Raw genomic sequence first — 70,519 nt, 5'->3', positions numbered from 1 at the left:
ACAGAGCTCTACAAACAATGTCACAGAGGAGGGGGGGCACACAAACACACACAAACACATCTCTTCCTTAATCCAGTGGGATTCGCTTCACATGTTGTTATGGTTTAATAGATCTTCACAGATGCCATGCTTTTCCACGTGTAATATCTCTAACCTGCTACCTGTCTGTGTTTATCGAGCTGGTGACTCTTCATCTAAAATTCATGGTTTGGTAAAGTGAAAAGGAACATTTCTTTTTTTTTCCGGAGGTCGTGACATTAATGTAGACTGACATCCCTTCCTTTCTTTCTTCTCGCTTGACAGTTGTTAAAGCCCCTGCTGGTAAATAGAGGACAAAGGCATCAGGGGCTTAAGGGACACAAAAAAGACACACACAGAAAATGAAACAGATGTTGACAACCTGCCATTATTTTATTTCCCGAAATCTCCATGGTCATATTGTAGGTCAAACCATCTGTTGTCTTCTGCTGTTGTTTGTGCTCCTCGCATGTACATGTATTCACCCCCGTGTACATGTTGGCATGTACAGAAGCCTCAGACGGCTGAGTAATTTGCCTCCCAGAATAGATGAGTGTCTGCTGTGCTGACATTCACTTCTATAAATAAGACTCGTCTTAACCCGGTGATGTGGTTACTACTGACGGGAAATGGCTTTAATAACTTCAAGGATCTGACATATTGTCAGATAAGTTTAGTTACTGCCATCATAAGGTTATTTGTATGCTGGAAAAGGCCTCTGAGACATACTTTGTATCACAGGTAGCTTTACTCTGTCCTTTGAGATTCTTTGCTTCCTCAGTAGCAAAGAATTGGGAGAAGGTTTTTCAATTATATTCTAACATATATATAGGTATTTGGTTCTTTCGTCATTGGTCAACTCACCAATCACAAAAGGTAAATGACAGTCTTGAGAGTTTAGCTAGAACTTTTGATAACTGAAACTTGAAATTTACAACTAGGTGACGCTACAATTGCTTCTGTGAGTCATAGTATCATTTGCTTTGTCATATCACCCTGATAGTAAACTCTGAGGGAATGTCCTGCTTGTAAACATCATTTAATTTGATTAGCTCAAAGTCTACACCTTTTTCTTCTGCCTTGAAAAAAACATTTACCAGCCGAGTAATACTCAGATAGGCAATTACCTGATATTCCACATAATTTAAATACTTTACAACCAGCTGAACACGGTTGTATCAATTCATCTTGAGTTTCATTTCAACCCTTAAGTGCCACGCTTCAGTTTTACTACTTGGCAAACACACTGGTGTCACTTTTCTGAGAAGTTGCTCCTTTATTACAGAATGAGGCGACGTATGATGACAATAAAGCAACAAGACAAAAGAGACCACGGCACATTATTTATATCAAGTACATTTCCACATTTTACATCCGATAATCCAAGCTCAATTTTCCTGTCCAGTTGTCACGACAGACTGAATGTAAGGTGTAACACATTTTAATAAGGAAATGGCTTGGTGCTGGATTGGAGCTTGTATAACCTCTTATCCTCTTTTCAAGCGAGAGTAACAGAATCTGCAGTTCCAGTGGCAGAAACTTGTGGGATTGCGCAACAACAGTTAAAACCTAGTGTCTCATGGATGGGCTCAAAGCTTTTGAACCGTCTGTTATCTGGAAAAAACTGTTATTACCAAGTCATTGGTAACTTTGATTTAAATTTTTAATTGTAGGTGGGGTTGAATAATTTGATGACCGTGCAGACAGGGGCGTTGACAGTACTTCCATACTCAATGTGATTGTTGTCCCTTCATTTTGTCGCTGCGAGTGGATAGTTTGTTTGGTAATGAAGTGAAAGTAGACGAGCTCTTCTACTTTTGTGTCAGAGTTGTATATATTTTTTGAATTATCATCCAAAGGAAGTCTTAACATAATGTTGTATCTATTAACCATGCACTGATTTACTCTTACCTCCTGTAAAGAGAACCTAGGTTATTTAACAGAACAATCACACCTATCTGAAATCAGTTAAGCTCCAGCTGTTGAGTGCTGACGTTGGCCTGTCAGGCTTGTGGAGGTGACTGCTTCAGGCACTGTTGTTGTCTTGACTGATAGAAGCTGCACACTTGGGCTCACAGCCCCCGTGTTTTTGAAGAAGGGGCGTCCCCATGAGTGTATGGGCTCTGGTCTGTGACAGTCTGCTTATCAAGCAGAGGTGCTAGCTGTGAACTTCAGATGCAAATGTAAACGCCTTTTGAAGCACATGCTGCATCCCTGCAACCTGCTTTAGTTTGTCTGGCCATGACCTTGTTGACATGTTCTGATCATAAGAACTTGTCAGTTTTTATTTGATGTTTCGCGTCTCCTGAGAGATGCAGGGTGCAGCTGAATTACATCTATTTTTATCACATAAGCTTTCCATTCAACAGCTGTCACAATTATACAAACTGGGGTCAACTTATTGCTGTTAATCTTATGACATCCACAAAAGGACAGGATAGGTCGCGATTTGGTTCTGCAAATCTAAAAATACATAGAGTGAAAGTTTCCAGCTTTAGTTTGTTCTCTCCTGATGTGTCGCAGCGGTCATACACAGTGAATGTTTTGAGTTTCTACCTCAGTTTTCCCTCTTTGGGGCCGCCTGTGTGCGAGAGTGTATATTTACAGATGCACATGGGTAAACTGTACAATTCCTGTTGTGGCGATTCTCCCTCGACAGTTATTGTTTCCCACTTCTTGATTGCACCCCCTCCTCCCCTCCCTAACCCCCTGACTGTCCTGTGCCTCCCCTCTCTAACCCCCTGACTGTCCTGTGCCTGTGTCGCTTTTGACGGGGTGGACTCCAGACGCAGCTCATTAGGACCCGCCTCATTGGGAGCAACAGTCATGTGAGCGGTTTCTTGATTGAGAGGAGGGAAGACGGAAGGACGGCTGTGTCCTGTGTCACAATGGCTCTTTGTCTAGTCACCCCTGGCTGAATTAACAGGATTTATTTAATTGATGACGCTATGACAACAACAGTGCGGGCTGACCAGCTTGTGTGCAAATAAATGATCAGGATCTTCTTGGCTGTGTGGGGCTGGACAGAGAAAGGATCTAGGAACCAGCGCCATATCCAACAATATCAACAGTAGAGCAGTTCTGGTTTGGCATCTGGCCAAAGCAAAATGTAAACATCAAAGTATCACATCAGACGCTATTTTAATTCAGAGCCCAATTTTATACTGGAAACAGCCCAATCCATGAATAGGCACACAGCTCTGTTAAACTAGAGCTTTGTTGTTTTTAAAATTCATAGTCATTAGATCGCCATGTTGAATTACTGCCCAAAAAGCTTGCTGGAAAATTTTACTAAAATTGAAGTGAAAACTTAATTTGAGCAGAAGGTACAACAGAGGCCGGGTCCTTGTATGGCATAGAAAGGTCGTGTTGATTCTTTAAAAAAACAACTTGTTTGCAGTTGCCCAATGTTTATTACAACTAATGTTCGGTATCTACTGTGGCCTGACTCCTGTATGACGAAAGTTAATGTTGGTTAACAGAAATCTATTTCTCTCTCTCTATATGCGTATTGGAACTCTTCCTGTCATTCAGTTTAAAATTAAATGAAAAGTTTTTGTAGAAAAGCTATTGCAAAAAAGGTGCTGACATAGAGGAATAGTGGCAATGAAGCTTGGGGTTTATGTGATGAAGTAATTAAATATACAATAATATTACACATACCTAAAACAGTTTAAGATTAATATTCAGCTTTTTATTGACAGTTTTGTAGTAGCCGGAAAATGTCAATATTTATAGAAGCTGCTGTAGAATAGAAGTGAATGAGGCTGTAATGCAACATGCAGATTGTAGAGCTCAAGGCTTGTTGTCTGTCTCCATGTTACATTATTGCTACTTACAGCATGTGTGCACTTGTATTGATCTAGCCACTCGAGGAGCTTCAGTAAATATCGTCAGTTTTTGAAAGCAAGCTGCCTCCACCTGCTGTTTTAGCAGGAGCCATTTTCCTCCCATTGTATTGAATGTTGAACTCTATGAATGACACTGTCAGAGTTTGCTGTAATTCAGGAATTACGTTTTTTTGTTTCTTAATTTCCCCGCAGGGCCTCCCGGGTGCTTTCTGTGTTTCTTGTACACAACATCTAATTCGCAAATACTTGTAGTATTTACATGCAAGGTAATCTCGTACAGAGCACATTCCTGTTGGGGGGCTTATTTTGAAACTTCAACTAAGCTCCAGAAATGTAAAAACCTAGAAATAAAATCTCCCTTCATTATTTTATAACAAATAGTGTGAACATTCATGCACAGGTAGAAAGAGAACGGTCTGCCAAATAGTGTTGCTTTTGTGGTTTGAAAGTATTTACGGTCGCTCCTCGTGTTGATTGGTGGTGAGTGTTTGCACACAGAACTTCCAGCCACATGACCAAAGAGATAAGGTTTCAGTGTTGGCTAGGGGCTGACGTGTACTTTGGATGGCCTCGTCTCTGTTGACAGTCAAAGTGCAGCACTGTGGGTTTGAGCTTGGGAACATGCGTGAAATCAATGTCTCAGATGAACATCACTATCATTGTTTTGTTTTCCTTTGTGTTTTTTTTGGGACTTTTAAGTGATTGTATCAGCGCTGGGGTCTATAAGCTACATCATGGTGGAATTCATAGATTACCAAATTTGACCCCACGCCTTCAATAAAGGCTGCCTGTCTGCTCGAGTCCACTGTTCTGCTACAGAACAACCCTAACTGTCTGTGTGAAGTCTCAATTTGTTTTCTGAAAATGAACTTCCTCAACAGGCAGGAGGTGTTTCCTTCCCTCCCGGTCCTCTGTTTTTTAGCTGTGAGTCGAATACTGAGCACGTCTGAAACATGACTAGAGCAAAAACAACTGCTCCTTTGTATGAGGCGAGTGTGGGGGCCAATTGTAACGCTTTGTGTGAGCTTTCTCTGAGTGGATCGTTTTAATCTATTTAGAAGTTTTTATCAGAAAATGAATTATTTGGACTTTACGCTGGCCTGCTGATTAGCCCTTACTTTTAATTGATGTTGTTATGAAATAAGTTGACCCTCCCATAAAATAAGACTTGCCACTTAGCTATCTTACTCAGGGACAGCCTCTCTCTCTCTCTCTCTCTCTCTCTCTCTCTCTCTCTCTCTCTCTCTCTCTCTCTCACTCTCTCACTCACTCTCTCCCACTCTAACTCAGCCATTCCTTTGTCTCATTCACAGTTTCAGAGGTCCAGCCAAACCGGGTAGTCACCTAAATATCAGTTAGGGTTTCAAATAACAGCCCTAGCCATGAGGCTGTACGACACACCTTTTGTGTATCTAGTAAAGAGGTGTAACTGATTTGTTTCGAGTGGTTTATTTCTTGCTAAAAGGGTGTGGTGTGAGTAAACTAAGGCAGATACATCCATTATCTCTAAAAATCTTGTTTTTCTTTCTTACATCGACATGATGATTTGTGTATCATGGGTTACTTGGCATAATAAAGTATTTCGGTGCATGGAGCGAGCATTTTAAAAGTTTGCCTTAAAGCCACACAGTGTGTAGTGCAGAGACATCCAGGTTGGCTGTTGTCTTTCCCCCACCGCTCTTTGTCAGACAGGTTTGTGGAGAACAGCAGCAGACTGCTGGCCTCAGCATTTTCCACCTATATTGATCTCCCCACATTAGCTCTCTCTTCATGCACAGACATGAGCACAATTGCTTCCCTTACAACATCGGCTGCCGTGGCAACTGAGTCCTGATCTTGAGATTGGCTCACAGGAAACATCTCCAACCAGAGCCATTTCGATGCCGCCATCATCTCCTTTACATTCCCCTGTACATATTTGACACATCAACGGCTTGATTTGCCACTTAAAAGCTATCTCCATATGTCTTTGTGTATTTTTCAATAGGCTAAGTGCTTAACTGGATAAAAGAGCAGTTTGAAAGGGGGGGAAATGTGCCTTGGCACCTGCTGTTAGTGCCTGCCTGTTTGCACATGAATATGATGAGGCTGGCGGTGCGCTGGGCTATTTTAACTTGCAGATGAGCCATCAGGTCAGCACCATTGCAGCTTTGGTGTATTTTCAAGGATGAGCTGCAGTCAACAGGCCAGTCCGGCTTATTAGCTCCCTCTCCCCTCTCCACTCTTTCACACTTTAGCTTCCCATCATTCATCGCATTGCCAGCCGCCTCTCTGTGATGCCTTTTCATAAAAGCAATGATAACTGCGATGATTGCAACAGCAGTGGTAATTGACCAGCTGCAGTCATGGTAAAAAATGTTCTGTGTTTGGCCGGATAGGAGAGTCAGTTTTCTTCGTTCGATCACTCTGCCTCTGTTGATATTCAGATGGCAGTCTTCAGGAGGAACTCCTCAAAAGAGAATAAGTTCTCTCTCTGGCACCAAGGGCCCAGCTGAGAGGTCAGGGCCACTTGGATGAACTGAAGTGAAGCTCCCTTGTGCTTTTAAGGTTAATCGGTGGTCTAACACTTAAACCCAGGCCAAGACTTCTTTCTGTTTCCCAGTCCCTAAGCTTGCATTCGCAGGCAGACATTATGATAATAGTTATCTTTGGAAGATGCAATGGAAGATGCTATGGCGTCAAGGCCTTTGCTTGTGATCTAGTGTGATCTAAATATTTGCCTTTGGCATGTGTTGTGCAAGTCGGGGGATGTAGACTCAACTTAAACTCAAAGAAAGTAGGGCGTCATGGTTGATCAGTCGGCTGCATTATCGTCCATTTAACTATATTTTGAACCCAGCCCGAGATCTTTGTGAGATTCCACCCTGATCATTCTTTATATAACCGCTATTTTAAAAGACCTGATTCTAACTCAAACATTTAACTCTCAAAAGCACACTTAGCTGAATATAGTCTGAAATTCTTCCTGGATGGCTAAATAATAATTTAGTCTAAAACTGTCTTTGTGAATTCATTCATAGTAGGAGCATGTCATGTCAAGGAATATCTTTTTTCTGTTGTGGTCTCTTGAGCAGAGATATTTCTTTAAACACAAATGGGCAGTTCTCTCGCTGCCTGACATAACTCATTGCTCTACATTGCTGTGAGCCATGATTCATCCTAGACAGAGGATATCTTACGTAGCCTACCTCGCTACCAGCTGATTCTCAGCTGGCAATCTTTCTTTCTCTTTGCCTTCCTCAGTCTCGTGGTCTCTCTTTCACTGTTTCTGTCTTGCTCTCCTTTGCGTAAAAATAATTTCCCTATTGTTATGTCTCTTCCTATCTTCGCTCTGCATGTCCCTTTTGCCCATTTGCCTGGAAGGAGCTTCATTTACTTTCATTTTGATCAAGTTCATGTAGTACACAAGGACATTTCAGTGGTGCTTATTATAGCTTTCAGGCAAGGGACAAAATGTGTCTGAAGCCCATTTAAACTGGTCACAAAACCACACCCACTAACATCTGGCTTTTGTCTGCAATGGGAATGGATCCGATCTACGTTCACTGGGGCTCTGATTTGCAGTGATGGTAACGTGACAGTCAGGTGAATGCGCTAACAAGAAAATATATCAAGTCTGCCTTTAAAGCTGAAGAAGCCATGACCCTAGATTTCTAAGCCACGCCCGTTTGTGTGCTGTATGTTTCTGCCCTCATTTAGACTTGAGTGGTCATTTTGTAAATGCACTAATGCCTGCTCTTTTTCCCCTCCTCCTTTCCTCGCTGGCTGGCTTTGACAAACTGATTTATGTGTGTAAGTGTGTCTACACTCCCTCTCTTGTCTTAACCACCATGCAAACACTCTTGCGTTTGACCCAGTTCTTATCTTATCACAGAAATGAAAAGACATGCCTATCCACCAAGCTCTGTGCGCCTTTACCTCTCCAGCCTTCCAAACCTTACTCCCTCCTCAGACTGGGTCCAAGAGCATCCAGGACCACCCCAGACCCAGAGACATCTGGTGTCCACACAAGGGGTACAGTAGGAGGACTTTGTTACAGGGTGGATGGCCAGCGGTCGTCTGTGGCAGCGCCATCCAGCATGGATTACTTATTTTTCCAGTTGACTCTTGTTTGTGGGATTTCTGCTCTTAATTGAAGGGACTGCATTGTTGTCATGGTGACACCCAGGACATAAAGCTTGTTGTGAGCTGAATCGGCGAGTGATCTCTTTGTGCTTCTGGCCTCACCAACCACTGTGAAGACCATAGCAAAAAAACATAAATAATACAGGTGTTAATATTGTATGGTAGCTATGGACTATGACACCTGGTCATATCTCTTTCTGTACATTTGCTTCTACTAAAACTTCGACACGATAAGATGATATGGTTCTTCTGAACTAATTCAAGAATCATCTTATTAATAAGGATACTTAATGACACGGGCTCCTGGCAATATTGAATGTCCTAGTGCTGTCAAACGACTGTCTGGGGCTGTAGCCTCTTCACACTACTTAATCTGGCATGTGACAAATTGAGACTTGATCCTGTCTGATTGCAGGAGATCAGTGTGTAAGAGCCATCCACTCTGTAAGATGGAGGCCTTCCACTTGTTCCCGCAGTTGCCGGATGGTTTCATGCTCATTTAAACATAACGAGCAGCTGGGTCCTGTCAGAGAATGAGGTGGGCGTCGAGAAGTGCAGCCTTCAGTCGGTTCAGTTGCTTGAGTGTACCTCCTCAAAGCTCCTTGGCTGGTGTTGAGGAGGGGCGGCGAGGAGCAGCTGAGAGCCTCTCTGTCCTCACTAGGAGTAAAGGAGAGGGTCAGGAAGTGCAATAGAGACAAGCACAGGTACAGGCACTCTCTCACCTTGCTATCTAGTTAAATCAGTGCATTCACCAAAATACCATGTCTACTTGCAGTCACTTGAATGCTGAGTTATCCATTTTGCATTGCAGGCAAAAGCCAGATGTTGTTGAAGGATTTTTTGACCATTGGAAATGGGGCTTAATGGAACAAGGCCAATGCATGGACGAGCACATTATTTCAATGTCCCACATCCTGTCATGTAATCTTTATTATGAAATCAAGTTGATCATTAACAATTTGTTTCTCTCTTTCTCTCCAGACCTCTTTGATTTAATGGGTCCAATCATTGGGATGTCACCAGATAAGAAAACGGAAATTCCGGGTATGCAAGAGGAGCGGACGGGGCTGAGAGGCGTCTGTGGCGTCGGAACGCTGCCCGAGGCGGAGTGCGCCTCCAGCCCGCTGGCGACCAACGTGGATCGCACTGGAGGCGCAGAGGATGAGGAGCTCACCAACCTCAACTGGCTCCACGAGAACCTGCTTCAGAACTTCACCCTGGGGGGCCCCGAAGCTCAGCCCAGTGCTAGCCCTCTTTTTGACATAGAGGGAGATTACGGCTCCAGCCAGGGCCAATCATCTTCTTCATCTTTGTCACAAGGCCGAGGCAGGGAGCGGGACTCGTTGAAGTCTAAGCCGCCTTTCTCGTTTTCTCTGCTCATCTACATGGCCATTGAGCAGTCGCCCAGCAAGTCTTTGCCTGTTAAAGAAATCTACGGCTGGATTCTTGAGCACTTTCCCTATTTCTCCAATGCTCCCACCGGCTGGAAGAACTCAGTTCGTCACAACTTGTCTCTGAACAAATGCTTCCGCAAGGTTGAGAGGAGTTTGGGAAAGGTAGGTCAGCAAACTGTGTCCTCACATACACTTCACACATTTTCAACCTAAGAAATGCTCTATTTATAGTTCGCCTCTGGAAACTGTAAAATGTGTGTCTGTATTATATATATATCTATATATATATATATATCAGAATCTCCACAGGCTTTGTTTAGCAAAATACAGTTTGAACAGTGTGATGCAGTTTGAAGCTGCAGTGTAGCTTAGTATCCAGGGCCGTAACACAGCTGCAGAAACCTCTGACTCTGCTGCATGAGGGTGGAATCCAGTCAAGGTCGCACATACTCCTTCAGAGAAAACGCAAACACAGCACACCAAGATAGGACTTTATCTCCCGAAGCACCACTACAATGTAGTGCAACTGTTTTTAACCAGGGAGAGAAGCATCCCATTGTTTGAAACCGGGGGAAGTAACGTGACCAGAACGGCAGATATGAGTTTGTCGGAAAAATCTTGGTCAGCCAGATTCTGGCAGAATTTGTTTTTGTTCATATGTAGAAAGGAAGAAAATAGAGAAGTTGGCCTTCTCATATGCACATGTTTGTGACAAATGGTTAAACACGTCCTGCATATCCTGCTCAAGCATTCCTGTTAAATGAAAAGCATGTGAGTATAGTGTTTGTTGTGAAATTGTTAATTTGCTTCGTAAAAGCACCCAAAAAACGTGTTTTCAGTTTTTATGTATCACTGTTCAATGTTTATATTCATGATTCAAGAAGCTGAAAGTTAAACCTCTAAAAAAAATACCTTTTTATTTTTAAATTAAATCATTTAATTCTCAGTTAATCTTAAATTTGATTGAAAACTAAAATCCCAAAGAGCACTACCTGTGTCAGGACTATTTACGCACCCTAATTTGCATGTTACTATAACTCATCCAGGGAATGACATGATGGTAGCCATATTGAGCTTCGGTATGAGTTCAGACTTGTGACGGGTAGATCCTGTGGTGCCGGGGCTGTGCCTGGCTAGGACCTGATATTTTCCCACCGTGGGTGGGGATTGCGGTTAGCTGTAAGCGAGTGGCAACATGGTGCAGTGCAGGACGTTCGGCGTGCAGGTGCACAGTGTGAGCCCTCCGTCTGCTGAGAGACCAGCACCAGTTTCACATGACACACTGGCTGGTGGTTTCCGTTGCCATGGAGACATTTCCTTCTTCCTGCATCAGGGCTGGTTGGTAATCTGAGTCAAGGTTATTCCCCTCCCTCGCTCCCTCCCTCCCAGACCGGGCAAGAATACGCCACCATCAGATAAAGTGACAGTTACCACAGACACACACACGCACACACATCACCAACAGACAAGTTCATTCCTCACACTGAGCTGTGGAGCAATTATTTCCTCCTTCTGCCGAAGCTGTTGAGGAATTATTTTACCATGCGTCAGATATTCTTTTAACCATTTGTGTTTCACATAAATGAAATGTAACCTAACCCTATGTTGATTTAGTATCAGCTGATACATGGCAGCAGAGAATCTTCTCAATATTTAAAGTCTTGATGGATTAAAAATAGAAAACTGCCACAAAGAGTGAGATTTTTTTACATATCTTTAAAAATATATATATAATTGTATAATTCAAGCATATCCTGTATATGTTATTGTTGAAAAAGACTATTATAAGAGTAGTGAAAAAGTTGTCAAGCCAGTAGATGTGAATATAAGCAGCTCAAAATTCTGCTTTTGCAATGCGATATGCTTCTATAAACTCTGTCTTTAAACATAGATTGTGTATGTTTAAAATACAAATCCACAGGGATTTTTCTATAAATATCGTCAGAGTATCTGTGAGAACAATTTCTCTCACATTAACACATTGCACATTTGTGTAATGATCAGGAATCAAGGTTTTTCTTTTCCAATAGAAGAACTGCTGGAAATTACAAGTTCTCTCAGTTACTTGCCCTCTTCTTCTTACTTGGGATGTAGAGGTTTGACCGTCTTTGCTCTTTCTCACAGGCCAATGGTAAAGGTTCTCTCTGGTGCGTTGACCCCGAGTACCGCCCCAACCTGATCCAAGCCCTTAAGAAGCAGCACTTCCCCGCCGCACATGCCTTCTGCACACCACCCGCCTCCCCACCCAGGTAAACCCTCATTCGTCACCCTGTGGATGAATGATATACTTATATTGGCAAATCAGCTCCGTCTGTGTTAAAGTTCAAAGAATATCTTCTTTGCATTTAAACATTTCTTAACTTTTTAAAATTTTATCCTGGAGGTCTACATCTCTCTCTTTTTGACATTAGATCATTTTAGATATCAGACAATGTTCTGTACATCTCCTTTTAAATCTCAAAATCTGAGTCTACTTGTTTCGTGTTTACCTTTCACAGTGCCTCCTCACCCCCTCGCCATCCCTATCTACAAGGCTGCTCATTCAAAGGTGAGACAGAAGCAAAGTTATCATGTTTTTTAAGTTTCTGTATGTACAACAAAAAGCTGCCTGCCCTGCAAGAATCTGCAGAGATTCCAATCCAGTGCAGTTTTTTTTTACCTTGTTTTTTGTGAAGTATTTTGAGTGTGTTGCCTTTGTTTGCACATTTCAGTCCCAGAACATTCAGCATCACTGTGCTTTTACCCTCAACTCTTGGTTTGATTTGTTGCTTTTCAGTCATTGATGCCTCATGTTAGACCATAATGTCGAGAGCTACCAGTCGATGACTCTGCCTCCTCGTTTCCCCCCTCTGCCTCTTGGATTTGTAACCTTGACGACAGGCAGAGGTTCTGCTGATGCTGAGTGTCGAGCCACTCAGTCTCACTGTAATCATTAATAATTTAGAGCCCCAGAAGCGAGCTATGAGGCTTTTAGACACTTTGTCAGGTCTGGAGAGATCAGATGACTCTCAGTACCAGTGGCTTGAAATGATCCTATGGTTTGTTTCCATGAATCTCCTGCATATCCATTCAGTAAACATCAGATTGGGTCACTATATCTCTAGCTTCAATTGATTGAGAGTCAAGTCCTCCCGGTCCTAGTAAAGATACCATGCCACCATGCTCTCACACCTTAGGACTGACCATCATGCATGTTCTCTCCTCTTCCAGAGTCTGACATTGATGCTGCCACTGCCATGATGCTCTTAAACTCTGCCCCCGGGCACCACGTTGACCCATGTAAGAGAATCCACAAGCAGCCATACTTTCACCTACTCCACCAACTCTTTGTCTCTTTGTACCACGGACATACCACCCTGCCATTGCTTAAATATTGTTTATTTGTGTGTTTTAATTTGTTTTGTGTACATCACCAGTTCTTTATATTCAAAATGTCGGGTCTTGCACAGGAAATGTTTGAAGAACATAACTCTTACCTATTATTTTATCCTGTAGACAGAGGTATTAAAGGAACAGTTTAAAATTTGGGGAATACTAAATTTAGCAGCAGCAGCTTAGCTTAGCTTAGCACAAAGTATAGAGACAATGAAGAAAACACTCGCCGTTGCTCATTGTTTCCAAAATGTACACAATCACTCATGGCTATTTACATGCTCACAACCCAAAATTAAATCTGTATCATAACATTGGAGAGAAAAAGCGAGGCATCAGCATCTCAATAAAGGAGGAAGAAGAAACCTGCACATTCACCTGGGTGTCATGTTTCCATCACTGGCGATCAGAGTCAGAACCGATATACCGATATATAGAACCTTGACCCAGGAGTGAATGACCAATGTACGATGTGCTTAAGTAACATATCATATGGGTTGTCATTAGTTGCCCAATAGGAAGTTACTGCTCCAAATATCCTAAATAGTCTCTGCAGAAAGTCCCTGCAACCTGTCCCTTTTATTATTTGATTCAAAATGTTTTAGAAACTTTAATGAGAGCTGCTTAAGGAAGTTTTAAAAATGTTGTGAAAGTACTGGGTAAATCATTAGTTTCTCTTGGTAATTAAACCTAAGCCATTGCTGTTTTTACTTAAGCCTGAGATTGATATTTATTTACCCTGTGCTTAATTCCTTTACTACAAAAGCCCAATAGGATCATTTCATGAGAGTGGGTAATGCTAATATTTGTAATTTCCGCATTTCGGTTTCTGCATTTCCAAGCAACATATATTTAAATTGAGATTTTCCCTTCTGGGCCGAGACTCATCTTAGTTCTGCTTTATACATGTAAACAAAGCAAGCTATAACTGTGGTGCGTAGTTCACGGTGTCTGATTTCTGTGTCTTTTCTTCTTCAGAGAGAAGCTCAATAATTATTTATCTTTTTGCATTTGAATGTGTATTTAAGTGTTTGTCCGTGTTCTGCTCTCCTCAGGCAATTCTGACGGTCCACTGGACCTCTCCAGACCAGACTCTGTTCTGGTGAGCAGTGATCCAAAGCAGGACCATAACTATAGTAGCGTTGCCTTGCAGCGCTGCTCTTCCCGCTCCTCCTCTTCGTCCCTTTCCTCGCTTGACGAAGGAGGCTGCGACCGCAGGCAGTCCCGCCGCGCCGGCAGCGAGGGCTTCCACAGCGACGAGGACTCCGATCTCTGGGACGAGAGGGGCGTCCACCAGACTTCTCGCCGTCCACCTGCCATCAAGTGGCCCATCAGCAAGAGGGTGCGGCGCGAGGTCAAGCCAGAGCTGGACGAGGAGCTAAAGGAAGCAGCCGGCTCCTTGCTGCACCTCGCTGGTATACGCAGCTGCATGGAGGGATCCAAACGTACTGTCAAGAGCACAAAACTTAACAGGAAATGAAGATTTTTTTTGCCCCCATCAGACTCCGGACCCTGTGACCCCAAACCACTGACCCCTGATCATGTGTCCCAGTGTGCCTCCTTCTCCTTATCTGATCGTTCATTGGCCATTTTGAGCCTTTTTTTTGTTTGGAAATATCCCTGTCCAAATAAACAAATGGCAATAGCATCGCTCACACAGGAGAACAAAGCCATATAGAGACTTTTGTAACTCGGGGTGACTGCTGGGGGTGGGTGTTTGGCCTGTGGAGAACCATCCTGATACCTATCCAAAAGGACCCGCCTGCTTCTGAAGGACTGGGATACTGCGATTCAAGAATAATGTTTTCCTCGGAAAGACAAATGGGACAAGCTGAAGGTTTTTAACTCAAAGCGTTGCATGCTTCCTCCTCAAACCTGTATCCTCTTCCAAGTGAATCTATTTATGACGCGAATGAGTGCATGTTTGTAACAAGACAAAAATCTAACCTCCTGTTGTTATCACCTTCTCCTTTTTTGTGCTAAAGGAAAAAAAAAAGATGCCACTGGGTTTGAAAGGAATCCTCGCTCTATGAATCCTCTTGTAAGAGAATTGCAATAATTGATCCACAACCTTAACCTTTTGACTTTATTTCATGGTGGCATTGTTCCGAGTCAAGTGTGCTAGTTAAACTTTACCAATATGAGAATGAATGGAGTAGTATTATGATCTTGTTATACACAAGCTCCAGCTTTTTTCAGAATGAGCAAGACGTGGAAATAGTATTACTCTGCCACTGCCAAATTTAGTTGCAAAGTTGGCTATACTACTTTGCTCAGTTTTGTGCGGCCATTACACTGCTATACACATTCACTGCCCATCCTTTCAATCATGAGTTTGTGTGTTTTTCACAGTTCTTGCGCGGATGCTGAACATATATTCACATGTTTGGGGACGGCCTATGCAAAGTGAACACCTGCTTTTCCCAGATGTTCACTGTCTGTTCATAGGTTATGCTCCATAGATTTTATTATTTTTTTTAATTTTATTTCATTTTTGTGTACAGGGGCATGTTTGCGTGCGTGTGTATCATAGTGCATGTTGATTTCAGCCGAAACCTGAGATGACTGTCAGGACATGAACGATTTTCAATTTTTATTTTTCTGACATAATGGTCGCTTCATTCCGATGAATCCGTAATGACAGATCCTCTCACTATAGCAGAAGTGTCAGGCTGTGTGGTTCTCCGGTCGCGTCTGGTCCTGTTGAATGCGGAGCTGGTTGATGGTTTGCAGCTGGTGCGGGCAGTACATGATCACAGCTTCTTGCTCCATTATTTGGGTTTGCAGTTTGGTTATACCTCTGTGTTTTCTCTTTGATTTAATTTTCATTGTTTTACTTTTTATCAAAGTTTCTGCTGGTGATCCTGTGGCTAAGTTACTAATAACTTGAGGGAACGTGTGTGTTTTGGTTCAGATCATGGAAACATCAAGAAGCTTTGCAAAGAATGAGAGGGGGGGACAACACCTTCATGGCCAGAGAGAAGTAAACTTTACATCTACTGTGGCTAGCAGGACAGATGTTGTGCCCTCGGTTTTGGCTCGGCCATTGGTGTTTCGTTCTTCCTTCTAGAACAAAAAAAGGAAGTGCACGCTCTCCTCTCAAGCTGTGAAATGGAGTGTTTATTGTCAGTTGATTGCACGCGGTTCACTGAGGGGAAGTTGCGAGGCCACTTGTGTCAAAAGGCCAATATGCTTTTTTAAAAGGCTGCACACCCGCAGCACAAAATACAAGGTAAAATGGAACTGCATAAGGCTGGCAAACTGGAAATTATATTAATTCTTCCCACGGTGATCGATCACGTTGTGTCACGGTGGCTGTTAGTATAGCATGCAAGGTGGGTGCCAAACATTTTCTTGTGCCACTGATGTAAACCTGCGATGGATCATGGTCGCTATAATCCCCCTACTGCAGCGCTGCAATGTAAATGTGCTGTAGAGCGACAATGCCCTCGTTTTCTGAGTCATCCTAACAGGAAATGGGAGAGGACTCTGGTCAGTGCTGTGACTTTAGCCAATCTCTTGGTTTATTTGTGTCACTTCATTGCTTGAACTGCTCTTGCCAGATTGAGCTTCAGTTCTCAAAAGTAATACTTGCATACACTGGTCTTTTTTAGCTGTGAAAAAGAAGAACAAATTATTGTTCATTAATCATTACCTTATTTATGACATTAATTTATGGGATTATTGAATGCATACTATTTCATGCGCTGGTCATTTGAAAGGAATGACTGGGCACGTTTATTTTTCTCCCTCTGTGAACTCCTTAATAAGTATTTTGTTTTCCTTGTTTATTTTACAGCAATACACTTTTTTTCTTTCACTATGTTATAGTGATTGAGTATGCCAATGTTTATTGTCTTTAGAGCGGGTGTTTAATTTTATTTTTATTTTTTCAATTTAACCACGACTGCCAGGTTTTCTTGATGTTTTGTTATGCTCTTTGTTAAGCTGAGATATAAGACAGTTAATTTACACTGATCCTGAAGCATTTGTTGCCAAAATTGATGTACAGCTGGGGTTTAAGATTGAAGGTTGAAAATGGACACATTCCCCACATACTGTAGAAGCTCTTTGAAACTAATTTAATCATTTTTTACATTCGTCACATTTGTGGTTCATGTTTAGATATTATGACTAAGTAGTCACAAATTGAAGATTAGCTGTTGATCTCATCTCCAGAGAATAATCTTTGAAAAGAAAAAAAAATACTGCCACTCATGACTCAAGCTTCCAGGTATTGTTATGGGATGTTGAAATATTTTGAATATCACTGGATCAGACATAAGTCGGGCTGCTGTTGCTGCTGTGTAGGTTCAGACCCACATTTGCAGAGAAATGATCGAGAGTAAAAAATGTCACAAATTCTTTCTGTTGCAAATGCAAAATAAAAGTTTAATTGGTCCCAAAGTGACTGAGTCAGTGGGTCGACCTGTGGACAAACTACCTGAGCGTTCTGGTCGCCTCATCGCTCAGCAGCAATTATGTAATTCTCTAAATTTCTTGCAGTTTCTTTGACGGAACATGTTGTTGCATTTGACAAAAGCTGCCAACCCAGTATCAGTTTGTGTCAGTTGTCTGCCATGTCTATTAGACCGACACACCTTTTTGTTTTTTTTATGCTAACCTCTGTTGATAAAATGTTTATAAGATTTATTTTCGCCAAAGATATGCAATTGCATTATATATGGTATTACAAAATATTAATAAAAACCTGTTCTTGTTATGATTGTGAGCGTCTTTATGTTCTCGTCTGAGCCCAAGATCAACTTTCACTGCAAATAAGACTTGACAAACTCTCCTCCACAGCAGAAGAATGCCATCACTTCACATTATTATCCTTCACTTGCTAAATTTTTGATCAACATTGCCACCTGCTGTGAAGGCCACATTCTACTTAATAATGCCCATTCATTGGAGTAGTTCTCCATGTGGCTGCTTTCTCACTCGCTTTTCACACAACCATGTTGCAGCTGGCGAATATTTCCCACCAGGTCCAGCAGTTCAGTGCCATTTTGACTGCACAAGCTGTGCTCAGCACCACGTGTGGCGGCTCCACCACACTTTTCCCCTTTCTTCCCACCGCATGTCTCTTGAACGCACCAGCGTGGCAGGCTGCCAGGAAATGCACCTCACATGGATGTAGATTTCAGGTCAGTGCCAGTGAAGGATGCATCATCAGATGTCCTCTACGACACTCTTCCCTGTAAGTTAATTAGTCATGGAGGACTGCGGGATGAACACAGTGTGACCCTGAACAAGGGCCTGTCTGACTAGCCTCAGGCCCATTGGCACAGCTCTATTGTTCAATAGAGTCCTGTGTGTGGACTGGAAGAGGGGGGCTTCTCCCTACTGACTGCCTCAATTCAGCTGGAAATCAGAGCAGCATCAGCCCCCCCACCCAACCCTCCCCCTCCCACACGGCCCTAGCAACCACGCCACGCCGACAGTTGCCAGGCAACCAGACAATGCTGGAGCCACTGGCTGTGGCGTGCATGCGTGTGTGTGTGAGAGAGTTTGTGTTTTGCCTGTGTGCATTTAAGATCAGAGATGGTGAGAAAGCAGCAGAGGAAACGTCTTTTCTTTGGTGCAAAAAAACAACAAACACATTTAGCAGCTGACAGAACTAAAAAAAAACTCCACAGTTATGATTTCTTGAAAAAGGAAAGGAGATATCCTTTGGTCAGAATATAAAGAGATTATTATGGATTAGGTGAAATTAATCGTGTAGGATTTTAGCGGTGATGGCTGCATTAGTGACATGTCGCTTCACTTCCAGTCTAAATGGGTCATGTGCGTTTTAAAGGGAAATCACAGGGACTAGCACTAGTCATAGTGCCACAGCCCACTTCATATTTGTTGACCTTGTTTATGTTAATGCAGCCCTTACCACACTCAGAGTCAGCAGTAAATAATTTATCAGTTGGATGACATCATGTTTAATGGCATTAGGTCTGGAAAACATAAAAGCAGAAGGGATTGTGTCACAATAACAGTGGATTCTCTATTTTGTGTCAAATTAAAATCATTAGGGGACATTCCTGTAACCACAAATGAACAGAATAGCTACAATATATGAGATTATATTTTTAGGGTGATGCATATCAGCAGTGAAATGTAGAAAGGTGAAAAATGTTCTTGTTCTTTTCCCTTTAATTTGAATTCCTTAGATTCATTTGTTAGTGGTGTGATCCCAGGATTTATCCATGTGTCTGCAGTGGTGGCAGAAGTTTAAGATCTTATAATAGTATTATAGTAATCCAATGCAATTACAATTCTTACATTCAAACTGTTAATAATGTAAAAGTACGTACTTAAAGTTATTATCAAAAAGTTATTAGAGTATTAATAACTCATTATGCAAAATTGTCAATTGTCTCATCAATTTATAAAAATGTGTTAGTTGAATATTGCTTTTAATTCCTTAACTAGTTTAATAGTCAATAGACAATATCGATCGCTCCTTTTAGAGATCTTCAAACACTAGAGGGCGCCCTGTTTAGTCCTGCCCACCACTTCCTATTTTGTGACCTTTGACATCTGTGCTGGTGTCAGCTCGGCTCCCTCTGTCAGGAGGAGGATTCTGCGGGTTGGAGAATGGAGTCACTCCTTCACATGAATGGGTTATTAAAGCTTTTTCAGTAGCTACAGCAACAGCTACACCTCCTCTCTTTGAGGATTAACGGAGGCGGCCGGTTTCACGGCTGCTGTCAGGAAACACGGGGCTAGCTTAGCTGGACTTGTTTTGCTACATAGCCAGTTAGCTCTTGGCTAGTCGGTTAGCTAGCTGCCTGTCACCGCTAACTTGAAAAGGCAGTGCTTTCATCGCTGTGCTCAGGAAACCGGCGTGAATCACATGTCCAGCGAGGGCTTCTCTCCCCGGGAGACTCCGGGAACGAGTCACTGTCACAATGTGTCCGAGCTCAGTGTCACCGAGTAACGGAACAAGCCTCCGATAAGTAGCTCGTTATACTGGGGTAGCTCGGTAGACATAGCTCTAGCTCAGCACCGTCCACACCTCAGGCAGCGGAGCACAGTGAGAGGACTGTCAGGCTTTGGTTTAGACGAGCTAACGGGACCAGCATCAGCTAATCGAGGATAACCAGCATAGGACGAGATACCGTGTCCCAGGACCATGGCGAACGTCACAGACCTGCAGACCAAATACAGCAAGCTGGCACAGGAGTACTCCAAGGTAAGACTCACAACTGCCACTGCTCCTGTCATGGGGACAAGGTAACGCTGGCTGTCAGCGATGAGCAGGGAGGAGGACGCAGGGTGCCCATGTGCTGTTAGCATTAGCCACCCCTTTAACGAGTGAAGACAGTGACAGATGTCAGTGATAGATCAGTGCTGGGGACATTACTAATTCATAAATCACACCTGATTGTGGTCAAGCAGTTTGAGTGTCGAGGTGTTGACTCACTTTCACGATCTTTGTGGTCATTTGTGTCATGGAGGCTGTAAACTAGGTCGTTGTGTTGCTTTACTCTGAGGGGTTCTAATGCTAAATGTCACGCTCCATTAAAGTAAAGTAGATGGAGAAGACAATGACACTAGACATGGTTCAGTAACACAAACTTCAGCCTTTAAGCCTTAAAGTAGATCAGTTAGAACTTATTAAATGATGCCTGGTTACAGTTTGTAAGGTGTAAAGTGTAAGTCTGTATTCATACAGTGCTCAACAGATCAGTTTTTCCATCCGTCCCCTCACACACATTCTGACAGTGGATTTATGTGCAGCACCTTCTTCATCACACACTGCCAGCACAGCTGTCAGGGCAATTTGGGTTTAGTATCTAACCCAAGGACACTTGCAGGATGAGGGAGTATGCTGTCTGGGATCGAACTAGTGACCTGTGGTTAATGAATGAACCACTCGCTCCCCTGAGCCACAGCCGCATATTGAGGCACATGAGTCTACAGTGTACTGATAAAGGCAATGTGAGATCAGATTAAATATGTTGTGGTTATAACTGCTGTCGTTTCTTGATTAGTAAAATTCAAACCTGCTGGACCCACATTTAGATGCCATCTCATTCACTCACAGCGTTTGGCGATATGGGAAAAAATTATATCAGGATAAAATTGTCCTTCTCGCTGTGTTTACACAACATAAACGCAAGATATGATTGCTGTTTGCTACTGAGGATGATTATGTTGTGATACTTTTGATAATTGTTATTGCCCAGCCTGACTCATTCATAAACTTAACTGGTTTAATGTTGTAAATACCAGTCACTCTTGTCACATTTCAAGTTGACAGTGAAAACAGTAAAGCCTGTAATTTCTCCAGTGTGCCCTTTGTTTCTGTGTCAGCTGACAGCACAGGGAGTGTGTGCTGCTTCCTGTTCTGCTCTGATCCCCGTTTACCAACCACCTACTTCCTGCACAGAAAGTGCTGACTGTGCAACTGTCTCACATGCTGCAACTGTGGTAAACAGCCACAGAGTAAAAAACCTTGACTTTTACCTATTTTGGTGCAGATTAGGATTAAAAAACAGTGATTACCCATATGCATATAACCACAATTTTCTCCGTGTAATGGAAACGTGAATACATATCACAAAGTGCCTTTCCATCTCAAGCCGGATCACTGATCATGATTTATATTGTATTTATGTCATATCTGAACAGTTGTGTTTGTCTTTCCACAGCTCCGTGCCCAGAATCAGGTGCTGAAGAAGGGAGTGGTAGATGAACAGGCCAACTCTGTCTCGCTAAAGGTAGTATGAGCAGAGCCATGGATAATTGCTGTAAACACCTACATAATCATATTTGCTGAACATATTCAGAGGGCCACCTAATTTGACTGTACTTGTTGCTAGGGTGCTCTTAGTTATGTTACACTTACACATGCAAACTTTACCTCCTCTTTTTTTTTCAATCTCAGCAGACTCCATTTTCTGCAGCACTTACTGAAAATTGTTAGTAAAAAGAAGACATGCAGACATGTTAAATGCAACATGTGTTTCTCACGTGACACTTTTTATTTCTTTCACCAGGAGCAGCTGAAGCAGAGGGACCAGAGCCTGAGGAAACAGGAGCAGGAGATGGACAGTCTCAGCTTCAGGAACCAACAACTAGCCAAGAGGGTGGAGCTGCTGCAAGAGGAGCTAACCACCAGAGAAGCCAAGGGCAAAAAGGGGAAGGTGATCATGAGGGGAAATATAAGCATGTAGCTAGTGTGGTATAGAGGGTACAGGATGTACTCTGTCCTTTTTGTAATGGACATGCAAATGAATTTGATAGCGCAGACATTAGCTTTAAGAGTGATATTTGAAATTAACAAGCTCTGTAATGATGAAGATCAAACGCTAATGTTTGTGGAGCTAATGTAGCTGTAATTTCTGCAGAGTAAAGGAGACTCTCCCTCACAGCACGGCCTGCAGACACAGAGTGTATTTGATGAGGACCTGCAGAAGAAGATAGTAGAAAATGAGCGACTTCATATCCAAGTAAGAAACCCTGCTGTGTTAACAATTGTCCATCATTGTTCTGCACACACAATGTTTAAAGTGAATGCACCGGGGATAGCAGTGCATGTGATGGCTCTGTGCTCTGCTGTACACTCATTAGTTTTATGAAGCAGATGAGCAGCATAGGAGGCAGGAGGCTGAGCTGAGCACACGACTCCAGGAGCTGGAGAAAGACTCTGATCAGCACCAGGCTGTTGTGGAAGGACTCACCACTAAGTACATGGAAAATATCGAGCGGCTGCAGAGCGACAAGGCGCGTTTAGAGGTGAGGATCCGCAGGACGAGGATGAAGTACGTGATATCCAGTTCGTTTTCTCTGACATTCATTCAAATGAGTGTATTTTCTTTTTTTCCCAAAGGTGAAAGCACAGACTCTGGAGAGGGAAGCAAAAGAGTGCAGAATGCGAACAGAAGAGTGGTACATCTACTTTTTATTATCACCAGACGCTCTCAAATATGTGTTTGTATTTTTTTTTTACAGCACATCAACAACGGTGTCATCTCTTAAAACCCCAAAACTCTCTGTCACGTGCTAGAAGTGTCATTCACTCTGACATTTGCATTCTCTGATACAGCACAGTGTATGTCTGAAAGCAGCTAATGATGTTAACTACTTCTGCAATAAATGTAGAGTTACAGTATACGTAAACTACATGCGACGGGTGGAAACATAACACAATTAACACCTCTGTATCGATGTTGATATAATCTTGGTATTGATAAGAAACTAGCACCCCTTAATTTTTTTATTTTGATTATTGACTTCCACACACATTAGCTACACATAAATTACATGAACCTTGATCTTACTTTTTTGCCTATTGTAGTTATGACTCAGTGCTATTCGTTGAAAAGCGTCACCTATTTGTTCTATTATTTTCGGTCTGTGTCTCCAGTCAGCAGCAGCTGAGGCGGTGCCAGTCGGAGCTGAACAAACAGGTGAAACAGAGCAGCAGTGTTATCCAGGAGAAAGTGCCCTTCAATGACACCAGTGAGTATCACTCGGGCAAAAACAACCTGCTACGGAGCAGACCACTATTTGAGAACACTGATGTCTGTGTCCCTGATACTTAACAACATTCTGCCCAGGAGTAAACTGTGTAATGCTACACCACACAAGATTGCACAGGAGGAGGCAGGAGGCTAAACCATTTATATCTGTCGAGTCAATAAAGTTCAGGGCCGAGGATCTGCTCTGGTTTTAAATGCTTTTCAATCTCGTCCTGCAGAATTTAGTGACTACAACAGCCTCAATGTTCCACCCCACAATCGACGGCACCAGGTGAGTGAGAGATCAAACTAAAGATTAGTCATACAGAGCCTGTAATTGTATATTTATACAGCATTCATTTGAGTCATGTTTATAAAGACATAAACACAATTCATAAAGCTTTATGACTTAATATATTTTGTGTGTTCTTCTGTGGATACAGCTTAAGTCCCGGGATGTGGCAGGTCAGGCTTTGAGCTTCATTCAGGACCTGGTCGCTGCTCTGTTGAACTTCCACTCGTACACCGAGCAGAGAGTTCACATCTATCCCCTGGACTCCTCCATTGAGCCCATCTCCCCGCTGAACCAGAAGGTGAGGCTACCACACCACATGAGACATAAAGACAACTTCTGTCTGGAATAAAGTTAGGACTGCTTCTGCATGTGGAGTAGTATTCAATGACACCTGGAGGCTTTATTTTTCTCTTTACCCAGTTTTCTCAGTACCTTCATGAGAATGCAGCCTATGTGCGCCCCCTGGAGGACAGCTTCCTGCAGTTACACCAAAGCATCACAGAGGACACTGTCACAGTATTGGTGAGTGGTTTTTAGATGGGAACATTGTGTTACTTGTTTTTTTTAAACACTAATCGTGGTTTTTGTTGTGACTTGAAGGAGACTGTGGTGAAGCTGAAGACCTTTGCTGATAATTTCTCCTCGTACACCCACTTCCTGCAAAAGATCCTTCCCTACCAGCTGAAAAGGTCAGCCCTGCATGGGTTTGTTAGGGATAAAGAAATGCAGTGGTGGAAGCCGCTCTGACGAATCTCTACTCTTTTCCTTTCAGCCTTGAAGAAGAGAGTGCGGCGACTCTTAGTACTGCTGCTCTCACTGCGAAAAACCAGGAGCTGCAGAGCGACATGAAGAGAATTACATCTGTGTTTGATAAACTGAAGAACTACATTAACCTTTTGGCCTTACCCAGTATGTTATTTTTCTCAGCTGTTTTTGCCTGAAAGCTCCTTAACTGTAATATTTATCTTCAAATACAAGTCAAAAATGTTAATACCGAATTTGCTAAGACCGAATGGCTTACTCTCTGCACTGTGTCTCAGGTGTTCAGCAGGACGCCATGCCACAGAGCAGCACCTCCGCTGTCTTCACCCAGCTGGCCGCCTGCCTACACAGTCTCCACGATGCCATTAAAGGTGAGCCACTTTTCACCCACAGTCATTCACGACCAGCACAACATACACACATCTTCTGTGTTCACAACAATACACCACCTGCCCAGTGGTTGTGGACTAAATATCCAGAAGCTTTAGTGTACTGTGAACTTTGGCAGTGTGGTGTAGGGGTGTCACGATACCAAAAATTCAATAGTCGGTGCCAATACCAGTAAAATAACCCGATTCTCGATGCCAATTTCGATACCACGGTAAAAAAACGCCTCACATCATCCTCCAGAGCATGGGTCGGCGACCTGCAGCTCCGGAGCCGTATGCGGCTCTTCAGCCCCTATGCAGTGGCTCCCTGTGCAGTGTTGTGCATAATTTTCGCTAACTGCGAACTTAACCAATCAGTTTTCATATGTTGAACGTGAGTGAAAGTCACGTTCACGTTCATTTTTTTAAATCATCATCGTATCAAGCCTTCATGAAATACCAGGAGCGGGCGATGTGTGTGTGTGTGCGCGTGCGCTCCGAGATAGAGACTGTGTCTCTGAGCGAGTGAGCGGGGAGCGGAGCACACAGTGAGATCACAGCTCGTTCACGTGAAGCAGTCGCTCACTGACTGACCGGCTGCTTCTTATCAGTGGAAACAGTGAAAACACTGAGTTTCTCTGGTCTCAGCTGCTCAGAGATCAGCGCAGCAGCTCCAGAAGAGGCGCAGCACCGATGCTAACAGCTGGCATCGGTGCTCACGGTTCTTACGGTGCTACAAATAAATGGGCATCGTCTGTGTTTTGTTATTTTAGTATCGAAAGGTATTGGTTCTCGTGACATCCCTAGTGTGGTGACACTGCTGTGCTCTACAGTCAGTCACATTTTGGAACAGACAACAATTTATTGTGTTTATTTAGTTAGTTACTTTGTCTGTTATTGATTGTGGCTAAATTTATCTACGGATTCCAAAAATTGCTATGTCAAATTTGGTGCATTTTGGACACACGAAACGTTCAATATTAATACACTCTGAATAAACATGCGACTAATGCTCTGCAGTAGCATGTTGATGTCGATCACAACACAGCGCATTCACAGCAGCAGCAATAACAACTGATTGTCGAATTTGGACTTGTGCGTGCTGAGTTGAGCTTCACTGAACTTCACTGAATAAACAGGTGAACAACTCTTTGTGCAGCAGCAGTGGCTTCAGGGCTCTGTGGAATGAGCCTAGCTGCAGGTCTTTACTTGCTGAACTCCGTTATACTTGAAGGTCACTTTTACAGATACAGAAAGAAAAACTGCAACCATAATCCTCACAGGTCAAGCAAGCAGCCCATTCTAAACCAGCATGTAAGGCCACTTCTTATGGGCGGTGCGCTAGCTTACACAAAACCTGCTGTTTTACACAATGAAAAAATATCAAATGGTGAAGTTCATTCAAGGAAAATATGCTCTGTTAATGCCTCTCCTGTTTCCTTCTTGTGTTTCCAGAGATGTCAAAGCACTACAACCAGAAGGCCGGCTTAGAGCAGGAGCTCCCCACCATCACCCAGAAGCTTTGCACCACCTCAGAGTGTCTGCTGGGATCTCTGGGCTCGCTGACCAGCAGCACTGGCAAGGTACAGCCAACAGAGGGCAGGCAGCCGCCAGGTTTATGTTTCCTTTGCTGCGCGTTCAGTCAATGTGTGCGTCCTTTGATTGCTCTAATTCATAAAGGCTTAATTGCAAATCGCAGTGAATTTTCCCTGCAACTGGATTATGTTGGTGAATTGCCACCAATGTGATAACGCAGAATGGCGGGACTCAGGTGGGCAGCAGTGAGATGTTCAAATATACCGTCCAAATCACAGTTTGTACAGCTGCTCCCCAGTCAGAGTAAAGGGATTAAATGATTTCTCTTTGCGAATCAAGTTAACTGTTGGCTGATGTGTGCGTGCTGATGGGAGGCACAGTTCGGTGGGTTGCAGTGCTGAATAACACGCTGGCATGGGATGTGTGGAGTGAGCTGCATTTTGTGAGAGATCCTCTCTGCTGGAAAAAGCTTAATAGCTCAGATGTTTATGACCACGGACACTCGGTGGTGGAATCACTTCTCTGCTGTAAACACACCAGTTAACGCTGAGCATCTGCACTGAGAAACACAATAATGAATTAGCGTTTTGTTCTCTTTTCTTAGAATTAAAAAACGATAATATTATCACTGTCTTGTTGCAGATCGCCACTTTCTTCAGCAACAACTTGGACTTCTTCACATCCTCAGGCTACAGTCCGAGAACCAGCACACAAGCCCTCAACCCCTTACAAGCGGAGAGTATGTTGGCCAACAAAAAGAAAGCAGCCGCTTATATTCAAGCGATCAAAAAGGTTTGTATGCGTCTAAATCTGTTGAGCATACCCAGGTCTCGGCTGGTGACAGTAAAAGCCCACAGATTTCTGCCCACTGCTGTTACAAGGAAAGCTTCAGTGCCTCTTAAAACACTCTTTTATGAAAATGTCCATCTGGTTTTATTTCACCAATTTATTGTTTCTTAATTCAGCCCAGGCCACAGACCGTTGCATACAAAGAAGCCCTGACAAACCGTCGTGTACTCACCAGTTCCACCGAGAGCAGAGAGGGTCTCACTCAACAGGTATGACACTCGACCCTCAAACTTCTCAAACATCCTATTTCTGTTTAGAATTTATTCATTTGAAGATTTTGCGTTTAAGCTTTTAGGGGGTTACATCCGTCAAAGAGCAGTGTTTTGTGGGCAATATAACCTTGAATGAGTCATTGTGCTGGTGTTGTAATAACGCAGAGATAAAGTCAAAATGGTTCCACATGCAGTTATGTTTATTGTCGCTAAATTTTACAATGAGGCACATGAAGATTTATGAACAAATGAAATGTAAAAAAAAAAATGGAAATGGCAGAACTCCAACATCAACAGTTGTCTGAAATCATTTAAGGTGTGGAACAGTTGGTCATAAAGCACAGAAATGAACAGAAATCTGGGTCGTGCATTGACAAAATGTGATTTTTCAGATGCGCTGCAGAAAGTCGTTCATTAAAGAGCGGCTGTGAAGATTTGAGAAACTTGGACCCGAGTGTGTTCATATTCTGTCCTCAGAGAGTTTAGTGTCCTTTTTCCGTTTTCCTTTGGTCGATATTGCCCTTATTAAATTTCAGTACCAAGGTTACTATCACAACCACAAAGTCATGAAATTAATCTATAAAGTTTGAGCTTGTTGGGTTTCTGCTACTAAATGTAGTTTTTCAAAGTCTTTAGATCAGATTAAGTTGTAAAACGTGTGTGCGGTTTGTTAAATAGTTTTCCTCACTCCCTCCTAAACACTGTTGGCCTTTCACTCCTCCCAACCTCTGCTCAGTCCTCTTCCAAAATGCTCACTGTCCACTCCTTTCCTCTCCCCGCCGGCCTCCTGCAGGTGATGCAGAGCCAGGAGAAGATCGCTCGGCTGGAGCAGGAGAAGGAGCACTGGCTCCTGGAGGCCCAGCTGGGGAAGGTGCGGTTGGAAAAAGAGAACCAGCGCATTGCGGACCTGGAAGTGCAGCTCGCGGCGGCTCTAGGGGGAAGTCCAAACTCTCTGACAGCTGCAGCCAGCACGCTGGCGCAGAGCCACGAGGAAGCGGAGATGGAGCAGAAAGCGTCAGGGAAAGAGGCTACGCTGTGCACCAGCCTGGTACAGTCACTCTGCTTTGCCTGTTGTTCACTTCTTCACTTGCATAGGAACATTTTCAGGCTGTGTCACCGGCGTCTGATTTGCTTAAACAAAGGGAGTATTATCATTCTTTTCTTGTGGCTCCCCCGCTTTACAAGTTTTTGCTCCAGAACAGAAGAATACTGTTGTTTATTCAAGTCGATGCAGAGTTCACAACCCAGAGCTGTTTGTCTCACTCGTCTTTTTACTACTTGTGGATTATTTTGGTTTGGGATCAGGGCTTTCAACAATGCTCAAAGATATTTTACAGGATTAGAAACAACAGAACGCATATAAAAACTATGATTATATAACATACATCATAAAAACATTTAGATAGAAGATATAATAAAACATTAAAAATAGTTCTGGAAAGGTGGGTTTTATTGAAGTGTTTTAAAGGTGAGAAAGATTCTGTTGCCCCAGGTCCGATGTTTGGTCCTGAGTTGAGGTGAGAGGAGGTTGCCCTCAGAGGAGCGAAGGCTACAGGAGGGGGGGTGGTGGTGCAGCATGTCAAGCCGTTTTCAGAAATTAACTCCGGAAAATGACTGCACGATTGGGTCTAGACTTTCTCCGGATTTTGCCTTTCACATATGAACAATGCAGCAAGAGAGCCTCCAGTCCAACGTGTTTATAACAACACAGAAATCTCAGGTGAGGGGTGGTGCAGCAGGCAGAGGCAGGACGTAATAATTCTGCGGCAGATATCACATGTTTTTGTTGACATCAACACTCTTGAAACCTTCTTCAGTTTGTTCAACATGTATGCCACTGCTTCTCCAGATGCTTTTCCCAGGGGACTGGCAGGAGAAAGCCTGAAGATCGTCAGGAGCATCTCACTCAGAGATTTGCGTTCTAGCATACAGCCCCTTCCGAGAATGTCAGGAGATTATCCGGAGTTCAGTGTATGTGTGAAAGCAGCGACAGTGAGCTAGAATGGGGGTTTGGTATTTGTGAGTGAGCAGAAGGACTTTGAATTGGATCCACTGTGGGAAAGGGCACCAGATACATTTCCGAAGGACGGGTGTGGGTGGTTTGACCCAGCAGTTTTAGAGACCTGTCTGTGGACATCTGATCTATGATTTGCTCTCTGACACTGTGATTTAAAATGTTGTTTTCCAGGTCGGCATGCTGTGCACCACATCTACAGTTGAACAAGTGAGTTGTCCTACACTCACCCAATGAACAGACTTCCCAAAATATACGAGTTTGGTTTCCCGAGAAGCATCTAATCTCGGTGGATGTTGTGTCTGTGTTTGCAGGCGGGAGACGAGGAGTCCAGGGAGCAGCTGATAAAGACTCACTACATGGTCCGAGTGGGAGAGCTCACCACCCAGCTGCAGATCTCCGACAGTAAAGCTGTGCACTTCCACTCTGAGGTGAAGCTCTTACTCCAGTGCTTTTATTAACTGCATCCTAAAGCAAAGACCTCTTGATCGCACACAGCCTTTCTCACCTCACATGTAATCCGGAAAGTGGTATGGAAACTTATAACCTCCTCTAAACTTTTAGTGCTGAACAGTCACCTCCCTCATGTCTTCCTTTCTATAAATACAACTATAACACAATTTTATGTCTGCCTCTGTAATGGAGAAACAGAAACGGAAGTTAACCTTGTTCTTCTTTTATTCTCTCATAATTCCCAAGTTACACATTCATTTTTTCTGACAAACTGAGGCCTAATATTTTTAGTATTGCGCGGAAGCTTGATCTGAATTTAGATACTTGTCTAAGTGACTTCCTGTGGCATTGTGACTAACTGGCATGTCCGTCATCCTCATTTTGTATCGTAGCAACAGGAAAGCGCCTGATCTTGAGTCTGTGTCTCAGGTATTAAACTGTCACTTTTTCCCAGTGTGCATTCTTGACACTGTCCTAAAATAGATGCATTTACCACTGAATTATTTGTTGCAGCTTTTCTCTAAATTCTGCGAGAAACGCATCGGGGGAAAGCAGACGCTAACTTGGTTTTTGTTCTTCCTAGTGTCGCGCTTTGGCCAAGAGATTAACCATCGCAGAGAAATCGCGTGAGACACTGAGCGAGGAGGTCAAGGTGGCAAATCAAAACATCACACGCTTGCAGGTAAGATGGAGTCACTTTGCCAAAGAGCTTCCAGTCTAAGTATAGACATCAGCCTCCCTCCTCCCTCGTATTGTAACTGTGTCTCCTGTCATCCAGGATGAGCTGACTACGACTAAGAGGAGCTACGAGGACCAGCTCAGCATGATGAGCGACCACCTCTGCAGCATGAACGAGACTTTGAGCAAGCAGAGGGAGGAAATCGACACGCTCAAACTGGGCAGCAAGGTAGGCACAGACTTATTACCTATTATTTCTGCTTTTATTCCCTTTTTGAATTCAAGTTCCTTCTCTCAGGTTCGTGTCGAGCGGCCCCTTACTTTCACTCTGTGTAATTTTATCTTAACGGCCCATAACTAAAGAGCAGTGATTAAACAAATCATCTTCAAAGAGTGTGAAGGATAGTTTCAGCAAAATGCGACGTCGTAAAGTTCCTGTCAGTTGAGAGGTGACCCGGGAGGTCAGCTGTGGTGTGTGGTGGTTGCTCGTGGGTCTAATGGGATAAGCACCTGCACGAACCATCTGAAAAAGTCATTAAGTTCAAGCTGCCGAAACGGAGAGGCCTTTTTAAAGCGAGCGTGTTCCTGCTTGTCACACACACACACAGCTGCATGTTGGGAAGTTGCAGGACAGAACACGTTTGGTGACAATTTCCTCTTGAAGTCCAGAAACCAGACTCAGCATGTCTTTCGAATTTCGAGGGAAAATGCGATCATACCAGTTTACTGCCCTTGAACGCAGCACAGTGCTTTTAATCCTAACCCTGGATGTGTGAACTGAGTCGTATGCTATTTGTTTTTGTTTCCTTTTAGGGAAATGCCAAAAAAAACAAAGGTCGCTAGAGCTACCCTCGGAACTCTGGCTCCAATTGATGTCACAAAGGTCACCTTGAGTGATGAGCTGGACTGTGGAGCCTCCCGGCAGCGTCCTGGTACCAACACAACCACTGTCTCCAAACCACAGGACGGCCACATGAGCCTCAGATTCCTCTGCTGTCGGACAGTGGCAGTACAAGTGAGCTGCATGGAGGCTGCAACACGTCTGACTGAAGAAGCTTCTGTTTTCCCCCTTTTCCTTGACACAGCACCAGTTATAACAAACACATGATTCGCTGAAAAATATCTGACATTTTCTGAAACTGCACCGGAAGCGGCTACTTGACCTTTTGGACCACGCAGAGTGGGAGAGAAACTGCTGAAACAAGGACAGAGGAAGATAAACAGCTGACAACAGGAGAAGTTGTTCACTGATGTCAAGACTTGAAGACCAAACCCTGTCGAATGTTGGTGTTGCTGTATGTGTGTTGTGTCATTTTGTGACTGTGGCACCAGGCTTTACAACATGTTGGTACTGTTTCACGCTTACATTTTTTCTTTTTATCAAATTTGAGAGTATTGATTAAAAGCCTTGTTTCTACAGACAGCAAAATACCCCTTATAACACAAACGAACATCATGAGCGTCAATGAAGAAGGGCTTTAAAACCTGAATACACAAATGACAAAGACACACTTGAATGAATTCTACATTTTGGAAACATTTCAATCCTCTCGAGGAGGTGAACAAAAAAAAGAAGTCTGCCCTGAAGCTCTGATTAATGGTTTCTACTGAGACAGAAAGAGTGAGATGGGCAGGTTGAAGCTCGTAAAACGGTGTCAGTCTGTCTCTGTCTCTGTGAAGTCACTCTGTATCAAGTATTTTTATCACCAAAGTAAGTGTGGATGTGCAACGGTGAGGCCACGGTCTCTACATTCTTGTTGTGATATGTATGGCTAAAAAGGGTTAATATGAATATACACTCAATTCAAATCATGATATAATTGTCCTGTATAATTTTTGCAAAATATATATAAAAGGCATTTATTCAGAGGTCACAAATCTTTATTTTAACATAAAATTGGGAAAACTAAATCTGCATTAATTTATCTGAACAAGCCTGATTCCTGGTTGTGTCGTACAGGAGTCAACACAGTGCTGCTTGGGCAACCCGATTCATGAGTCATGGCAAAGTGCAGTGAACATTTGCAGTAAGAGAGAACGTCTCCGGCCTGTAGTGACAGGAGACTGCTGAAAGAAAAAAAAAAAGCCCAGCAGTGATGATGACTATTCAAACCTTCTCAACCTGCCAGCAAAACTCTTAATCACCCAGATTTACCAACACAGCCCTGAACTGATAAAAGAATACTTGATTCTCACAGTGTAACCCATTGCAAAGCACATTTAAATATGTGTCAGATAATAAAGAGCTTGCTCAACACTAAAACGCGTCTTTGTTTTTAGATATAACTGCTCAGCAATGAAGCTGACCTAACTTTTCATGCAGCATTTTGGGGAGTTGGGGGAGACTGGGATTTTGAATTGCCTATCATTTTAAAAAACACCCTGTAACACACCCTCACCACTGGGAATTGAGGCCGCACCATTAAACATGACATATGAGAAGTGGAGGATTACTGTTTGATGCCGTCACTTTGTTTTGGAAGGGAGAACGTGTCATTTTAGTTGAATTTATGATGCTTTCATGTACTGTTGGTTTTCAGCTGGAGAGGCCGAAGTACTAAAAAGTAGTAAAAACTACCATTTGTTTGTACACTGAAGAGATACAGGCAAATCAACTGAAAAAACAACTTTACAAAACTCTTTGTTTTATTTTACATCCAAGAAGCACATGTGTCTGCATAAGTGTTATTATTACACATAAATGAGACATGGAGGATGGTGGAACAGAGACCCACCCGAATGTCCTGCCTGAAAAAGCGTGTAGTTACATCTTTAATGCAGGACAGACTTTGAAGTAGTTTAGTGTATCTTAAGTTAACATGATGAAATGCCGAGTGGTTACTGATATTCTTTATCATATATGGACTATTTCATTTTTTTATTATACTCTTTTATTCACTGTTGCTAACAGACATTAGGGGTAGAGCAGGGTGCCTTCAGTCTGTGGACCGAGATGAACATGTCTTCTTCATGTGTCTTAGGTTAAGTTGTAGCAGAGGACAACAACATACAAACCGCAGGAGAAGTCCCCACCAAATCAAATTGATGATAACGATTAATAATGATCATTTTTATTTCACCATATCGGACTGAGATATTGACTTCACAGTCTTGGGTGCTGATTTCCATCATGGCAACAACTTTCATAGAATCACTGTCTCTTAAGCATTTGGTCTACAAAACAGAATCACACATTTTGTTGCTGCAATGCTTTGTATCGCGCCGAACTACAGAGCTTTTATTTTGAATAGATGTGAAACTTGGGTCTGAAGATTGTGTGGATTGCTCAACTGACCTCTGAAATAGCTGACATTCAGTGTATGAACTAACACCAGCACCGTCCAATCTTTGTGAGTAAACCATATACATGAACATTTAAATTCAGTTTTTTTAATGAAAAACAAATCGTGTAAATCGTATCGTATAAAATCGTGATTTTAGATAAACCAGGTAGGATGAATACAAAGTTTGTTAACTTCACTCTGCACCATAAACGGTTTATAAAAAGCTCTAAACACAACGTCCAGCACACAAACAACAAAAAGTGACAGTCTACTGCAGAACTGTTTGATGAGGACTCACTAATGACAAGGAATAATTCTGAAGAGACTCAGGAGCTTTAACACAGGACAAGAGCAGAACATTCCAAACAGGCAGCTTTTACTTTTGTATTAATATTTAACATACTGCTTGTCCAAATCGCACCAGATTTGACACTGCACTTCCCTCATCCACTAAATATACACAGGCCAGGTGTGAGGACGATTAGATAAACAACAGTCAGACAGATGTTGGTTGAATTAGTAGGTTGATGATGGTAAAAGGCTTTTTTTCTGGTCTTTTTTTAAAATTATTTTTAATCCGGCCAAATCCTGATCTTAAATCAAAGCACGTGTGATATGTAACATTTAATTCCCAACAATGCTGACACAACCAACGGGACTGTAATTGTTTTTTTAATTACCTCTAATCACTCAGCCTAAAGGTTTGTGTTTGTTGTGTGTTGTCTCCAGTTGTTGTCAATGTGCGCGCCCAATATCCGGATTGAGAGATTTCCTACAGTCCTGAAGGCAGCAGCAGCAGGAGCAGCAGTGTGTTCATTCCTGCAGTGTCCCGTGTGTGAGTGTGTGTTCGTGTGTGTCCGTGTGATTGTGTGCGTGTAGTCGGGAGGGGAATCTCTGTTAAAACTCGCAGGATTTACTCTCTGCCATTTTGGAGCAAACCGGCGGACATCAGGAGCGGAGCCGAGGAGTCATGACCTGGACCAGTGAACTTCGTCTGTGACTCCGTGTGAGTTTCTCTTCGTGTCTTTTTAAATGAACTCCATGTTAGAAACTCCGGGTTTGGGACAAAGTGGACGTGGACTCGGGTTTGTTGTCAGTGGTCGGCCCGGTCGCTGGCGCATGTTTGTGCGTCTCCCCGCAAAATAAAAGTGCGACCGGAGTTTTAAAAACGCCGAGCGACAAGTTAGCATCCAAACAGCGGCGCTGAGCGGAGCTGCCCGGCGGGGAACCGGGAACTCGGGGACCGGGGGACACGGACCCGAGGCCCGGCTGTGAGGAGGGTGACAGCACGCTGCTTGTGTTGGCTTTCTCCAGGAGTAACAAGGGGGGGGGGAAACAAATGTTGTTGTTTACCCGGCGACTGGCGTGTGAGTCCGGCATTAGTGGCCCCGCACCGTGGGTGTGGAGCAACAACCAGAAGGATTTATTCACACATGACCCACTCTCTCTTCAATGGTAGTGTGATGTGCTGAAAACTTCTCTGTGCAGCTTTTCTCATGGAGTTTGGCAGGAAACCACACTGTCACGGACCAGCTCCGAAGCTGACACCGGTCATTTGAAGGGAAACTGTTTGTTCCACAGGGTTTTGTTTACGTTTGGCTCCAATGTAGTGTGACAGTAGCGAGGGTGGAGAATAGCGGACTGTCATAAAGTTTGCTAACATTAGCTAACGTTTAGCCATGTTCACTGCTGGCTCATGCTGCCACCAGCCAAGATACAGCAGAGGAAACCCAGTGTTTTAAATGGTGTGTTTTGTTGTTTAGGAAGTTTTTGTGAAGTTTTTGTGTAGCTTGACTACAAGACCAAAGTCTCGTTGTGAGATTACTCTGAAACACACATCTATGCAAGTGTGTGTTTTCCATGAGTCAGTGACTTTATGCCTGAACGACTGAGGTCAACATTAGATCCAGAGCGATATGACCGATATTGTGGAGAAACTTTAGACCTTATCAAACCCTCACGACAGGATGTGTGTTTAACCACAAACTTGATGATGAATAACCGTAAATACAGTCCAAAGTTTAAGAGATCTCTATTGTCTCTGTGCAAATGAAACTTTGTGTGAAATAAGCCTGTAGATGTTCAATCGGTTACGTATATTAAACCTAAAAGAAAGAAACAAAGTAACATGTTAAAGCTTGGAGTGGAAAAACACAATACAAATTTTAAAAATATGTATATCTAAATACAGAGAAAGTCAACGTTACTGAAATGACAAATTACATAAATGAGTAATCTAGTTATTCATGTGAAATGTAAACAGATGCTAGAATTGTTTTTTGTATCCTGTTAAATTGTTCATACGTACTTAAAGTCGATTCCAAGAAGTCGGCAAAAGGCTCAAATCATTTGGTTTTATCGGGTAACAGATTTATCTGTCGGGAAATAACTTGTATTTGATAAAGACTCGCTGAGCAAACAGTGGATAAGTGTGTTAAACACTTGCCTGACAGATTTACACAAACAAACATCTCTCATTCATTCACTCCAGCTCATGTGTTTTTCCAGTCTCGATTTTCGGAAGTGGAACAAATCTCTACAGCGAATGCCGGGAGTCCTGTAATGAATCTATATTGATTATCTTACATAATATTGATCCATTTAGAGTGTTTTTAGTGTGCGGGAGACCAAACAAAACAGGCAGCTACTTACTTAATTTCCCTTCGGGGATGAAAAAAGTAATCAGCTGCACCCAGTTCTCTGTTGTGTTTAAAGGGAGGCCACCGCTCACTTTGCAGCGTGGAAGTGTGTCCTCTCATTTTCAGCTCTGCACTTTACATGACATGGTCATTGTGGTGATAACAGTAGAACACTCCTATCAAAGTAAACAAGAGGACGTCTCATTTTGTTTTTTTTCTTCTTAGAGTGTTTAAAAATCTAGTGCAAGTGTGAAGTAAATATCCGGAGGATCCAACAGAAACTGGTCTCGTTTCATCAGGAAGCATCTGTTCGCTAAGTTTAAGTTCAAATGTGTGTTTGTGTGTCTGTGCATGCGTGTGTGTGTGTGAGTGAGCAGGAGTTTTATCCTTGAACCTCAACAGTTTCCTCTGAAGTCATCAAAAACAAAGTGATCCATCATTAATTGAGATCATATTACATAGTTTTGTTCCTGATTCAGACAGTTTCATTTCCCGACTGTTGTTCCTTTTTGTGGATTTCACTGTCTCTGAGTTTGGAATAAGTTCTCACGATATTCCAGATGAATCCACGAAGCAGTTTTGAAGGGCTCGCAAATTAAAGTGCTGACTTTGCTCTCCGACAGACAACAAATGCACCTCTTTGGCAACGTATGATGACTCAGTTTGACCCAGTGATTGTTATAATTTAGTTACTTCAGACTTTAAGCTGTCGTCCATGAGGTGTGCGGGTGATTTTGCCTACACCAGGTATGGCAAGTGCAGTCATTAGTCTAAGTATAGTAATAATCAGTCAGTGAAGAGGAACCTGAGATACTCATGGGATAAGCCTACTGTTTGTTTTTAATTACTGTGCTGCAATTTGACCTGGAACAAACCTGCACAGTGTTTGGGAGAGAAACTTGAATTCTTGTGAGAAGTCTTCATATTTTAGGTTATTTATAATTATAAAAGTAATTCCTCATGTTTATACAGTTCCTTTTTGAGGGTTAGTTCAAAATGAATGTCATTCCTTACCCCCTATTTCAGTCTTTGTCTTTGTTTAGTTTGACGGTGATGAATAACCAGACGCAGCAGAATATATGAACTCACATTACATTGCATTTATATAAAGTGACATTAAGATAATATTTGTTGTCAGTTCACACGGATATAGCGGGCTGGTATTTCCTGTGTGCGACGCTGCTGGTCCCAGAGGAATGCGTGGAATGTATTCTTTTGTCCTCTGTAGATTTAGCAGCTTCTCATTTCTGCACGGGCAGTGCTGCAGGGCCCGGGAAGAGACGAGCGACCGGGAATCAGTCTGAGAGTATGTTCAGTACCCACCCACCCCCGCGAAGAGCTCATACTTCTCTGTGCCCGTCGCTTTGAACCAAAGCAGAGGGATTCTTTGTGACGGGATGGGAGGGATGAACTTGTGGAAACGTCTGAGTGCCGCCACAAACATCCTCTCATTACAAAGATGTTCTCCGGCGTTTGAAGACTTGTCAATCCACCACCCTGAACCAGAGCCCCCACTTCCCTGTTTATTTATAGCTTAGAGGAACTTGCCACTGGATGTGTCCGTCATGCAATCACATGGCTGTGATCTTGGAGGGAGGAGGGCGGTTGTAATTGAGGCTGCCTGCTTTCAATTATTTTTCATTTTTTTCACGGGGACATGAGGCTTTCGCATCTTGAAAGTGGCTTCTCTGAAGCTTCAGAGCCAGATGTTAGTGAGAGGACATCAAAAGACAGATTGTGATCGAGTAGCAGGACAATTATCTGAGGGATCATCCTGACTACCACCAGTCTCCAGTAATATTCCCACACTTTTTCATCAGTGAAAACCTGTATTGAACTATGTTCTGCAGATCTAATATCACACCGGCGGAAACCATTCATTTTCCAGCAGCGCCTTACAAGTTTAGCAGCTCTGTACCCTTTGTGAAGCGCGGCGCTGCACCAGCTGTTGTGCCACATTATACCTGCGTCTCAAAGCCAACCTCATGCTGATAAATTAGGCAGAATCTTTGTAACATCTCTCACTTGCATTTCCGAGCTGGCTTTTGATGAAATGGCTTCTCTCACCTGCATTTTAGAGCAGGCTTGCAATGAAATATTTAGATTATCCTCATTTCAAAGTGCAGTATATATAAAATGCAATATACAACTTTCGAACTCCCAAAACCTAGCAACTTATTACTTGCCCCCAGGTGAACAGCACGAATGGAGAGCAAAAGAGGCAGAGAAAATTGATGAAATGCATCGGCTATTGGCTTCTTATTTGATCTGCCTACATATGCAGATTAATTAATAATGGAGATTAACCAAATTGTCATCTGGACCTAAAACACCTAAGTATCACTGTTTGTGTGGATAGACGTTTGACTGTGGGGATTTAATTAAAAAATAACTACTTGAACTGTAAACAGTGTGGACCCTTGGCCTGTAAGTCTGCTGTCTTTGCCAAAAGTCCCAAAATACTGTCCGTTGCCCTGAGAGTCTAATTTGTCATTCGAAGATGGCCAGTGGGCTCTGAGATTGTAAACACAATTACAGTGGGAACATGGCAATGTTTCATTTGCCTCACCCATTTCAATTCAACTTAATTTGTAATGCGCCTAATCACAACATACATTATCTGGAGACTCTCAACATGGTAGGCTTGAGACCTCACAGTATTATAGAGAATTATAATATTAAGCTCACATATCAAATTAGTGTTATATAAACACACTTGTGTAAATTACAGCCTGTTTTACACCACTGCTGCAAAATCAGGAAAAACAAGAAAGGGATAATTAAAAAATCCCAGAAGCCCTCTATCTCTGCAGGCTTATTTCTCACTCTATAGCTAAAAGATGACACTGCCCAAACTGTTGTGATCGAGAACTTGCCAGACAGCTCAGTTTATAAATGTGTGCATGAGAGATTCTCCAGAAACTTAAAAAAAAAGTACAAAGGGGAAGTGTCTGTGGTGGGACAGGGAAAGATCCCCTGCTGCGTCTCTGAACTGCGGAGTGCCTGCTTCAGCTTCCACTCAATTCCACATCATTTGAACTTTAGGTAATTGTAGTGTTAACAGATATGAACTTGTTCCAGGGCTTCAAGGTCAGTCTCTCATTAAGCTTTCATGGAGTACATTAAGGAAATATGTTTTATTTATACCCCCAAGAGCTCTCTTTTCTACCGACAGCATAAGCTGACCTGTTCATACTTTCAAGTTGAGAACTGATCCGTTTTAAAATGCTACATTTGGAATATCTTCAGTTATTTCATTGTTTTCTAACTCTCTAATGTGTTCTCTTACAGAAGGGACGTTTTTGGAAGTGCGGGATAATTAATCCAGCAAAGGAGGAGGTGTTTTTTTTTTTGGGACCGGACACCAGTCATCTACAGCCATGTGTTCTACCAATCATTCAAACTGGGTCACGTTTGAAGATGACAACACACCCCTCTCCTCACCTCAGAAGCCCCTACAGGCACCAGGCCTTATCAAAGCCTCTGTACCGCGTCCCAATGGCCTGAAATTAGTGCTTCCTCCAATCAGAGACACTTCCTGGAGCTTCAGTCCTTCCCTGGAATCTCCTCAAAGCCACTCAAGTCTTAGTGGAAGTTCCTCTGTACCATGTAGCACACCCTTTAGCACTCCTGTAAGTGGGGCACCTAGCAGTGTGTCCCCGCTTCCCTCCAACACATGGGAAAAGAACGACTTCCTCCGGCTTTTGTCCAGCGCTTCGACCACTTCTGCCCCTTCTCCTGCACCAGAGACCTTAAATCAAACCTCAGATGGACCAAGACCATTTCCTTCTTTCCAGGGGAACTCAGGACACTATAACCCTTTCTGGGATGGATCTAGACACAGTGCAGATGTGGACAGTTCCTCTTCTGACTCAGAATGTGACAACAGCCTACCACGTTTCTTTATTCGGACCAAAGACGGCCAGGAGCCTCCACGTGACCAGCTCCAGAGCTCCTTCTCCTATGTTTGCCACAAACTAGAAGGCTTACGAGCACAAACGGACAATGAAATTGACACTGAAAAAGATGGGGAGAGGCGTCTAAGTTGCACAACTGAGGTGTTAAGGGAGGACTCATCTCATTTTGTTCCTCGGGGTCTGTATCGCACACAGAAGAGAGACGGCTGGTCTGTCATGCTCAGGATCCCTGAAAAAAAGAACCGTATGTCCTCTCGACAGTGGGGGCCGATCTACCTCCGCCTGTTGCAGGGTGGTGTGCTGCAAATGTACTATGAGAAAGGGCTAGAGAAGCCATACAAGGAGTTCCAGCTTCTCCCACAGTTTAGGCTCTCGGACCTTAAACTCGAAAGCTACGGCGAGCCCCGCAAAGTCCTCGCAGTCAAGGTGGAGCATTTCTCCTACGTAGAAAAGAAACGCTATCACCCGAAGTTGGAGGTTAGTCATGAGGCAGAGGTGGAGCAGCTTCTCAAGTTCGGCTCCACGGTGCACGAGGACATAGAGGACCTGGTAGTCACCATGGAAGAGGAAATCTTTAAACTGTGTGTACACCATCAGCAGAGGCGGCACTACGAGGAGCAGGAGCTGTCATTGCAGATCACTGATCATATCTGGGTACAACTGGATAAGTCGGGAGGAGTCATAGAGCGGACAGGATTCACCCAGATTCACTGCCTTGCTTTTCTGAATGGAATAGGGGATTGTTTTCTTGCCCTTAATGATCTCGGGCTACTGCGCTCTAACTCCAGCTACGGGTCGGACGAGGGCAGCGAACTCTGGATGGAGATTGCCGACTGTCATTTCCACAAATGTGTGAATGAGACAGAGTTTTTGAGGTCCCGACTGGTAAAGTTCTCGCCTCCTGACGCGTGCCGAGTGGAGCTGATGCGGTACAAGACGACCACTCTGGGTTGCACAGAAATTCCTTTCTCAATCAAAGCTGTGGTCACAGTTCAAGGTGCCTATGTGGAGCTCCAGGCCTTCCTCAACATGTCGGCAAGCTTCCTCTCGTCTGTACGGGGGTCTGAACGGTACCCACTGTGTGAGAATGTAGTGATCCGCGTGCCGGTGCCAGGCGACTGGGTCAAGGTGACACAGACGGTGGCCTTGCTGCGACAGAGGTCACTGAAAGCCCGTATGAACAGAAACGCCTGCTTGGGCTCTGTCAGCAGCACAGACTCGCAACCTGTCATGCAGGTGTCCATCGGCACTGTCAAGTATGAGAATGTATATTCAGCCATCGTGTGGAGGATCGAGAGGCTGCCAGCTAAAAATATGGGTAACGCATTTCTGAGAGATACATTCTAGCCTCCCTGCCCCACAGCCTAAAAAATCTGTTTGTCATTAGCTACCTGGCCCCGGTTAGTTGTGCATATTCACAGTATGTTTGCCTCTTAGTGGCGTAACACTCTAACTACAAGTGACCTTTGTTTTCTTTTTTGCAGCAGTGGATCATCCCCATTCCTTCTCCTGCAAGCTAGAGCTGGGATCTGATCAGGAGATCCCGAATGACTGGTACCCGTTCGTCACGATGGAATGTGAAATAATGGGAGCAGTGGTGTCACAGACCAGGGTGAAGTCTCTGGGCACTGCGAACGACATCCAGCCGCAGAAACATCTGACCAGCTGGACACGCTATCACTGTCAGGTAAGATGTTTAAAGAGAAGGAAAATTATGTCTCTTGTGTCAATGCATGCGCCAATCTTTATGTATGACTTACTTCATGTTGTGTTTTTTAGGTGGAAGTGGAGAAGAAATGGATCGAAACAGAGCCAGAGAGGCAGTCTGGCTGTATGACACAGTGAGGATTAGAGAAGCTCTGAAGACGACGTTATCCTTTTGGTCTACGACATTTCCCACAATCGTTTTGTTCGTCAAAAGGGATAACAACAAAAAAAAAACAAGAACAACAGGGTGATGAGGGACTTTCTGCTTATATCCGGTGTCGCATTCGTCTAATTACACATAGCCTGGTAATCCATTTTGTATCCTTTTCATTGAGACTGAATTAGTCTAGACCTAATCAAAACTTTAACATTGTCATTTTACCTAGCACTTTACATGTAATAGATTAATTAATTGTAAGATTACAGTTTATATGAGTACTGTATATAAGCTTGCATTTGCATCATCTGCACTGCTCTCCAGAATGATTGGCAACAAAGGTTTGCCAAACAGACTGAATGAGATAAAAGGCATCAGTAATGAGAAATATTCACTGTGTGTTTAGAAAAACAAATTGCCAGCAGAGGTTTAGGGTGTGGCATGACCTAGTTACAAACAAGTTCATTTAGGTACGACTCCTATGTTTCTACTAAATAAAAAATTTTCAGAAGACACGTTTACATGGAAACCAATATTTCATCATTTACCATATTCAGACAATAGTCTGAATTAGACTTTGCCATGTACAAAATGTTTGGAATTACCTTTACCTGAATAAGATCATACTTGGGACATATGAAGCATTCTAACCTTGCTCGCATTATAAAGACAACAAGCAGTAGGACGAAATGTTGACAGGAGTCAAAATCAGACCAGGCTCAGTAACGTGTAAATGACGATATAAATAAAGTATTCTATTAGCAACTCATAAACATCATAATGATAGTAATGTCCTATTCAGGATAAAGTTAAGTCAGAATATTGCTCTCCATGTAAACAGTAGTAGCATGATAGTTTTGATTAATGTGCCTTAAGAGTCAGTAACTTGAGACACACACACAAGTTAATAAAAGTTTTGCCAAACTGCAAGTTCATTGGATACAAAATAATTAAATATTTCGAAGGGTAACTATTTAGCTTTTGCCAAATATACACAAAGTGCACTTACAAATTGAAACAGTTATCCAGACATTAACAAGACTGATTAACCTGCAGTATGTCCCACCTTTTGAGTGGTTTTAGTAAAAGTGTTCATAGTAGCAGCTATACACAAATGTTACTGTGCAAAAATTCTATGCAAGATAGGATTCTGATATAATTACTGTGGGTTAGGATTTTTTTTTTTTTCTTCACATGAATACAACTCATTACTTTGGTTGCTTACCTCGAGCTGACCGTTGATTTTATACCAAGGTTGTATCTCTGGAGAACTGTTATTTAAACAAATCAAATCTTTATTATGTGATCTTTCTGCTCTGGGTTGTGAATAGGTTGAATGGAAAAAAAGTGGTGAAAGTTTGTGGTGAAAAACAAGGCCTTTCATTGATGACATGTATGTATGAGGTACCTGGCTTCAGCTGGATATTATGTACATCAAGATAAAAAATTGCAATAAACCTGTATGACTCCTGGTACTTCTTCACAGATGTTGTCAAGACTGGAATAAAGTGTCCTGCTCTCACTCCCTCTACTGAAACGTTAAAAACTTTAATACCTTCTTAAACTAAGTCACAAAGCATTAATTGCATCTTGGAATGTGGCAAAACGCATAAAATGAATGTCCATGTCTATCTTAAGGGTCGGCATGGTTGTACAGTGGTTAACACTAGTCAAGGTTCTTGCCCAAAATGAATAGATTAGGGTTAGATTAATTGGTGACTCTAAATTGCCAGTTAGTGTGAACATGAATGTGAATGGTCTCTGTGTGTTGGCCCCATTTCTCACCTAATGTCAACCAGGATTGACCATTATGGGATTGGCTACAACAAAGATACTTCATGATAACTGGAACTGGTTATGATCTGGGGTGTGATCTGTTGGGTGTGAAAAGGTCTTTAAACACAGTCCTATCAACTTTTGTTTCACTAGTCAAAATTATATGTTTGGCCATGACTGCAGATTCTTTTTTAGTAAGTTGTAACTGATCATCACAGTGTCTTGTGTTTGTGGGTGTAATTGACTGGTTACTTCCACATCGTGCTGGCTCTGTGAAGCTCTATTAAGGATAATATATTAAGTGTCATTTTCTTATATACTCCAAGTGAAGCCTCTCTCTCAGTCCACTTGAGCTTTTTCTTATATACTCCAAGCGAAGCCTCTCTCTCAGTCCACTTGAGCTTTCTTTCAATGTGCGCCCTGATGGTTTCAGCGGCTGCAGTAACAACAGTGCCATGTGGTGCCGCTGCTCTTCAGCCTCGGCACTCACCCTCATCAGAGGAGTCAGCCCACGGCGTTGAAAGAGTGCCAGCGTTGCCAATCGGATGCTCGGAGGAGGCAAGGGTCATGGATCCATTGAACGGCATGTTCAAAAAACCAAGCGTTTGTAAAGGGGTGAAATATTTTTAACTCTTGGCAGTGTGCACTCAGGGATGAGAAATCTGTATCAAGCGCCCAGCACTGTGGAAAAGTGTAAGCTCTCTGTTGAAAGTTAGCAGAGGACTATAATGGAAAGGTTCTGTTGGACAGGAATAGCTTTGAGGCATTGGGTAACCGCAGCTCCCTCTGAAACTACATGTGTGAGATAAGCCACCGCTCGGGCACCGAAGCCATATTCAGCATTAGAATGTTTGTGTTGTGTTTTTGTCTGTTGCTTTTACTCTTGCTAAAATAAAGTATTCAAGACTCCAGTAAAATTACCTGCAGGGGTACCCACCATTTTCACCCCCTGCTGTTACTACATTAAACAGTATTATTGCTATTTTGTGAGACAAGGGGTGTTGCAGCAGGGCAGGAAAAGCAAAAGATTGCCTGGGGCGTTAATCTGAGGGGGGCCCCACCGATTATGTTCCACAGTAAACTTTGTGAGTACCCCCTTAAATTTATGATGGGCTATGTACAGGAAACTGCACTGATGCTATGGTGAACAATATACTGTCACTTTTACTGTTTTCAAGATGGCCATGGTGCGCAGGGCTTTTATAAACAGTCCTTGGTGCAGAGTTAAGTTAGAAAAGTTTCTGTTGATCCTACCTGGATTATTTACAATGAAGATTTTTGATGAGTCATTCTTTTTCTTAAAAATAAACTGAAGTTGCTTTATCACTATTTTCTTGTTTTCCTCACTGCTGTTATTTGTACATACACTCAATCTGCATTTGTGCAGACCTAAGTGCACAACTTTTCAAAATGAAAGCTCAATTATTCAGCTCGACTTGCAGCAACGTAATGGACATTGTGCTTTTAATGCGAAGACTAATTGCCTATAGACTAAAGAGGTAGGGATCCTGTGAATGCTGTTGCCATGACAGAGATCAGCACAGCACACCTGGGAATGTCTGCGCTTGTGCGACGGGGTGAAATAAAAATAATCCAATCAACAAAATGATCTAGGAGCAATTTTGATCCACAGTTTGAACCCGGTTACCACCACTGCTGTAGTCAGGAGCCGTAGAAGAAGACACGTTCACCACAGACTGAAGGTATCACCGCTCAGCCCCCACTGACTTCTCAGAGCGCTGATCATGTATCTATTCATTTATAGTTTTACAAAATCGTCCCAGCGCCTTTTCTGGGTAAAGTCAGGTATAACATGATTGGTTTATGAGATATGTTTACCACATACAGAAATACATTTGTGGGATTAGTTGGTAGATGCACATAATGCCCCAAAAAAAATCTAAAGGAGGGGGGGTGGGTTGGATTGGATGTAGGGGCCCCTGGGTTCCCTGAATAGCTCGGAACACCCCTGCCACTCCCCCCTCGTGCAGCCTGATCACTGTCACCTGTGAGTTCATCAAGAAGCTGCAGGTCAAAACAAACATCGCCATTAACTTCATGTTGCCCCTTGGATGGAAGTCCAGCCGCCTTCAGAAGCATGCTTTCCAACACGGGCCCGGTGGTAAGCCTGCTTTGTTTTTAGCCAGTTTGGCTATAACGCTAACTAACAACAACATTGTTGTGTCGTGTGTAGCCTTGTGAACTAGCTTCATCGTTAGCCTCCAGCTGTTTATTCCACTCGTCTCGTTGCACTGCGCCAGACCTCGTTCAAAAATATCAATTTTTTTTATCACACATATTTCTCAGCTGCCATTTATTTGTCTGTTAAGAGATATTTAATGTTTAACCAGGATCTTCTTCTGGTGTTTGACTGAAATGAATGAGGAATCTGATCTGAAGTAAAATAAAAAAAAGTACACCCCAAAGTAGTACTGTACTGATGTGTTAAATGTAAACCGAAATGAAGAGTGGATTTGACATGTGCAGAAAATGTCCTCAGATACATTGAGACCCATGAATCTGTGTTTTACAGCAGGAGTGAACACAGGAAGGGCAGATTTTTGAAAGGGCTTCTGTTATTTAATGGATCTCTTCATCCTCTCACAAGTTTCTGACTTTAACGTGTTTGCAACCCGCTTCAGGCCAAACTCTACTTGTCCATAATTGACGATGTGATCGAGAGCATGAGGGAGCTCTACCTGGACGAAGGGCTGGAAGACCGAGTCCTGGACGATTTAAGACGGGTGAGCAAACTGTAGCACACACACCTTCACTGTGGTTGTCAGTTCCAGCAAAGTTGTACAACGCAGGAGAGAACAGGAAGACAGACCGCTGTCTCTTCTAATCTGTGCAGATCTGGGAGTCCAAGATGATGCAGTCCAAAGCTATGGAAGACTTCAGGAAGAACATCAACTCATCCAACTTTGTGCTCCAGCTCCCGGACAGCTACGGCCAGATCGACCGAGAGCACAAAGGTTACATTTCAGACAGATAACAGTGTGAATCTGGACACTTTAGTTATGAAGGAGTAAAAACTAATGTAGGTGGTGTGTGTGTGTGTGTGTGTGTGTGTGTGTGTGTGTGTGTGTGTGTGTGTGTGTGTGTGTGTGTGTGTGTGTGTGTGTGTGTGTGTGTGTGTGTGTGTGTGTGTGTGTGTGTGTGTGTGTGTGTGTGTGTGTGTGTGTGTGTGTGTGTGTGTGTGTGTGTGTGTGTGTGTGTGTGTGTGTGTGTGTGTGTGTGTGTGTGTGTGTGTGCGCGCGCATCATGTGCTCTCTTCTGATTTCTGCTACCAGCCACAGTCGTGATCCCTGCCAGTCAGAGTATCCACGGCTTCCCAGTCAAGGCAAGTGTAATCCAGGTTTACAGTGCATCTACTATCGGACATTATATATGGCTCCTTACATGAGAGCAAATAACAACTGGAAGAATTCTAACCATAAAAGCATCTGAATTCTAACTGTTAAATTGTATCACTACTCAATGCACAGTGTTGAGACTTATAGCACTGAAATATAATAAGTTGAAAGTCTAAATTAATTTGGCTTGATCTTCCCTTTTTTTTAAATGAAAGACTCCTTCTACATTAACGGAAACAATCATACTTAGTTTCAGGGGATTACACAGTTTTTGTATTAGTTGATGCTGACCAGAGAAAAATAACGTGTATATACAGATACTGTCCAGGTTAATAAATTATTGGTATACCATTTGAAAACAACATTAATATCCATATACGCCTCACATGCATCAAACTGAATTATGAATATTAAATACAATTTCTGCAAATAGATCCTCTATCCTTCTAACTTTGTTTTTATTTCATGTTTGTGTCTTTGGATGAGCAACTTGATTTAATTAAACTTGAAGCGTTCTGACTGAATATTGAATGTGAGCAAATTGGATGTATTTTCTAAAATATTGGAGCCATGAATTTTATTCCCCTGAAACCTGAAAGTTCTTAAAGTCTAAATTCATCATGTGTGTTAGCCACAACCTCACAGATTCATTGAGATGGTTGTCATAGTGAAGTATTTAACTCCTTTACACACAATGTTTAATTGCAGAACAACTCAGAGACACTTGCTACTTTTTCTCTCCCCGCCGGGTTAGCTTACCCTGTGCAGATACCAGCAGGGGTCACTCTACAAACAGCCTCTGGTATGAAATGGCTTTACCTTCCATGGGCTAACATTTGTTGTAGTTTTCAGCCGGGACTAACTAGTAGAAATAACACTGCACTCTATTCTTTTGTCTCAATCAGGTCAACTTTACAAGGTCAATGTTCCTGTCGTGGTTACTCAGGCCCCGGTGGGTCAGAAGCCTTTATCCCTACATATACAGAGAGCTCCTGCCCCTCAGTCAACTGCAGCCCCTCCAAATACCAAACCTCCTCAGCAGGGGGAGCCACCCACTGCTCCAGCACCCTCTGTCTCCCAGTTGCCGCAGGACGATTTACCCCCCAGTCCAGAGAGCCGCCCCGTCCAGCAGCCACAGGTTCCCGCTGCTGACGCCATGCAGCTTCCGGTTGTCCCCTCTCCACCGGCAGAAGAAAATGAGCCGAGTGCCCAACCTGAACCTGTGAACTACAGTATGACCTCCTCACCCTGCAGTCAGTTATTAGAGGAGGCCTTGGCGCAGACGACTCAGTTAAAGAGCAGAGACATAGATGACATCCTGAAAGAAGTGATTGAGGAGGAGAGGGAGAAAGCAGAACGGAGGAGGAATCTGCCACCTGCCAGAACTCAAGATCAGACCGAGGCTGTTCTCGCTGGGGTAAATTGAGGAGAATATTCCCTTTTTTTTAAGTAAATAGCACCAACGGTGACAGGAAGAGGCCAGATGCTGTGGTGCAGATGTGTATTATTGAGTGAATAATTCTACATTTTCGTTAATCATAATAATATATAAATATAAACCTTAGGGGGCTTAATTAAAAGAAAAACAAACTGATCATAAAGCAGCAGGGAATAAAAGGAAGTAATATGAAAAATGCAAATGATACTAAAAGAGAAATATTTCTAAACATATTAAGTTATTTATAAATAACTAAACGTTTACATTTCTTCTTGCATTTCCCTGCTAAGCTGGGCCTGGACTATAGCTACAGTGAACTGTCGGACATCGTTCAGCTGGACGGTCCCGCAGACAACTCGGACGCCGAGGAGGAGGGTGGAGCTCCGCTGGAAGAGAATGACTTCCTGGGTATAATCAATGCAGAGGCCATAAAGGCCCTGCAGGAGGGAGGTGGAAGCAGCGACGGCAACAGCCTCTCCTCCAGCAGCGACAGCGAGGGAGCAGATAAACTCTCTGCAGAAGATGAGGTGTTTTGATAATTTATGGGTTTTATCCGTTATTGCATGCAAAACTATGTGGCTCTCCTTAGAAATGGAATTTTTTTTAACAGCATTTAATTGATTGCACCTTTTCATTTACGCACCTTCTGCTCATGAGGACCCCTTGAACTCAGGCGATGACGTGATTGAGCAGGACATCCCGGATCTCTTTGACACCGACAACGTAATCGTCTGCCAGTACGACAAAGTAAGAAACATCTAAACTCCCCCCCCCCCCCCCCCCCCTGGCAATTCTTTACCTCTCAGCAAAGCCGAGCACTGACTACCGACTGTTTATATTGTAAAATGTGTTTTCTATTGCAGATTCACCGCAGCAAGAACCGCTGGAAGTTTCATTTGAAAGATGGTGTGATGTGCTACGCGGGCAGGGACTATGTGTTCTCTAAAGCTGTCGGGGAAGCTGAGTGGTAATGAGCTTTAGTTCTCCTGAACACATCAGATAATCGTGTTGAAAGAGGGGAAGCGATGATTTAATAGGGGAAGACAATTATTGAATTTAGACCTCTCGTTGGTGTAATTTGGCTCACAGAGCTGCAAGTTTAAACACCACTGTGCAAAATGACTGATACTTCTGTTTGTTTTCTTTTTCTGGAGGGGGGTCAGGTAATTATCAGAGCAATCCTGCATCATTTAAGATGCTATGAACGATAACTTACAGTGGTGCCTGGGAATCCAATTTACGGAGAAAGCCAGCATGAATTTATGTTGTATAATATTCTGTTAAATAGTTTTCTTTTGCACCAAAAATTACCTGACTTGGAGTTTGTTTTTCCTCTGTCATGACCATTTTGCTCTGAAGGCACCAACACGCCGTCTGATTTTTTTGGCATTGTAATGTGTTGCCTTTGTTCATGAATCAAATACACTTGACTGTTCTGTGGTGGTGGAGTCGATAAGCTCTGTTCTTTCTGCTCAAAGCCGCTGTTCCCTCGTTGTCATATTAGTTTTTACAATTACTTTTTTTTCTTTCCTATTGCCAGATTGAAGTCAAACATACCCCTGTTCTCTGCTGTATATGAAGTCGCATGAAAAGACAGAATTCATGAATGCCAGCATGCACACTGAAATTTATTCAAATTCTTGACAAGAGTTTTGGTACCGAAACGTCACTCACGGTTTGAAACAAACTTGGAGGTGGTTTGAGAACTCCAACAACAAATCAACAAACAAAACAAGAATGGCACTGAGAGAGGTCAAACCTCCAACAAGGCCCAACAGTTAGATAAACATATTTAAATGCAGTAGAGCCAGATTGCACACACTCATAACTACAGATCCAATACCAGTCCCCTCAACGTGCCTGTTTTTCCCCCCACACATTAAGACCCATGAATTTTTTTCTGAAAATGAAAATGTTGAAATAACACATCTTAAAGAAAGTGGAACATTTCTGGATCTGCCCCCTGGATCTACACCAATATCTAGTAAGTTCTTATTTGTGGGAATCCGTGCTGTAGTTATGCGGAATCCTGCCAACAATAAAAGCACATCATTCTCGGAAAGTACATTTGCTATTGCTATGTCAAGTTCACAAAACTGATATATGTAAACTACCAACCACAAAGAAAAACTAGAAGGACACTTGAAGAACACGTCCCTGTGCCAAGGCTAACACCCTATCTTGTAATTATACAGACAGTGGAAAGAAAAGGCCCTGTATCCGCCCCATAAAATGAATCTGCTCTGAAATGTAATGGTTTCTCCCTTCAAACAAGGTTCAGTAGTTTTTATGTAAATCTGCGACCAGACAGACAAACTTAATAAGTGTTGTCTAAAGAAAAAGAAAGTGTGCAGAGAAATGGAGGTCTAGCATGTGAATCTTTATACTTTTACCCTGGCAGCTGTTGAACACAGTTAACTTTTTATTCAAATGTTATTCTACGAATCTAGGACATTTTAAACCGCAGCATTATTTCACATAAACCAGGCCCCACTGTTAACTGAGTTCCTGTGGGTCCTCTGGCTTGTCTCTTGAGTCCAACAGTCCATTAGATGGCAGTACAACTCATCTATAATGAGCTAAAAAACACTGACTCACATTTAATCACTTTCACTTCATTGCATTCATTCAAACTGAGAACTGAATCTTTAATAATAAATAATCTTTCCACTCCGTGATCTTTTATAGAACTTAATATCTCTTCTTGTAATCCCTTACTGAAGTGCAGTTGGAGGTAACATCTCACTACATGATCAGATATGTGATTTTTGGATAGCTTTACAAATGAGCTGTGTGATTAGCTCCCCATTCCTGTGCTCTCCCTATTCTCCATCTGCTGCTTTGCACACCACCTGTGGAAGTGGAGACTGCAGCCCTTGTTATCTTCAATTTGTGGTCTGTTGGTCCTGACTGACAAAACTCTCCCATCGTCAACAAACCAAATTTGAAGTCTTCCAAGACGAGGAGTCTGACTAACAATCTGACCCAAATTGTGGAAGAAATGCTACATTTTCACGAGTCAGCTGATGCTGCCTTGAAGTTCACAACAAAATTCTTCTGTTTTGACGGTCATGTGGTTCCCTTGTCTAAAAAGCAACCCTTCATCTTGATGTGATAGGCATAGAAGCTATGGGAGTGTGGTTTTCTTTTGGAGGTCTTTTCGGCACAGGTGAGGTTTGAGGCCAGGGTCTGTGACCTGTAGAAGTCGCCGCTGGCCTCGCAGCAGAAGCAGCGACTCAGCAGCCGGCGCATGTCCTTCCTGAAAGCCCGAGTGAAGATGGTGTATAAGAAGGGGTTGCAGAGGGAGTTGATGGGATAAAAAAGGATAAGCAGGATCTTTGAGTGAGAGACGGTGATGAGAGGCATGCGTAGGGCCGCAGAGATGGCGAAGAATGAGATTGGCGCCATACAAATGAAGTCAGTGAAAATGAGCACAGCCATGCGTTTGGCAATCTTGGTGTCTCCGCGACGGCTGGACGACTGCTCTGGGTTGTGAACGCTCAGGTAAATGCAGATGTAACAGTAGCAGACCACGACGAAAGCGACAACGTTGAGGACGAGCACAGCCACCACGTAGACCTGCGAGCCCGGCGTGTCGATGTCCATGGGCAGACAGATGCTCACCTTGCTGTAACTGCTGACCCCCACTAGAGGGAGCAGGGCAACCAGCAGAGAGAAACCCCAACCTACCCCCATCATGGCCGTCACATGGTGCATCCGCAGCCTCTTGTTGACGTGCATGGCGTTGATGATGGTGTGCCAGCGTTCAATGCTAATCACAGTCAGCGTATACACCGATAACTCACCGGCAAACACTATCAGAAACCCCGCTATGCCACACCCGGGCCCCAACTGCCAGTCGGTGGCGTGGTTGTAGTACTCGTGACGGGAGTAGTGATCCATGCAGGCGATTAGCATCAGGTAGAGCCCCATGCACAGATCGGCAAAAGCCAGGTTGCACATGAGAAACCTGGAGATGGTGAGCTTTCGGTGGCTGATGAGCAGAATAACTAGAACAGCCAGGTTTCCGGTTACAGAAAAAAAAGAGATTATCCAGGTGAGGCAGCGCAGGAAGGGAAAGCCCAGCAGGTCCTCGCAAGGGTTGAAGGCGTCTGGCTTCGGGGTGCACTTGATGATAGGGTTGTTCAGACAAATGAACTCCAGGTCATGATACTGGAAGTTGATGTCGTCGGGAGGATTCACGCCATCATAGCTGGGGTTTCTGAAGGATACACAGATTATCATCAGTTGATCAAGGCAAAGCATGTACTTTGTTTTTTCAATTTACCAATTATATTCTTAAATTCCTTTTCTTTTTCTTAATTGGTAACAATATGTTATACATATTCAGAATTTAGCAGATTGCTGATCCCACTCCAATTGCTTGCTTTTCTTTCTTTCTTTCTTCTTTGTCAACTGTTAGTAATCGATGGGTTAAAGAGCTACATCACTTCAAGCTTTGATGAGGATGTTGTAAAAGGGAAATATAAAATTCACCTCCCCGGCTTGGAACTCACTAATGCAACTTACGTTTCTGTTTCGATTAGATCACAAAACGTTGTAGAGTTCTTCAAGGCACTTTCCCTTAAATACAAATAAAAGAAGGAAAGGATTAGACATGATAAAATGCAAATAAAGTCAACTGCAAATGAGCAGACTATTGATGATCTATATTCACTTGATAGAGCTTTAGTAGTTTTTTTTAAGCAGATGTGAATGGATTTGTTGCAGCTCTGGGGGGGGGGGGGGGGGGGGGTTGTCTGTTTGTTACCTTTCTTTCCGACGCCATGTTTGAAAGGCACAGCAGTGGCTGGGATACGTGAACTCAGCATCCACCAGTTCAGACAGGCTATCCAGCGGAGGGAGGCTCTTCATAGCAAAGGTAGAGCTGGCTTTCAGGAACCCCACTTGCCTTAACCCTTTAGCCGGCAGGGAACTCAGAGCTGTGGAGGAAACATCCCTGAATCACACACATAGAAATATATTTCAGTGATGGTAAGTGCAGTTTCTACCAATCCAATAAGCATAATCACAAGGCACTAAGACAGCTTCTGGTCTATCTTGTCTTTGTGATTTGGAGGAATACGAAGACAGGCTTTCCCATGAGATTGCTGTTTTGTTTATGGTGGTGTGAAAAATGCTGTTTCAGGCAAATCTACACCATATCCCACAGGTGGGTCCTAGCCAAAGCCCTGAGTCACGGTCTATATTCATAACATCAATGTGTAACCCGTGAGGTTTTTCTAAAGAGACCACATTGACTGTTAACATGCATGGAGATAGTAAATACTAAGACATTTACTCAGGACTGAATTCATTTTATCCAATGTTCCCTTATTTGATTGGATACTTGTAACCCCCACAGATTCATAAGGAGTACCTTTGACATGTACTGTATGTCAGTGAGTACCACAAACACTAATTCATAACCAAGATAATAGGAAATTTCATATCTACAAAATGGGGTAGCCCACAACAAGAGACCTTGCTGAGCTGCATGCGCCTCAGTTCTAATCAGTATTCAGCAGTCCTGGCTGCCTTGTTGGTTGTTTACACAGACACACTGCCGTTACCCTGGTGTTTATAGAATGAAATGATAAACACTGCTATGAATATTTTTGCTTTATTGACCCAGTTAAAATATGATCTTCACAATATTGTTGATTTAAAAAACAAAAGATAGACTGTACATTGTCCTCTGTCACATTGAGCTTTGCAAACTTGTAACTATGCACTAAAAAGTAACACAATATACTTTACCTCAAATTCCCACTAAGTTCATTAGGAACCAAAACAGTAACTTTGTCATAAAACCAAGCCTAAAGACGCTTCAAAGCTTTTAAGTAGAACTGAGGCAAGATTCGGGCCATTCAATGTTGGTTTGTTATTATGAAAGACCACTTTCATGCACAATTAGTCATGCAAACCTCTGTTAATATAAAAAAAAAGGTTATGGCAGCTGTAAATAAACAATATACTTCACCCTCTGATGATTTTTAAGCCCATTGTCATGACTCTCTGGTTTTATTAGTTGTATCAACCTGAATTGCTGTTACTTACAGAGAAGTCGGACCTGTGGCTCCTTCGAAGGCATCTTCTTGAATGGACCTGAGATACCTGTTGTCCCTCAAAATCCTAAAAAAAGACATGACACACTCCTTACTGTAGCTTTGCAGTTAACATTCAATATGATAGATGATGTAAAATGACACGATAATGGCCAACAGTGCCCCAAACCTATTTTTCATCTCCTTTTAGTTTTCTCAATGTGACACTGAGGAAGATGAGCTTTATTTTTAGACTGCACGGTGCCTGCAAATATCTCGTCCCCATCAACATTCAGCAGCACGGGAGCAGAGCAAAAAAAAAACAACAGGGCATCCAATCTTTGTTTAGTCTTACAGAATGTTTGTTTACTGGTACATTGCGTTTTTTATGATTAAGAAAAGGAGAACCCTAAACCTGAACCAGCAACATACTGTATCGACTAGTGTAGTAGTTTGTTAAAGGATGAAGGAAAAATCTTAATACAAATACTTACAATGTGTTGAGCTTGGTTCCATTGAACGCATGAGAATTAATTTCCTTGAAGCCGTTTCTAACCAGGTTCCTGCCAAGGACACAATGTTCTTAATTTTAGCTTGTCAGAAGCATCTATCTCCAAGGTCAGACAACTGAACATTCAATTACATACTCATAATATGTTTTTTTTAAACATTCTCAACCACCAACTGTTGCTCTCAGCTCTGATAATATAGTAGCAAAAAACAGAATTTGGCTCCTGTACTCACATGTCAAGATACTCGTCTGTGAAGCCCTGGAAGGAGTTGGCAGGAACGAAGTCGATCCTCATGTTGTCTGCCATTTCTCTGCACACACAAGAGATAAGATCCACCATTCAAATAATCAGTTAGACAAAATGATCTGCATGCACACCAAAAAGACAAGAAGGGTGATGAACTGTGACGCAGTCAGAGAATTTGTTGCAGGGTTGGTGGCATCGTGACATTGATAGATAAAAAAACTGAAACTGGCCTCAGAGTGAGCCTCTTGGATTCCGCTTGAGGGGAAGAGCATGATAAACGTGCAGTCGTGCAACATTCAGAAAAGACTAATCCAATTGAGGAACGCATGTTTTCTTTTAATGGGATTACTTACAGAATAATATTAGGCACCAAGGATGAGATGGTTGTAAAATCTGGGAAGTTTGTCATCCCTGTGTTGGAGATGCTCCTGCGAAGAAAAGCAGCAGAGACAGATTAGAAATTTCAGGAGCCAGTTCTGGAAAACAATTCAGTTTAAATGTTATTTATCTTATCATGTTGCTTTTTTATATCTGTCACCCGGTAACTTGTAGATATTCATTTAAAAGTTCTCCATAGGGCCTTTTTTTCATAGGAGAAAGATATGACAAGGGAAGATCTACTATGTAATTTGCCACAATAAAATGACTGAAAGTAAAGATGTAGGAATCATGTTCCACATAGTGTTGAACAGCTACAGCACAGAGAAAGTAAAACAATAACAAGAGTCAAAATTCATGTAACAGAGGCTGAGACTTCCTGACTTTTAGTTCCTAATATAGATCAAGCTTCAAAACTCCCAACAGCTCCCATAATGCAACTTGTTCATCGAAGCGCCCCTGCCAGTTGGATGCCCTCTCGTTACAAACGCTATATAACAGTTATATAGTTATATATTCCAGATTGCATAATTTTGTCTGTGATGTTTACAAGAGTGGCTAATAGAATATATTATTTTCAGTATGACCTTGCAGGCTAAGTTATTCATACAGTGCTGTTTACATGGCAGCATTTTATTCAGACTGTTTTCTTAATCAGATAATACAAGTGTCCGGTTGTCTCTGGCTGAAGTGACCTATCACCTTTAACCTTAACATCCAGTTAGCCTCTGTTTAGTCTCCCGCATTAAAACCTCATCACTTTCATCCCTAACAGTTCAGTAAATCACTCAAACTTATCTGTGAGCCAAACACACGGACAGTAATTTAGCAATTCAATTTAGCAGTTAATTTTATGTAAAACTATAAAACCTTCATTGTTGATAAACCAGGTATGTTGAACGCACAGTTTCCTGACTTCTTTCTGCACCATAGGCCGTTAATAAAAAGCTCTGGAGCATTAACGCAGGTCGAGTGAACAGAAAATACCAAACGGGAAGGTTCTGAACAGAGTCTGACCTAATTCACATTTCAATAGATTCTACCAACGATAAACCAACCGGCGGCTCGGTGGGGTTTCAAGTTAGAAGAAGCACTTACAAGTATTCCAGTTTGGGCAGGTCAGTGAAGGCCCCTTTCTCAATAGACCTCAGACTGTTGATGTTCTGCACAAAACTGCAGGATCAAAAGTGACGGGAGAAATTACAAGTGAAGTCGGCTGCTGTCCACAAAACAAACAAACCCGTGCATCCATCAGCTGCTCTGAAAGTCGGGGATTAAACACGCCGCCTTGTAATAGGGAGACGACACTTAAACGAAATGCAACACACGCGCACACACACACAGCAGCTGTTCAAATTAATAATTGCCTTCATGGCGTTTGAGTGTGACGTGAGGGTGGAAGGTAGGCGTCGCTTACATTTGTGCCAGGCTGTGGAGGGAGAGGAAGGCATGTCGCTGGATCTGCGTGATGCGGTCGCTCTGGGAAATCTCACTGTGACAACAAAGAAATGGCTCCACATCAGTCAACACATGAACAAATGACTCTTAGAGTCTCTCAGATCCAGGCGGCAAATGTGGCTTTTTGGTGAAGCGAGTATGAGGAGTGACACCAGTGCACGTTACGTATGTATTCCCACGTTTACTTTTTCATGTACTGTCTTTGAGAAATGGGACAGAGTTGATTGATACTGGGAGACAAACTGTTAAAAATACAATTCATACTTCTAGGGCACAACACACACACACACAAACACACAGTAGCTTCACTTCATGTTTGGAAAAGCTCCATACATACATCAAGGATGCATCTGGGCCAAGAAGACTAAGTGAAGATGTTTAAAAAGGAGGACTAAACAAAGACGAGTGGAGACTATCAAAGTCAACAAGAGTTCTTGGTTCGTCCTTGAACACTTTGTTTGCTGATGGCTGACTCTCCTGTTTCCGAGCCGCTCTCTCCATCTTCTGTTTCCGTAATCACAGCCTCTGCCTCCCTCACTCTGCTGTAATCAGCCCACACTTTAGGGTTGACGCCGCTCTGGCTCCATTTCAAACTGAGAAACAATTAAATGACTCCATCTGTAGAGTAGTGCATGTGTGTGTGTATATATATAGTTTCTCTTATCCCCTCCCTTTATTGTCCTGTGTCATAATTACCACTTAGAGCTCGTGAAAGGCTTTTTTCACACAATCATCTGGAGGACGCTGACGCACCACATGCAGCTACTGGTGTCATTCCACCTTGACACAGGGTCTACATGGCTACTCTGTTCTGGGCTGAAAAAAAAGGAGGGGATCTGAAACTTTTAAACTTTTGTCTCTAAAACTACTTCAAGAGACAAAATGTGAACCCGATGAACCTCTCGCATGAAAATGCTGAAGATCAGACTAGTCGTGGTACGAGCCCTCTCCACTGTGTGAAACCACAGTTTGAGCCCTGCTGGTTACTGTCAGGTCTCACCTTGTAACAAGGGGGACTGAGCTTGGCTTCTTAGAAATCTCTTAAGACTTTTTAACAAACGACTGCATTGACCAATCATATTTATTTAAACTTGAAATTGTTTCCACTTTATTCTCATTGTTCATTGCAAAGTAAACACATTTCTAACTTTACAAATAAAGTTTTTTTTTTTTCCATTTCTGCACCAACTAATCTGCTCATCAAACCGTGAAACATTTAATACTGTGAAACCTATTCCAGGTAATGTTATGGCTTGAGCTGCAAACATAATGAATATGAAACGTGTTGGTCTGCTCGCCATTTGAACCAAGGCACAGATGATTACATTTATTTACGATGAGATCTTGAAACCCGTCCAGCTCCTGGCTTATGTAGGTGGCCCTCACCGTTTCACAGCTGTGGGTTATTATACTTTACATCGCCCTATTTTTTCGAACAATTATTTTAACAAAGAATAGGAACTTATAAAGGTAATTCACTTTTATTGCTGAATCACAATGGCCTCACTGGCATTCTTGACGACTAAATGGGACAGGTACCCAATGGCTAATAATAGAGACTTAAGTGTACTGCTGTGAGAAAAATGACATGCATGTCTTTCAGGCTAATGATCCAAGGGTGTGTTAACATGTTTCTTTTCTTCCCTTATAAAGAAAAATACCAGAGAACGACGTCCAAATGTAGTGCAATTAACAGTCATAAGAAAATGTCAAGGTACAAGCATTTTATAAATTATTGAGTATTAATTATCATTAACTTGGCCCTGAAAACATATATACATTATATATTTACAAGTCTTATTTCTGAAAAGTAGACCACACAGTTCTCCGCTAGATGGGATTTCTTTTCAGCATTCTTCAACAGTTCCCAACAGATTACTACTGTAGTGTTTAGTTTTTTAATTTAAAACATGACCCATATTATTGAGCCATTCCAGGCTTCTGATCACTGTCGCTGGACACCCTCCTGCTTTATTTCTTAACTGTAATATGCTCCCACATATTTATGAATATTTCAAAACTTGAATGCTTTATTTTTTTGGTGGGGGGGGGGGGACATGGACATTATGAATTTTCAAGTTCTATTGTAATTGCCCTACACATGACACTTCCACTGGATCTGCAGACTGAATGTTGATAATACATCTGTAGAGGTTAATTTAGGGTTGCACGGACACTATCTGAGTTCCAATTGCTAATTCTGTCGTGTTGAGTTAATCGAGTTAGTCGGGAGAATGCAAAACACGATTTTAGCTTTTTGCTCCTTTGCCTTGAATAGTTTTTTAACCAAAATGAGAAATAATCATGAAAAACAACTAGTATAATGTATCTTGTGAAATTCTTCAAGTAATAGCTACACAAATAACACACATCAATCTATCAGTCGAAAAAACAACTTCAATTCACCTCCATTACTATTGTTCACCCTTAACACATGTTTAGGAAGCAGTGCAGGAGACTTACATCACCGTGATGTTGATCAGCTCCTTGAAGGCGTGAGTGGGGACTTGTGTCAAGGGCAGATGACTGAACCTCCTGTAACAACCAGAAATAAAGTTAAACTCCACATTTACATGCCATAAATAAAAGGAGCAAAATGCACCGTCAGCTCGTCCCCGAGCAGCTGTTACATTTATGACAAATCATATCATAAAAAAAAGAACAACCAGTGACTTAATAAGACAGACGTCGGGAATAATATGTCCCAGAGGAAAAGAAGAGCAAAGTGGAGGTGAAGGGCGCTGATGCGTTCAGGAGCGCATCTACAGGAGCACTGAAGTAAAGTTGATGTTAGTAAAGTTGGTGTTACTCACAGTCGAGTCGCGGAGCTGGAGGATGCCCGTCGGGAGGCCAGCTGAGAGTCCCGGCTGCACTGGAAAGTGTCCGGGCTGCAGCGGCAGATGCTTGGGCACCTGTAAGCCCCGCAGGAGCGCACATCCAGGAGCCAGCACAGCGCCGCCAGGAGCCCGTAGAGGCGCACCGCCCGCAGACGCATGAGAGACACCGTCACTGCTGACTTCAGAAAACACCCTATAAAGTACAATGGATATAATAGTGTAACTCTACAGTTGCAGTGGAGCTGACATGTTGTAAAAAAAACTAAATATGAATCTGATCTCTTGTATTTTCTGCACTCTCTGAGGAACCCGTGCTGCCTTCAGGTGCCGCAGTAATTGCGCAGATCAGTCTGCTGTGCGTGTGGAGAGAGGCTGAAAAAGTGAAACCCGGGCGGGATCTCCTCCGACAGCTGAGCCGAGGAGACGTGACGCTCAGGGGGTGGAGATCCGGGGAGGCTCCGGTGTTAAGGGTGGTGTGGTGAAGTCACCCTGTCAATCAGTCCATTGTGTCATACAGCACCTCTGCAAGGAGGAGGCTTACTTTGCTGTTCAGTTCTAATGTGAATGAACAGGCCTAAGAATGGATAGATACCTACTGCAGCATAGGTTAGTCACATTGTTTAATATTAAAAAGTTAATATTAAAAGTTATTTATTTGCATAGAAATGACAACATTTTGACAGAGAGAGAAAGAGTGAAGTTCAGTACAAAGATCCCTACAGAGTATAGGAGTAAAACTTCTACGGAACTATTTTGAAAAAAAAGTTAAATTTAGTAACAAGTTCAAAAGTCTTTCTCTTTCATAGATACTGGACTAATTGAGATTAACATATGGCTAAACACTTAATTAAGTAATCCACTTTATCAAATGGTTGGCATACTCGAAAAACTATCTGGAATTATTATGACAGAGATTTGTTTTATATTTCAAATCATTATTTACTTTTTGTAAACTCTGTGATGAATGAGGTCTATTTGTGCACAGTTGATGTGATTTCAGACGTTTGCAGGTATACATGCATTTTCACATGTTTACTGACCATTTTCAATTGCATACTGTGCAGTTTATAGATGGAACGATATGTTTTCCCTACAGTGTAACACAGCCATTGGTTTCTCATAATCCTAGAATGTTTGACATCTATCTAGATTTAAACGTAGATAGGCATATTTCATAGTGGAATCAATGGAAACCAATGGATTTCTGGGACAGTAAAAAAACAAAACAAATACTACTTAATTTGGAAAAGGGAGCAAAGTAGTTTTCAGATTGGAAACATCAACTGCAGTGGGCGGATGGGTCGACGAGACACAAGAGTTTCACAGGAGATCACCGCTGCTTATGTTGTTCGACAAATTGTAATTCACCTGCTGCAAACCCATTTGGAAAAAGGATCACAAAAGCAAATGTGCACTTGAGTGCACATTTGCTTTTGTGATCGCTCTTCCAGTGAGGGCGTAAATAGGCCTGAAAGGAAACAGCACTGCCTTTTTAAAAGGTTGTGTAAAATACCAACTAAAGGGGAAAAAGCTTTGACGATGTACCATTTAAAACACGGAAATTCAACCTGATGTTAGAGAACATTAGAAACTGTACTTTCATTTATAGCCTTAAATACAAAAAAGAAAAAAGTTTGATATCCACTGGCTAACAGTAGGGTTTCTCCTCTTGAAATCTGTGCAGCTGCAGGGAGACTTTGGAAATGAATGTTATAGGCAAGAAGGGGTGCTACAGTAGGGCGGTGGTTAGCGCTGCACATCTGTTCGAATCCCTGCTCAGCCTCAGTCTTCCTTTGTGGAGTTTGTGTGTTGTCTCTCTTGTGTGTTTGGGATTTTGCAGGAGACGCCGCCTCCCTCTGACAGTCCAGACTCATGCAGTTTGGGGTTACGTTAATTGGAGACCCTAGATTGACTGTAGGTGTGAATGTGAATGGTTGTTTGTGTCTGTGATACACTGGCGACCTGTACAGGGCGTACATCTCCTCTCGCCTAATGTCAGCTGGGACTGGCTCCAGTCTCCCCCATCACCCTCGGAGGATAAGAGGTGTAGATAATGAATGAATGGATGGATGGACATCCCAGCACCACATCCCCATTTAGTGATGTTCATCGATGAAGATGACTCGGTCAGGAGGCGTCTGTTTGTTGTTCCACTGTTAAACCCCTTTTCATTGAGTGGCCTATCAACCTAGATATATAAAAAACAAACAAGCTTAAATCAGAGACGGCCTTTTTGCTATTACACGCAAACGCACACTTTACATCACAACCTCACAACACTTATCACCACAAGAAACATCACAACAGCGAGTCGTGATCCCGTTTACACTGGTTTGTCAAAGGAAACGCTCCTTGTCACAGAATCTCCTCTGCTGTCAGTGACCCCGACCTCATTTGTACAACTCTCTTATCCCGCTCCTCCACCCTGCCACTGTGACCTGTGTCAACAGAGCAGCAACACCTTCCTGTGACTGTTGTCGAGGACCACACACGCACGCACACACGCACGCACACACGCACACACACACACACGGTTCCCCGGAGAGGTTACTGCCCAGTACTGTTTATCCACTCTTGCCAGCGTCTCTGCCGAGCACAGGGTCAACCTCCAGGATGTTTAACCCTGTATAAGAAAGATAAAAAGACAGGGACGGGGAGAGAGAGAGTGAACGGGGGCCTCTGTGAATCTGCCTCCATGCTCACCACCACGCTGTGCATCACGTCACACCTGGAAGGTCGGGCACAGCGGGGAGTGACGTTCAGGACGAATGCGCAAAGACACAGGCTCAGAATTAAGAGGAGCGTCACATTAAAATTTGTATAAATGCTCGAATGAATACTCTAATGGCTGCACCGAGCTGATTGTTAGATTACGGCTGCCTCTAAAGCATTAGCTGTGGTTTAGCAGACAGCCTTTAGCCCGCTTTATTGGATTTATCAGCATGGCTGGAACGGCTAACGCTGAAAGTTCACTTTGAATTATACACTGGTAAATTGCATTTGAAACAGTTTGTTCCAATAATGTGGAGGGGGCAGGCTTAGACACTTTTCAATTGGGGATAGGGGTTGTGCGTATATAGGGGTTGTGTGTAAATGCTTAGACTTACAAACTTTTGACAATGGTGATAGTTAGTTTCTGTATTTATTGTTCAGTGTGATGAATGGACGCCTACGGGTCCCTGAGGGGAAATGGGTGCACGAGAGAGGATTCTCTTTCTCACCAGATAGCATTTTAAATCTCCTTGTGGTCGTTTTGTGTCTCTTCGTGGTCGTTTTGCATCTTTGTGGTCGTTTTGCATCTCCTCATGGTTGTTTTGGATCTCCTTGAAACTGTTTTGTGTCTTTTTGATGCCATTTGCATCTCCTTGTGTTTGTTTTATGTATCCTTGTGTGGTTTTTTCACCTCTGTTACGAGGTACCTTCTCTTTCAAATAAGCAAGACAGAATAACAACTTTGAAAAGTATATTGTTAGGATACCTTTGTCACATTGGTGATTAACACTTCTTGACGAAAAATGAAGAATGCATGAAGAAAATTGTATCTTCAGGAGCAGCTTGTTATCAGATATCAACATTGGCCTTCCTGTTCTTTTGAAATGAGTAACCCTGGGGCAGTTTCCTTGACTTGGCTCCGTTTACATTCTCAGTCCTGCCAAGCCGCAAACACAGTTTGACCTCAGGTGTGACTGTCATGTTCACACACTGTTGTTCTTGTGCTTTTGTGTTCAAAGAGAAAACCATGTGAATTCGCCGGTTAGGCTCTAAATCCATATATACAGGAATAATTTTTGATAATAATAATAATAATTTGTGAGTCCATTTTACCGTGAGACGGACCAGGGGGTAACAGAGAGTTGTGTCATTAAGAACTGTGTGGATGTGACATGACAGGCTGGAGGTGTGACTGCTTCCCACATGGTCGCCCTCACTTGCTTTGTTAGTGTACATAGTTAGAGATTCATTTTTCAGGGAAAATGTTCTTCTTGCCTCCGGGTGGGAGGCTGTTGACCTGCCAGCGTCCTGCGGCCTTCCAGAGCTAATAAGTAGGAGATTGAGAAACACACCAACCCAAAATGACTGTCGGACACCATGCAACATAAACCAGCCCCAACCCAGGCCATCTTGCACAATGGAACACAACATGGATTCACACAGAAGGTACAGAAACATCAGAAAAGCACATCAGCGCTGAGTCAGAACCGTCATTAATGAAGGTGTTGGAGGCTGGAATTGGTGTCAAGTGCTGTTTACTTGCTATTCCTACATGAAGTGGCATTTTCAGGGACCGAGTCTAAGAGTGAACACACATCACTGTGGCATTTGAGGTAATTGGCAACACGGGCACCGAGTGTGTACTGAGTCTCATTGTTTCATTCCTCACTGCGGTGTAGTGTATTTCAAGGACTTACACCCACTCTATTTTTTAAGGACCAGTTAAATATTAAACTTAAACACATTAGTGTTAATTACAATGCATCATTTGATCAAAGGAAAATCAAACTCTGAGCAGAGCCCTCGCTGCTGCAGAGTCTTTGAGAGACACTCAAACATTTGCTGTTAATGGTCAGTTCACAGACACGTTTCTGAAGTGATTCATTTTTCTAAATTAGTCAGAGGTGACCGAGTTTTGGAAAAACCCTCAAAGTCAAGTGAATGACCTCATTATTAGATTTAAAGTTTGATTAGATTTGGTGTAACTTGATTAAAGCTGCAGCTTGAAGTTTATCAAACTGTATATCAATCTGTATGTTACACTGTATTTTACCAATTGGACAAAATACACCATTATTTTGTATTACTCATTTTTTTCTCATAATAATAATAATAATACTTCTTGTTGTTCTTCTATAATTATGTTGTGACCCTTAGTTTAAAGTCATCATCATCAAAACCCCAAAAGATTGAATTTACTATTCTAGAGAAAGATAATGAAATCTCCGCCAGGCCAGCGCTAAGCCATTTGTGCTTTATTGTGTAATTTTGTCTCATTTATTAATCGATAAAACAAAATCAATAATTTCAGATCCAGATCACTGGCTGGTTTCTGGATGCCCATGGAAATGAAAAGAAGAAGAATGCTCTGCATTACTGAGGTCAGTTGGGACCCAAAACAAGTTTTTGTCTTCAGGCCCCCTCAGCGTGTCTCTGAAACTGTTCCCTCTACCACACTCTCTTACTGAGCCTACATTACCATTTCTGATATCTCCACCTGGACCTCAGTTAATGTAACTTGAGAGTGAGCTTTTAAATCTGTCTTTCTGCATCAACACGTAACTACTGCCTAGTTTTTGATACTGTCGGAGCCAAATGATATTTAAGAGGAAGAACTGCAGGGACCACGACGATCCCTCTGACAACACAACTTTGTAAAATCAAGGCTCTACACTCAAGGGCACCACAGGAGTCTCATATCGCCAACAAGGGAGGTACAGCCACGGAGACTGAAACTGAGCCAAGAGAGTTCGACGAAGCAGAGATACCGACACACACACACACACACACAACCTGAAGACACACATACTATACAGTTCCACAGAGGACTTACTTACTAATCTACTTTCTTAATCCTCGCTGTTCATGAGGGGTTTGTATGTGAGTGCTGTGGATCTGGGATACTTCCACTTCAGCAGGTTATAATCATTTCCATATGCCCTCTAATCACTCTCCCTCACTCCCACTCAGAAGACATTTTGCAGTACGAGCACCATGAGGCTGGCATGCTAATGAACGTGGGATAAACAAGCAACCAACAAACAGGGGAGTCATTATTATGAATTATTAGGCGGAATTTATGCAGTCTTGTTTTTAATGGCAAGTGACCTTGAGGCTGTCCGCTCTCTCTGCAAAACCCAGTCACACACACATACATATAATATGCACACACACACACATGCACACACAATTTGTACACAGGGCAATGCTCCTGACAGCTTATCAGGGCAGGAACTCACGGGTCCTTGGACAATCCAAAATGCATCACAGAGATAGCCCATTAAGAAAGTTAACCCTACCACTACCAGTCGTGACAGGAACCTCGTTGTTCTTCACCCCCCCCCCCCCCCCCCCCCCAAAAAAAAACAACCTGTCATCCTCAAATACCTTCATATTTTCCAGCATGTTGAAACATAGACTGGGTTGTTTGATGCTCGTACTGTATGTAGAGCCCTTTGTCAGAGGTGGTTGCAGTTCTCCAGTTTGATCAGCAGGTGACTCTTTCATATCTGGATGTAGCTCTGGGTTCTGACTGAAAAAAGCCAGCTGATCTTTGATCAGGAATTCGTTCTGATCCAGAGCTAAAGAATAATCAGCGTTGTGAAAATGGGGCATAGGCCTGGTGACAACCTCAGTGGAGGCTGGTGAACTAAAATCATAAAATGGCCAGACTCAGAGATACAGACTGAGAGATACAGATGGGGCGGCTGTGGGGGTGGAGCGATCGCCTTTCCCTTTAAGAAATAATTTTGCTTTTCAACTGTGATCATGATGTGGAACTAAAACAAAAAGAGAGAAGCAGATTATAGGAGCATATTTCACTTATCTCTCAGCAAATAGATCAAATGATTTAGCCAGCGGACTAATGTTGGGGCCCATACTGCAATTCAATCATTAAATCCATCCATCATCTGCACTGCTGATCCTTTAAAGGTCCCATAGAGCTGTACCCAATTCCCAGCTAACATTGGGTGAGTGGTGGGATACACCCTGGGCCAGTCACCAGGGTATCAAAGGGCTGACCCTTTGGTTGTATTCCTCCACCAAACATTACAGTTCCAGTCTGCAGTCAGCACATTATTTCTCAGACTCATGTGAGGTCACGTGACCTTTGACCATTTAGCAGCCAAATCTAACGAGTTGAAATTTCACAAAGCAGAAAGGGTTTAGTCCCAGTGACCTTGACCTTTGACCTTCAAAATTCTAATCAGGTGATCCTTGAGATGTTGCTTGTGCCTGATGTAATGACATTTCCAATGGGTGTTCTTGATGTATCATGTTCATGGAAGAACAGTGGGTCACCATGATCTTTGACATCTGACCTCCTCAATCAAATCAGTTTATCAGTTTATTTATCATTACATTACATTACAATACATGTCATTTAGCTGACGCTTTTATCCAAAGCGACTTACATTTTTAGAACACTCATCATTTTTTCTAGGGGCCATCTAGGGGTTCAGTACCATCTAGGGGTTCAGTATCTTGCCAAGGACACTTAGGCATGCAGATGGGATAGAGTGGGATTCGAACCGGCAACCTTCTTGTTGCAGAGCACCCGCTCTATCCCCTAGGCCACGCTCCCCCCTATCATTTGAAGATAAAAAAAACAACAACTCAGGCGTTCCTGAGTTGTTGTTTTTTAAAAGACAACAAATTAGTTTCATAAAGTCATGGTGGGCTTTGCCTTTCAAAAAGTTACACCCAAAATCAAATCACTTCACCCTTAAGTCAAATTGAACATTTGTACCAAATTTGAAGAAATTACCACAAGGCCTTCTTGAAATACCGTGTTCACAAGCCTACATCCGTAAGCAGGCTTCTGGTCACTGGCTGTGTCGGCACTGAGGCTAAAAACAACTACTCACTCACATTCACACAGACCATCCATTTAAAGTGGTTTAAACTGCAAATGTCTTTAAATACAGGGAAATGTTGATTATCCGTCCATTTAATGAACGCAGCTTTCTCCCACTGTCTCTTCTCTAATGAGATAATTGCTAAATCAGCAATCAGTGATGAAAACAGTGTTCATTCGATCTCTTTTGAACGCTTGCTGAATGTCTCGAGACTCGTTCAAAGAGCTAAAATATGAGTTTGGGATCGTTTTGTTTTCCTCAGTGTTCAAACGCAAGGCTTCAACACGAACGTCCTCGATATTTAATTTCTTTTTATCCGCTTTCAAATCCGTCAGTAAAACACAGTGAACAGTCTGCTCTGTCCTGAGCGGTGGTCCAAATCACAGACACAAATAGATCAAAGAAATCTTTGCAGTCACTTAAAAAGTGTTTGTTCCAAATGTCTCAACATTATCTCCGGCACAGTATCTAAAATGTATTTACTACGGGTAGAACCGCTCATAACTTCTACCCTTCATAAAATTCCAGCAGATTTTTGTTGGCCTCTACCAACATCAAAGCATTCGTTTCAGTGCCAGCTGGACAGCAACAGCAGTGGTGAGATTGGCTGAGTGTTTGTGTGTGTGTGTGTGTGCGTGTGTGTGCATGTGTATGTGTGTGTGTGTGTGTGTGTGTGTGTGTGCATGTGTGTGTGTGTGTGTGTGTCTGTGTGTGTGCGTGTGAGAGTTACAGACTGAGAGACTTGGACTGAGGCCCAGCCCGCGGTGTATTTGTGTTGATAAACACATCTTAGCACACCTTTTCTCTGGATGCTGTGAGGTTTATCCAGAAGAAGTGGTGTAGTGTCCACTGAAGACGCTTTTCACCGAAGGACAAACCTGTCTGCTGCTGCTGGGAAACTCAACGTGACCACTCAACTCTATATTTTCATCGGCCAAACATATAAGGTCAGAATTATTTCTGACCCTGCCTAAGCCAAAATGTGATGAGAGAAGTTAGGCTTAAATCTGTTCCATTCACTGACTTTCATAATCTTGGATCCCATCTTCATCCCCTGTATAAATAATTTGGATGCTGTTTAAACATGAATGGGCCATAAAGCCGGAGTACACAGCCTCTCATCTCTCCGTGTATAGGACTGCGTCATGAGCTGTTTTGCAGAGGACAGCTGGTGTCGCCCATTAGGACACAGAAGCAGCTGGGACTCCTGGTGGCGACCAAATATGCTAATTAAAAATTGAGAATCAGAAGGGGCTACAATATAATGAGATGTGAATCATTATATGACATTTAATCATCCCAGGGAAAACATTAAGCCACCAACTCATAATCTGAGCAGAGCACAGAGTCGAGTGATCAGTTTGTTGTTGGTATCGGGGAAAGGTTAATAACTTTGGATTGTCTAGAGCACCTCTGTTATATTCTGAGGGACTTCTGCGTGGAGCTGCATTAGAAACACAGTCGTAGTTTGAGCATGATTATAAAGTCTCATACATCATCAACGTTGACTATAAAATCTGTAAAAATGTAAAAATACTTTCATACACAATATGATATATATTATCGATAATATATATCGATCTGTGACCAATAATCAATATGTTAATATTTTTCCATTATTAGTTTTCTTCATAATGGATTTATTGATAAATGCCTTTATTCACACTCACCTGAGTTACTGTTGCTTCACAGGCCAAAGGCTCCTCTGAAGGTTCAGGTCCAAACACGGAAGCATGTAAACAACACTGACTCATATTTGACATATAGATCATTCAAAACATTCATCATAAAACTGTCTGTATTGCTCAGACAGTTGGTGTTATATGCGCTTTTGAGAGATGGACAAATAGTTTGTAAGTGACCAAAGTATTTAAGCTTATAAAGATGAACATTAGCAGCAGCCTCACAGCAGCTATTTGATTCTACTTGATTGTACCAATGAGTTATTTGGTTTGTAGGTGGACACTGAGGGGAGCATTACTTCCTCTGTTACAGCCTCGGTTGTAGCTCATTTTCTCCTCTCTACTGTGAACTTGGTGATGAAGTAAAATTAAATATATAAAACTGTGTGATGTGAATTTATCAGTGTGTCCATTACCACTCTGCTGAAATGAGTATAATCAGCAGCAGTAAGTGGAGGCACCTGGGACAGCAGATCGTCTCACAGAGGCTTTGGAAGAAAAGAAGTTGAGCGGAATTTAGATTATTTGCAAACTAGGGAAACACTTGAAATTGCTTCTCATCATCTGAATCAGGTGCTGAATGGCACATAACCGGTGATTACTTCTGACAAGAAGGTCGTGTTTCCACCTGTGAATGTTCGCTGGTTTGTCTATTTGTCAGCAGGAATACGCAGAAAGTACAGAATGATTCATGCCAAACGATGGCGAGATGCAGCACTCTAAAAACAAAATACAAAACCCCAAATCTGGCCTCATAATTGTTCATTTGGATAATTTAGGCAAGTCAAAACGGCTCATGACCTAAGGCCTGACCAGGGTCATTCCAGGGCTGCTTGCCACGCAAGAAGGAAGTATTGACATGATATCAACCTCATCTTTTGTAAATACTGAAAAAGCAAACTACTTTCATAGAATAATTTATCGTAGAAGTAATCAGTATGCACCAGTATGCAGATTTCTAGAAGGTGATGACCCCAGACACACTATCAAGTTGGATAGATACAGTATTTAGTTGTATATAGAGCACTTAATATAGTCCCTTTAAATTCAATCATGCCTTAGAGCTTAGTTAACAAATTAATGCAGATTAAATCATAATCTCCATCGAAGAATGTTGTTCA

At 42.6% G+C, this 70,519-nt stretch overlaps 5 protein-coding genes across 5 annotated transcripts in view; 4 read left to right on the top strand and 1 right to left on the bottom strand.

Moving 5' to 3' along the window:
* foxn2a (forkhead box N2a) overlaps window positions 1–17,483 on the top strand; it is an 18,530-nt gene extending 1,047 nt beyond the window's left edge. Inside the window, exons 2-6 of the mRNA XM_062400856.1 lie at window positions 8,976–9,550; window positions 11,513–11,637; window positions 11,887–11,936; window positions 12,599–12,667; window positions 13,816–17,483. Of these exons, the coding sequence (XP_062256840.1) occupies window positions 8,990–9,550; window positions 11,513–11,637; window positions 11,887–11,936; window positions 12,599–12,667; window positions 13,816–14,240 (1,230 nt within the window). The 5' untranslated portion in view covers window positions 8,976–8,989 and the 3' untranslated portion in view covers window positions 14,241–17,483. The remainder of the gene's footprint in view (window positions 1–8,975; window positions 9,551–11,512; window positions 11,638–11,886; window positions 11,937–12,598; window positions 12,668–13,815) is intronic.
* A 1,820-nt stretch (window positions 17,484–19,303) lies between these two features.
* ppp1r21 (protein phosphatase 1, regulatory subunit 21) lies at window positions 19,304–32,656 on the top strand. Its single transcript, XM_062400921.1, has 22 exons — window positions 19,304–19,952; window positions 21,415–21,483; window positions 21,763–21,909; window positions 22,114–22,215; window positions 22,337–22,501; window positions 22,596–22,654; window positions 23,133–23,227; window positions 23,466–23,518; window positions 23,670–23,819; window positions 23,942–24,043; window positions 24,122–24,210; window positions 24,294–24,430; window positions 24,562–24,654; window positions 26,107–26,234; window positions 26,830–26,979; window positions 27,153–27,245; window positions 28,042–28,296; window positions 29,437–29,472; window positions 29,577–29,693; window positions 30,299–30,397; window positions 30,494–30,622; window positions 31,207–32,656. The coding sequence occupies exons 1-22, from the start codon at window positions 19,893–19,895 to the stop codon at window positions 31,234–31,236; spliced, it is 2,358 nt and encodes a 785-aa protein (XP_062256905.1). The 5' UTR covers window positions 19,304–19,892; the 3' UTR covers window positions 31,237–32,656.
* Window positions 32,657–34,518: 1,862 nt separating this feature from the next.
* LOC133966119 (stonin-1) lies at window positions 34,519–43,554 on the top strand. The gene is made up of 4 exons (XM_062400879.1): window positions 34,519–34,683; window positions 39,608–41,551; window positions 41,718–41,920; window positions 42,013–43,554. The coding sequence occupies exons 2-4, from the start codon at window positions 39,697–39,699 to the stop codon at window positions 42,076–42,078; spliced, it is 2,124 nt and encodes a 707-aa protein (XP_062256863.1). The 5' UTR covers window positions 34,519–34,683; window positions 39,608–39,696; the 3' UTR covers window positions 42,079–43,554.
* A 2,301-nt stretch (window positions 43,555–45,855) lies between these two features.
* gtf2a1l (general transcription factor IIA, 1-like) lies at window positions 45,856–50,107 on the top strand. The gene is made up of 9 exons (XM_062400881.1): window positions 45,856–45,995; window positions 46,516–46,617; window positions 46,728–46,848; window positions 47,167–47,216; window positions 47,938–48,031; window positions 48,135–48,646; window positions 48,958–49,194; window positions 49,325–49,414; window positions 49,531–50,107. Exons 1-9 carry the CDS (start codon window positions 45,972–45,974, stop codon window positions 49,636–49,638), a joined length of 1,338 nt encoding a protein of 445 aa, XP_062256865.1. The 5' UTR covers window positions 45,856–45,971; the 3' UTR covers window positions 49,639–50,107.
* A 1,055-nt stretch (window positions 50,108–51,162) lies between these two features.
* On the bottom strand, window positions 51,163–60,303 carry lhcgr (luteinizing hormone/choriogonadotropin receptor). Its single transcript, XM_062400880.1, has 11 exons — window positions 60,122–60,303; window positions 59,772–59,843; window positions 57,268–57,342; window positions 56,949–57,023; window positions 55,826–55,900; window positions 55,459–55,536; window positions 55,209–55,277; window positions 54,728–54,802; window positions 53,439–53,627; window positions 53,198–53,251; window positions 51,163–52,889 (listed from the first exon to the last, which is right to left on the bottom strand). Exons 1-11 carry the CDS (start codon window positions 60,301–60,303, stop codon window positions 51,737–51,739), a joined length of 2,097 nt encoding a protein of 698 aa, XP_062256864.1. The 3' UTR covers window positions 51,163–51,736.
* Between the last annotated feature and the right edge of the window lie 10,216 nt (window positions 60,304–70,519).

This window comes from Platichthys flesus, chromosome 12 (genome assembly GCF_949316205.1).
Source record: "Platichthys flesus chromosome 12, fPlaFle2.1, whole genome shotgun sequence".
NCBI classification, from domain to species: Eukaryota; Metazoa; Chordata; class Actinopteri; order Pleuronectiformes; family Pleuronectidae; genus Platichthys; species Platichthys flesus.
The sequence above is the reverse complement of the archived record's forward strand: the minus strand, read 5'-3'. Positions and strand labels throughout refer to the sequence as shown.

Bases quoted from the DNA above. Each gene is read 5' to 3' on its own strand.
- ppp1r21 (XM_062400921.1), top strand. From the start codon at position 19,893: ATGGCGAACGTCACAGACCTGCAGACCAAATACAGCAAGCTGGCACAG. The intron at 22,502-22,595 runs GTGAGGATCCGC...TTTTTCCCAAAG, and splicing joins GCGACAAGGCGCGTTTAGAG to GTGAAAGCACAGACTCTGGA. The intron at 30,623-31,206 runs GTAGGCACAGAC...GTTTCCTTTTAG, and splicing joins CGCTCAAACTGGGCAGCAAG to GGAAATGCCAAAAAAAACAA.
- LOC133966119 (XM_062400879.1), top strand. From the start codon at position 39,697: ATGTGTTCTACCAATCATTCAAACTGGGTCACGTTTGAAGATGACAAC. The intron at 41,552-41,717 runs GTAACGCATTTC...TCTTTTTTGCAG, and splicing joins GCTGCCAGCTAAAAATATGG to CAGTGGATCATCCCCATTCC. The intron at 41,921-42,012 runs GTAAGATGTTTA...TGTGTTTTTTAG, and splicing joins GGACACGCTATCACTGTCAG to GTGGAAGTGGAGAAGAAATG.
- gtf2a1l (XM_062400881.1), top strand. From the start codon at position 45,972: ATGCTTTCCAACACGGGCCCGGTG. The intron at 46,849-47,166 runs GTTACATTTCAG...TTCTGCTACCAG, and splicing joins GATCGACCGAGAGCACAAAG to CCACAGTCGTGATCCCTGCC. The intron at 48,032-48,134 runs GTATGAAATGGC...TGTCTCAATCAG, and splicing joins CACTCTACAAACAGCCTCTG to GTCAACTTTACAAGGTCAAT.
- lhcgr (XM_062400880.1), bottom strand. From the start codon at position 60,303: ATGCGTCTGCGGGCGGTGCGCCTCTACGGGCTCCTGGCGGCGCTGTGC. The intron at 55,537-55,825 runs GTAAGTAATCCC...TTGTGTGTGCAG, and splicing joins TTGGTGCCTAATATTATTCT to AGAAATGGCAGACAACATGA. The intron at 53,628-54,727 runs GTAAGTAACAGC...TGTGTGATTCAG, and splicing joins GCCACAGGTCCGACTTCTCT to GGATGTTTCCTCCACAGCTC.